Source organism: Lycorma delicatula, chromosome 6 (assembly GCF_047948215.1).
Source record: "Lycorma delicatula isolate Av1 chromosome 6, ASM4794821v1, whole genome shotgun sequence".
NCBI lineage: Eukaryota > Metazoa > Arthropoda > Insecta > Hemiptera > Fulgoridae > Lycorma > Lycorma delicatula.
This window is the reverse complement of record NC_134460.1, coordinates 115,232,027-115,304,115: the sequence shown is the minus strand read 5'-3', so window position 1 is coordinate 115,304,115 and position 72,089 is coordinate 115,232,027.

Here is a 72,089-nt window from a genome sequence, read left to right as displayed (position 1 = left end):
TTACGGATAGTAAGTGATTTATTACCACGTAACTTAAACAAGTGACACAACTCCACTCCAAGTTATATTCGTTTAATTTTAATTTTCCAAACAAGTTATTGTCCAGTTATTTTTCAAATGTTTTTTTTATTTTCGTTTCCAAATACCTTTTTCCATGGTAGTAGTCTATTCAGTTACATTTCTTATTATTTTAATTATTGCTTACAATGATCAACCATTCCCGGATTTTACAAGATTTTCAATTCATTATTGAAGTTGAAAAAAGTTTCTTCTAAAATAACGGTTAAGTAAGAATACATAATTTCATTGTTCTTATTTTTTATTTTTCGATAACATGAATAATTGTTATTAAGCGTATTTTCTATTTTTCAGTCAGAAGTTTGAACCAGTAACAAATGTTCCCTAAAGACTGCAAAAGTAACTGTTATTCCCGATGTATATTGTGGAAGTTCAGTTATATAAATCTGAATCTTAATTCATAAAGAAATGAGTGATTAGAAAAATCCTAATTTTATAAAATTCTATAAAATCCTCTACAACGATTTAAAAATATTTAATTAAATTGAATGTTGTATCTTAATCTATTAATTTTTTTGTACAAACAAGTTTCTTTTCAGAGAAATTCTTAACACCTCTTTCACAGTTAAAAAAATCTTGCAAGAAACCGATTCTCCATTTATGCATAAAGAGATCCTTTGTCTTATAATAATAAATAGAATTTAAAAAGAAACTCTTGAATATTTTCAATAAATTAGTAATGATTTTTTTAAAGCGAGCAAGATAATATTAACGTTTGTAACAGATTTCCAATTTTGTTTACGATCAGTACCTTAATTTTTCTTTGATAATTTTTAATGTTTATTTATTTGTAATATAATGTGTTCATATGGGCTTACACTGATCAATTCATATCAACTTCGTTAAAATATATATATATATATATATATATATATATATATATATATATAAATATAAATATAAAAATAAAAGTACCAGAATATTTCATATTTTTGTTATCAAGTACGCTTATATCACCTTATGATTTCGCTTTTAATCTACTCCATATCTTATAATCGTAAGAATTACTTTACGAGTACTTTTGTAATTATCTGATCACTACACTGCATGTTATTGTTATTATTTTAAAACTATTATAAAATAATAAGTTCAGCATTTCTTACCACATTGCCAGCCTCCAAGTCGAAAGTTGTCCTTTGCCGTTCTTTTGTACCTGATTATCAACAATTAGACAGCTATATGAAATTAAACCTTCGTAAAAATTGTATCTTTTATTTAATTATATATATATATATATATATATATATTGTGCACGTGCGTGCTGTGTGATATTTCCGGTGAGGAAATACATACACACTGTCCGGCGAATGGGTACTACTCATATATATATATTTTTTTTAAATTTATTCAGATTATTCCTGCCATAGGCGCAGATTATATATGAGGGTAAGTCAATTATTATCCGTAATTTAGTTATATTTTATGTTGTAATTAAGTTTATGTTGGTAATACTGTCGTGTCCCGCAGATGACATATGCGTGGTTTAATTGTTATGTCTGTGCAGGTTTGATGTTGCTAGTTACATTGTCGTGCCGTTAACCATGGCTCCTCCGCTTTCTGTTTGCACCAAAGAAGAGCAACGTTCAGCGATCCGTTTTTTGTGGTCTTTCGACCACAAAAAACGGAAGATGCATCAGGAACCGAAATTCATCGAAGACTTTCGGTACAGTGCAAGAACAGTGTGTTGCCGCAACGGAGTGTCTACGAATGGATTGAAAAATTAAAAAATGGTCGCATAAGTGTTACGCACGACTAAGGAGCCGGACGACCGTTTACCGCCACAAATGAGGCGGTCATGTTCCATTGGTCATGGAACATGACAAATGGAAACATTTGTCATGTTTCCATAAATGAGGAAAACATGACATAGTTTTCTTAGACAGACAAGTAACTATTGATGAAGTGGCACATCGTCTGCAACTTAGTCACGGTTCTGCCTACGAAATCATCCACAACAAACTTGGGTTTCATAATGTCTGTGCAAGATGGGTCCCAAAACAACTCGCACATTAACAAACGCGCTTGGACATCTGCCAAAAACATTTGGATCGCTATGGTAACGAACGGGACATCTTCTTAAACAGAATCATCACTGGTGACGAAACATGCATCCATCATTACGAGCCGGAGAGTAAACGGCAGAGTATGGAATGGAAACATCCAAATTCGCCCTGCAAAAAAAATTCAAGACCCAACAATCCGGAGGAAAACTGATGCTTACGGTTTTTTGAGACTCACAAGGCACAGTACTGGGACATTATGTGGAAAGGGGCACGACAATAAACAGTGCGCGTTACAGTGAGATGCTTACTGCCAATCTGAAGCCTGCAATTCAAAGCAAACGCCGAGGACTGCTGTCGAAAGGTGTTGTGTTGTTGCACGACAATGCCCCTCCACATACTGCTACCCACACTACTGAAACGCTCCAGAAACTCAACTTTGAAGTACTGGCTTATCCTCCGTATAGTCCTGATCTTGCCCCTTCAGACTACCACTTGTTTGGCCCACTCAAAGAGCCATTAAGGGGCAGTCGATTTGCCTCGGACGAAACAGTGAAAGAAGCAGTGCATTCAGTTCATGGCAGCAATTCATGGCTCGCAGCTCAACCGAAAACCTTTTATGAGGGCATCAGGAAGCTTGTACAAAGATGGACCAAGTGCGTTGAAATGCAAGGAGACTATGTTAAAAAAGGATGTATGTGTAAGTTTCCTATTTGTATTGCAATAAAATTTATAATTACATTGAGGACAATAATTGACTTACCCTCGTATTGTTTTTTCGTTTTTTAGCATAGATTACCAAGAAGAAAAGATATGTGCAAAAACATCTCAAAAATTAAATCATCTTTTGAAGGTAAAAGTAAAAAAAAACTAATACTTCCATGAAGGAATATTGTCTTAAAATTTTATTCAAATTTTTTCAGTTAAAAAATGTATAAAGTGTATTAAGTGTATTAAATAGTATAAAGTGGTTCAAACGGAAAGGGAAATAATTTGGTAATTGATTTTCGAGCTTGAAATAAGGAAAAAACTTCATGCATATTCCAAAAACAAATAAAAGACTTCAGCCGGATTACAGTTCCCCCGGAAAAATGAGTCGTACTGGAATTTTTAAGACTTTTATAAGGCGTAATCTTCATGGTTTCCTAAGTTTAGTGACCTAAAAAATCTAATAAAATAGGTCCCAGAACTATGTAACCCTCGTAGTTTTCCTGATATTGTAAAATAGAAAGATTTGGTGACGAAAACACGTTTTTTTAGGTTTAAATTACAACTTTGTTAAAAGACTAAAAAATCCGTAAATCTTTTTATCAATATAAAAACAAATTATTAGTATAAGATAAAAAATTGATGTGATTAATTTCGTAATTGTTTAATTATAAGCATAGAAATATTGTAAACGTAAATAAGTATAAGAAATTTTTTTTTTTTTGTCTTCAGTCATTTGACTGGTTTGATGCAGCTCTCCACGATTCCCTATCTAGTGCTAGTCGTTTCATTTCATTATACCCTCTACATCCTACATCCCTATATTCCAAACGTGGCCTGCGTACACAATTTTTTCCTTCTACCTGTCCTTCCAATATTAAAGCGACTATTCCAGGATGCCTTAGTATGTGACCTATAAGTCTGTCTCTTCTTTTAACTATATTTTTCCAAATTCTTCTTTCTTCATCTATTTGCCGCAATACCTCTTCATTTGTCACTTTATCCACCCATCTGATTTTTAACATTCTCCTATAGCACCACATTTCAAAAGCTTCTAATCTTTTCTTCTCAGATACTCCGATTGTCCAAGTTTCACTTCCATATAAAACGACACTCCAAACATACACTTTCAAAAATCTTTTCCTGACATTTAAATTAATTTTTGATGTAAACAAATTATATTTCTTACTGAAGGCTCGTTTAGCTTGTGTTATTCGGCATTTTATATCGCTCCTGCTTCGTCCATGTTTAGTAATTCTACTTCCCAAATAACAAAATTCTTCTACCTCCATAATCTTTTCTCCTCCTATTTTCACATTCAGTGGTCCATCTTTGTTATATCTACTACATTTCATTACTTTTGTTTTGTTCTTGTTTATTTTCATGCGACAGTTCTTGCGTAGGACTTCATCTATGCCTCAAGTATAAGTATATAGTACGAGTATTATAAAACAAACTTATATCTTTAAATTAATTTTGTAGAAGCAAGTGCCGATTCAAAAAGTGTCTTAAAGTATTTTGTTCATAGTATTTGGACGAAATTATTTCTTACTTTTTAGCGAATTTTGATGTTAGTTCCATTTCTTTAAAAAATAATTATTAATGCGCTAATTTTTAAAAGTATAAATTTAAAAAAGAATTTTTTTAGTGTTTTTTTGGAGAAGTTAATGAAAAAAAATATATTTATTTAGAAAAAAGAAGTACATTTTTCTCGTTGTCTCAGTAAGAATGTTAATACAATTTTTAAAAAAATGATACAATTTAAAAACATCATATGAGGGTTATTCTCTGTTACATATTTGTTAATTATAATCTTACGTACATTTCATTACTTTTGTTTTGTTCTTGTTTATTTTCATGCGGTAGTTCTTGCGCAGGACTTTATCCATGCCATTCATTGTTTCTTCTAAATCCTTTTTACTCTCGGCTAGAATTACTATATCATCAGCAAATCGTAGCATCTTTATCTTTTCAACTTGTACTGTTATTCCGAATCTAAATTGTTCTTTAACATCATTAACTGCTAGTTCTATGTAAAGATTAAAAAGTAACGGGGATAGGGAACATCCTTGTCGGACTCCCTTTCTTATTACCGCTTCTTTCTTATGTTCTTCAATTTTTACTTTTGCTGTTTGGTTCCTGTACATGTTAGCAATTGTTCTATCTCTGTATTTGAACCCTAACTTTTTTAAAATGCCGAACATTTTATTCCAGTCTACGTTATCGAATGCCTTTTCTAGGTCTATAAACGCCAAGTATGTTGGTTTGTTTTTCTTTAATCTTCCTTCTGCTATTAATCTGAGGCCTAAAATTGCTTCCCTTGTCCCTATACTTTTCCTGAAACCAAATTGATCTTCTCCTAACACTTCTTCCACTCTCCTCTCAATTCTTCTGTATAGAATTCTAGTTAAGATTTTTGATGCATGACTAGTTAAACTCCCTGCTCTCTTTGGTATCATGACTATACCACTTTTTTTGAAGTCTGATGGAAATTTCCCATTTTCATAAATATTACACACCAGTTTGTATAATCTATCAATCGCTTCCTCACCTGCACTGCGCAGTAATTCTACAGGTATTCCGTCTATTCCAGGAGCCTTTCTACCATTTAAATCTTTTAATGCTCTCTTAAATTCAGATCTCAGTATTGTTTCTCCCATTTCATCCTCCTCAACTTCCTCTTCTTCCTCTATAACACCATTTTCTAATTCATTTCCTCCGTATAACTCTTCAATATATTCCACCCATCTATCGACTTTACCTTTCGTATTATATATTGGTGTACCATCTTTGTTTAACACATTATTAGATTTTAATTTATGTACCCCAAAATTTTCCTTAACTTTCCTGTATGCTCCGTCTATTTTACCAATGTTCATTTCTCTTTCCACTTCTGAACACTTTTCTTTAATCCACTCTTCTTTCGCCAGTTTGTACTTCCTGTTTATAGAATTTCTTAATTGCCGATAGTTCCTTTTACTTTTTTCATCACTAGCATTCTTATATTTTCTACGTTCATCCATCAGCTGCAATATATCGTCTGAAACCCAAGGTTTTCTACTAGTTCTCTTTATTCCGCCTAAGTTTGCTTCTGCTGATTTAAGAATTTCCTTTTTAACATTCTCCCATTCTTCTTCTACATTTTCTACCTTATCTTTTTTACTCAGACCTCTTGCGATGTCCTCCTCAAAAATCTTCTTTACCTCCTCTTCCTCAAGCTTCTCTAAATTCCACCGATTCATCTGACACCTTTTCTTCAGGTTTTTAAACCCCAATCTACATTTCATTATCACCAAATTATGGTCGCTATCAATGTCTGCTCCAGGGTAAGTTTTGCAGTCAACGAGTTGATTTCTAAATCTCTGCTTAACCGTGATATAATCTATCTGATACCTTGCAGTATTGCCTGGCTTTTTCCAAGTATATATTCTCCTATTATGATTTTTAAATTGGGTGTTGGCAATTACTAAATTAAGCTTCGTGCAAAACTCTATAAGTCTGTCCCCTCTTTCATTCCTTTTGCCCAGCCCGTATTCACCCACTATATTTCCTTCCTTGCCTTTTCCAATGCTTGCATTCCAATCTCCAACTATTATTAAATTTTCATCTTCTTTTACGTGTTTAATTGCTTCATCAATTTCTTCGTATACACACTCTACCTCATCATCATCATGGGCGCTTGTAGGCATATAGACGTTAACAATCGTTGTCGGTTTAGGTTTTGATTTTATCCTTATTACAACGATTCTATCACATAACAAATTATAACAAAATTGGTATGGAATTGGTATGTTATCATTAATGGCAATTAAGTCAACATCATTATTCATTAAGAGAGCAATGATTGGTGACCCTCTTATTTCAAGTCCTTCGCATGCATCACAGTGATAAGAAAGGTTTGGACTAACAGTATAGTGAAAAAATTGTTTTTATATCAATAAATATTTGTGTTTTTTATTTTTAAATCATTTTATCAAAGAAAAGAGAACAAAAGTCAGATTATCATTTTTATTTGAAGATTATATTCATTTAATAAATACGTACAATATAATTTTTAAACCTACTAAAAATACTACTATAATTACAGAAATGTACTCGAACCGTATCAGAAAACTCTTCAGTCTAGTCGTATAAAAAAAAATTTAAAAAATTGTTATTGCGAGGGACGGCCATTTCCTTCCATTCTTCGAAAAAAGTATGCAAAAAATGGTAATTTTTTCCTTTATAAATATTTGATGAAGTCATTATACGTTTCAACAGAATAATTATTTTATATTTTATTACTTAACAAGAGTAAAAATATTTTCTGTAGAATGATATCTATATTAAAAAAGAGACATTTGTTCTTTATTCAAGATATTTAAAGAATTTTTTTTTTATATTTTACTTTCTTTCATAATTACTTTTATTTTAATTTAATCTTTGGTGTGATGGATTTTTTTACATTCATCTGTTAACGTTTCTGTTGTTTTTATTCGTTTATATCCCCTTAGAGTTGTTTCATTTTGTCTATATGTCTGCAAATTTTTTTGGTGTTCTTTTATAACGTTTTCTTTTACATATCTTCAGCGAAATTAAATTATTATTTAAGTTGAATTATTGTCCATATTTTTTATTTCTTATGTATACTTTATTTCACAATCGCATGGTAATAAATTGTTTTTCGCACGTAAAAAGAAAAAAATAAGTATTAGTATAATTGATCCATCATTTTCTCTTTTAAGATAATATTTACGTAAATAACTTAAAAATAATAAATTATAAATTTAATTCTTAATAAGTTATTCATATATAAACTTTATCTTGATACATTTATATTGATTAACTTAAGTAACAGACATTATAAATTATTTTTACAATTGTAATAAATGGCACGATTAAAAATAACACATTATAAAATGAAATATAACAAACCTCTTTCGTTTATAATAAAATCTATTTTTAAGTACCAATATACACATATATCAATCCTTTAAAAAATTTTAAATATTTTAAATTAAATGTATGATGTTATGTTTAAATTTATACGACAATTTTATAAGGAAACAAACCAGTTTGTTATAATTTTCATTGCATGCATATTTTATTTTATAACTGCAACGTATATAAGAAAAATAGTGAAAGGAGGCGACAAAAGGATGAAAGAAAAATTAAAAATAAAATTTAAAATCTTGGTGCGATATTTCATGTTATATTTGATGCAGTACTGGCCTCATATACAGTAAATTGTATCATTTAATAATAAATGGGTTGTATATATATATATACACGAAAGGGTGGGTTATGGGTTGAGACAGAATGAGAAAATGAAAAGGAAGATAAAAAAGGAGAGAGAATAACACTGGTGATTGTAAATAATAAGAAAACCCAGTTCCATTAGTGGTTCTTTACCTTATATAGTGGGCTGAAGGTGCAAACGTACGTAACTCATACAATGTGTTTTTGTCGTGTGCTGGAATATACTATTGGTTATTTTAGCCACTTCCCACGAACTTTCAGCCCACGTAAATTACTTTCATGTCTATTTACCATCTCTTTCTATTACTCTCTTTTTTTTTAAATGTTTTATCCTTCTCTTTTCCTACCGTCGTTCAACAATCATTTCAACTGATTGTTATTTACTACTAGTTATTTTCGTTATTGAAAGTTAAGCTACCGTCCGGTGTCTAAAAAATGTAGTTAAAACTTTTGTGTAGGTCCTACTGTAACGAGTTTATATGGCCAATCAGTTTTTTTTTTAATCCTAGTGAAACATTTCTGCTAATAAGTCTTCTTAAAAATCAAGTAGTAAACTGGATATTTTATGATTCCTTAATGAATCCTACATCCAGTATAAACCTACGTAATTTAATATTTTATAAATAAATACATACCCTTAAGTATTTTTTAAATGTTTTTATGCATACTATATATATATATATATATATATATATATATATATATATATATATATATATATATTAGATATCTGTAATTAGAATGAATGGGTTGTAATATTATTTAATAGGCTGTATTATATATTTCGTTAGGTCTATGTGTTAAATTCGTATAAAATAGTAAAATAAAATAAATTTTATTACAGATCATTAAATAAATATTGTTCAAGTTTGATCAATAAAACGATATTCAAAATAATTTTTACTTCACAAAAGAATAAAGCACGACCTACTCACCCATATTTCTTCAATACTTTTTTGTGCTTTTCTCTTTATTAATTGTGATTAACTATTTTCTTCTTCTTTTGAAGTATTATCAATTTCTAACATTTTTACCGTAAATATAGTTAGATTAAATTGTTTATTTATACTATTTGTCTTGTCTTTCAAATGCACCTACTGTAAAATGCACCTACTTTCTTTGAAAGTAATTAAGTACACACTGAATCAGTTTTTCTAGTAAAAAAACTTTTTTTTCGTACTTACGATTATGTTGCATAACAGTTAAGTATAGGGTGTAGGTGTGCGGGGGTTGAGATGTTAGCAGCTTCAAGTCCCCAGGGATGCTTTCAAATGTTAAGAGTCTCTAAAGGAATAGGAGTTTTCCCTCTCTATAAAATTTGAATGATCTTGACCAAAATGATGTAATTTAAAATGTACTAAATATTGTTACATAATTGACATACTAGGTTGTTTATACTTGTATCGCATAGTAACAAAGTATAAATATATTAATTTACATGCTTGAATATTACAACTAAACATTTTGTCAATTTAAATAAGACTAAGATTAGAATACGCTAAATTTTTACGAAATTATGCTACTCTGATTAAAACTATTCACCAAAAAATCTAAAGCCATGAAATAATTGTTATAAAAGTTCTGTTAAAATGTTTGTTTCTTGTATTTTTTTCACTGTAATTCAAGAAATCTGTATTTTACAAAAGATATGAAGATGAAGCTGTAAAAGTATTTTAAGCAAAAATCTTAAAAAATTTCTATATGCTTTCTTAACACATCATTACATACGGCCGTATATCAGTATAGCCGTAATACAGTATATAATCAGTATATTATATTAGTATAATCAGTAATACTGATTATAAATATAAATGTTTATAAATATAATCACTGTGGTTATTTATCATTTGAAATAATTATACTTTACTTTTCTAAAATCCTAAACGTAATAAATTTTACTTACTCTTTTCCTCTTTAGTAAAATCTTTAAAATCGTTTGGTAAACTTTTTTTCATAGTATTAATAAACTCTAATTCCATTACAGCAGAATGCTAAGACGCAAAGCCTAATTAATTTCTTCAAATTTTCGAGTACGTTTGTTTCTTACGAATGAATTTTTTCCACATATTCGTCGTTTTTTTTAGGCCTACCAATATCCATCCAACTATGAGGAACGAAAAGTATCAGCAATACTGAAATTATCCAGCGATTCCAGAGAAAATTTGTGAGGTGCATAAAACAGGCTCCACGGTTTGTATGGAAAAACGAGATTCATGACTAATTGGAGTTACGGTACGTTCGAGAAGAAATCCATCGATTATTATCTAAAATACATCCTAAGACTTAACAACCCACCATGTGAACATGTTAGGTGTCTAAAGCGGCTCCATGTGTTGGACCTGGGAGACTCATAGTGATCTCTTGAGGGTTGTACGTCATCTAGATTTATTCACAAGCTAATTAATTTTTCTTTCCCAGTTTCTTCATTTTATTTATTTTTATGTTTAGATTTACTATACAAGATTTTTGGATGTATCCAGTAAGGAATATGGATCAAAGCTCCTTTTCACCTGATTATTGTGATGCAGTTTAGCCATGATTTCTGAGTAAATAAAACCGATTGTAAATGTAATTTGAGACAAGAAAATGCAAATATTCTGTTTTTATTTTATAAGTTTTAATTTTTAATTGTAACTTGATGATTAAACTTCGTAATTTTATACAATTTAAATTTTTTTTTTTATGTTTTTTATCTCTTGTTTTGAATATAATATAAAAAGCTATATTATGATTATAATTTAAATGGCAACTCAGATGCGAGCTGGCACACAGTATACGGACGCACTGATGCGGTGGCATCACTACCGCCGCGCAGATGACCGCGCAGTTCTCCCACCATAGCGGCACTGCAGCCTTCATCTCCATCAGCAGGCCTGGCCGGCCCGCTGAGGGAGCCGCTGAACGCGGACGCTACCTTCCCGCTCGCCTGACTTCAATCGCCTTGGCCGCAGCAGACTCAGCTGCAGGAGCCGGCATAGCGTAGAATTGCTCGCGGAGAACCGCTTCGGCCGCGCCGGCGAAGGACGACCGACGCCGACTCGACTGTACGGGGTTCTGGGAGCCGCCACTGCCACGCTGTAGTGGGAACTCAACTGCCGCTGAGGGAAGACAATGGATGAGCCGCAACTTCCTGCCAGCTTCCGGACCCAACAGCTCTTCTCAAAGCTAATGCAAATAACGGCTCTTTTCAGGACCACCGCAAGATTATGAATTACGTGCCGTCGACAATATATGTAATATGTAGATGTCATAAGAAAGCTACCTATTGTAATGGGTAACCATGATTCGACTTCCGGAATATTTCGACATATCTTCGCGTTTCACATCCCCCAGAACCACCGCTAGATATATGATGTATATATATACACACAATTTTTTTTTGTGGACACGATAACTGCCGTAATTTTGCGCGTCACTTTCAAATTTTAACTTAAAAATAACTCGTTCCAAAATCTCGGTCGAGTTCGTTAACGACCAAAATCGGACCACAGGGGTGGAAATGGGAGGCTTTTTCGAAAAAAAAAAAAAAAATATCGCTATAACTTTTCCTAGGGGGTGGAAAAAATGGGGTTTTGAAGACAAAAAAATTCCTACCTCCTTATACGCACAGTATCGAATCGGTTTAAAGTGGTCGTTAGTTCTCTAAACATTACCTAAAACTTTTGTTTTAAACAATTTTTGGTATGACCAATCCTTACGACAAGGGATGACCAAAATGTTTCGGAATTGTAAGAAGTAGGGGTAATCGTATGCTAAACTTTTTTCACATGCATCCATTGTCGTATTGAGTAAAGTTGAAGTTTTTCTTAAGTTTAAGATGAAATCATTTTTATCCTCTACTTAGCGCCGGTGAAAACCTAGTAACGAAAAATAAAATTACGAATCAAAAATAAAAATTACGTATATTTTAAATAAATTTATATTTAATTTTAAATTTATATAAATTATTATTATTATTTGAAAAATAATATTTTAACAAAAACAGTAACAAGTTTTTATATATCCAGCTTTTTCTTTAGTTTACTTATTTCTTTTATTTTCCTTATTCCTTTATTCATTCACATTTTTCATCATTTTTCCATTACCTATATCTTATTTTTCTTCACTTTTATTAGAAATATGTTTTCAAGTAAATACGGTTTTTTTTATTCTTTACAATATTCTCAAACTTTTTAAGAACCTTCTAGTGAAAATTTCCTTTCTCCTTCATAATGGAACACTAATTTTGGTATTCATGTTTCCTTTATTCTACTTTTCATGTTGTGTTCAGCATTTGAAGTATCGCTGAATATTTTCATTCTTAAAATATAATACATTCTAGTCACCTCTTATATCTTCATTCTTTATGCAACTCCTTTTTGTGCAGCTTTTTACGCGTCTCTGAGAAGATATCTAAGACGCTTGAACAGTACCATGTACTTCCATTCCCTATATTCTGTACTAGCTTTTCTTTACACTTTTCTAACATTTCTTTAGTATAAGATAGCTTTTTGTGTCTTTAAATTGAGTTATTCAATATTTCTGTGAGTTGTGTAACATTTATTTTAAGTATATTTATTAATAAATATGAAAATTGCTCTTGCATTTTAAAATTTGTTTCTAATGTCTTATTAACACTTCATCTTTGCTTAAATTATTTTATAAAAGTGCTGATAATAAGGAAGATATTAAATTTTATTCAAGAACTGTTAGAATACTATAACGAACCTGCTTAATATTCCATTAAAATATCTATTCTATTTGAATAAAGAGAAAAAGATCGATATTATTTGTTATTCTAATATTAAGTATGATTTAAAATTTTCATCGATGCACTTACAGAAATATTCTGTAAATACAAATAAATCCTATAAAAGGCTAATTACAAAAATTTTACCCAATAATTTCATTGCTACGTAAATTACAAGAGCGCAATAGAAAAATTAGGTTTAACATCAAGAGTAGTAACTAAAATGATTTAATGTGATTGATCAGTTTGTGTGATACATTTAAAATAAATAAATTTTACATTAAAAAAAAAAATGTTTTTTGGTACTTTTAAATAATAACCTAAATTTTCTTTTATTTACACTATTTTTTATATTTACGATATACAGAATATCTGCCAAACTACTGGTTTCCTTTGTCATAAGTTGTATGGAAGTTCTACTTTTCTTTGTGTTCCTTGCAAGGTACCTTTATTAGTGATATTTCTATACCTCCGTTATAAGATTGTCTACCGGGCAGATTAATAAGGTACAGTCTGATAACGATGCGAAACTAGAAAATCAATTTAAAGTTTTAATTTTAGTGAAATTGTAATTTTAGTTTTATAAATTTTAGTTAATACTGAAATTGCAAATTACAGAAACACTGAAATTTACATAAACACATCAAATGTCTAACGATATAACATCATATGGTTATCTGCCTTGTAACAGGTCCTTGCACCTTGTACGTGTCCACGCGCCTCTATTTCTAAAGGTTTTTGATAACGCCCATTTCCTTTTAGCTCGTCTATTATCATTATTTATTCTGGTTCTTATTTTTTGCACTTTTAACTAATCATTCTAGAAATATTTTAATCAATCAATCCTTCTCTCCGTATGATATGTCCAAATCAGATCCCAAACTTCCTATATTACAGATTTCATTTATCAAACATTTCAAATACTTCCAGCCTTTATATTTTCATATTTCACGTTCCTATTGGAATACTATCCTCTACAATTAGAACTTCACAAGAGTCTTGAATTGGTTATAAAGTGGATTGTTTATAAATTTTAAAATTATATTCTAAATAGTTTAATTATATTTATTAATAATAGAAGTTTATAATACTATTTTAAATTACTATTTTTGCTACATTATCTCAGATTAAATCTAATTGGAATATAAATAAAAATACAAATATATTAGACAAACAGAGGTAGCATGATAGTAAAAATGTTCAGTACTATCTACGTATTTATAATTCCCTTTGCTTCAGCAAATTTCCTATCGAGCTATGTATGTATCATCTCATATTAATTATTTTAATAATTAAAATTATTTTCAATTCTGAATATAATAAACAAAATTTTACTTAAAAAAAAATTTATTAAGATATGCCATGAATACAATTGTTTTCATTTTTTATATACAGGGCGTTTCATAATGTTCTTCGGAGTTTCGAAAATTCATTAAAAACTATTTTATTCATAAGAATAAAACAAGTACTGTACGAAAGAGTACTTCAAATTGTTTTTTTCCACATATATTAGGCAGTTAGCAAACCATTTGCTCGCTAGGCGTCGATAGTAAAGAAAATGACTGTCACGGGAAGCGAGAAGTCGTTTTGTGTGTTAGAAATTCAGTTGTCAAAGTCAGTAATTTCTGTGCAACGTGCGTTTCGTTTGAAATTTCATAAGGAGCCACCAAGTGACAAATCAATTCGTGCATGTTATAAACAGTTCAGTGAAACCGGTTGCTTGTGCAAGCGAAATCAACTGATCATCCATCAACCTCAGAAGTCAATGTCGAACGTGTGCCTGCAAGTTTCATTCGCAGCCCGTCAAAATCGACTACGGCTGCAGGCAGAGAATTAGGAATTCCGCAAACAACAGTGTGGAGAGTTGGTAAACGTTTATTATGCAAACCGTACCATCTTCAATTAATCCAGCGTCTTCTGATGGAAATAAAACATGTAGGCTCGATTTTTGTTTACAGTTACAGGAAAATATGTTTTTAGATGAAGGTTTTCTAAAGAAGATAATTTTCAGCGATGAAGCTACTTTCCATATTAATGGCAAAGTAAACCATCATAACGTGCGAGCTTGGAGAACTGAAAACCTACAAGCTTATGTAGAACACATTCGGGATTCTTCTAAAGTAAACGTTTTTTTTGCGATCCTCGTGAGGCAGTATATGGGCCGTTCTTTTTTATGAAAACGACAGTAACCGGCATGATGTACCTGGATATGTTACAATTATGGCTTATGCCTTAGCTACTCAACGACTTCATTTTCCAGCAAGATGGTTGTCCTGCCCATTTTCATAACGAGGTTCGACAGTACCGTAACACAACATTACCTCGGCGCTGGATAGGACGTGCATATGAAGAAGACCAACACATTATGCTGTGGCCACCAAGATCGCCATACCTAGGTTTACAATACCTACGTTATGTAACTTAATGTATGTAATATTCTATGTAACTTCTTACTAAATGGAGACGAAACCTGAAATACCGATCGCGGGCATTCACTACAAGACTGAAAAGTTTACCGTGATTTCATTGTTGAATTGAAACATATGATATTGACTCTTTAGCAATAGAAATTTGCTGTGCTGATAGTTTTAAAAACTTTAAAGAATTACTAGTTCTGATTTTGAATTTTTAATGAAAATTACTGGACAGAAAATAACGAAATGAAAGTAATAAAAAACTATAAATAATTACTGATGTGGGAATTTATTTTCATATTTCTCATTTCATTAATTTCTTGTTAATTTTCATTCGTTCACACCAGTTTACGGAGAATGATATTGAATATTATTTTTATCTTTGTCTTTGGCGAATAATATCATATATTATCATCATAACATATATTAACGCATCTTTTCAATTTTAGTGTTCCCATCTCTTTACCGATTTCACTCCGTGCATTTTTCTTTTTATTCATGATTTTATATCCCGTAAATATACAGGTTTTCTCTAAACAGTTCTATTAATTTGACCACGTCATCTTTGTTTCGTTTCATAAGATGTTAAAAATACTGATTTGACATTCACAGATTTTATCACAATTTAACTAAAAAATGCATCTGTATAAAAAATACGAAGTAATATTTTTCACTAAAACGATGCCATTTAATGACAACTAGAGGATGATGAATATGTCGACCGATGATAATGTTAATAGAAATGTTTTAAGATATCCTCTATCATTGCTATTAGTAAAAGTTTGCACCATTTTGATGTATGCAGGCAACTTGTGAATAACAATATTTTTGCTGTAAACCTGACAAATATGCTAAAATTTTGTATTACATGAATTGATATTAGTTATTATAGCGTCCAGTTTTAATCGTAGCATAACACTAATATGTTACGCTACGAGGGTCGTTCTGAAGAGAAATGACATCGGGGGAAAAACTGTTGAATAGAAAAAAATTGTACCGGCTGATATTTAGACTGGAAATCCTGAATGTATTAGCTATTCGAAAACAGATTGTTAGCTAACAATTAAACAGATAATAGGATACAAGTAACAATATTGTGCCGTCACATTCACTTTGATGGCAACAATAATGCAGCAAATCTGCACTGTTAATTTCTACTATACTACAAGAATAACACAGTACTACTGAAAAATTCCATACATTATTTCTACACAAATTCAAAGAACTTATTTTCGTTTTGCTAGTACTTCCTTGTAATTGTGTACTAGCCTTGCTAGTACAAGGCTTCCGTAATTTTGGTAAAAATTAGAAATTTTTTTTTTTTGACTTTTGCTTTTTTAAATTGTTATCTTCTGTGAATACTGTGTCCAAATGATATAAATTCCCAACCTGTATCGATTATTCCCAATGATTGTTATATAATAAGCAACATTAGATAGATTGCCTGCGGTCAACAAGTGACCATAAGAATTGATCATTTTTTTTCTTTTTAGAAGTACGAAAATATCTTTTATATTTACGATGTTTAAAAGATAGTGATTGCAGACACAAATACTTAATTTATTATTAATTTTAAATCTTAGCTTAAACTATTGTAATCGATGTATACTTATCTGTTTCTCCTTTTGTATAGCTGAAATTTATGTTACTGTAAAAGAATGAAAGAATTCATGATAATTTAATAAATTAATGTAAATACATTTTAGAATTGATCATAACCGTCTTCTTCCAAATGTAATTTTTCGTGGTTTTATTAATATTTAAATTCAGTTAAATAGATTAGAAATTCTCTACTATGAATATTCTTTTATTATTATTTTTTTTGAGGCAGGGACCACCCGCCCTCCCCACCACACACAAACCCAGTCAATCGCAGGCTGAATTTTTAAACAAAATATACGTTACTAAGGTACTGCATTAACAATGTAATTATTTTGAATTATTTTTTTATTTATTTTACAACTAAATTTCACTAGGCATTATTTAACAATTAAAACAATTTGCAGTAAATTCGTACTTTAAGATATGGAGTATTTCAGAAGATATTTAATTTTAAAAATTTTAGGAACTTTATACCTCCTGATAATCCCACTATAAAAATAATTTGTCTTTTAAAAAAGGATTTTTTCAAAGGTTTACAAAATGATACAGCGTAATTTCCATCTTAAGAGAAAATTAACATTTTTAGATTTATGGGATCAGGTCATACCGAACCGAGTATAAATTTACAGTATTACAAAAACACACACAAATATATATATTTGTCAAATATGCTGTCGGATAATAAATATTTATAGTTATAACCTACCAAATACAAACATGTACATGTGTGTATTTGGTAGCTTATAACTATAAATAATTTATAGTATATATATATATATATATATATATATATATATATATACACCCAGTGAGCAACTTAAAACCGAGTACAAAAATTAATGAAAATATTTCTTATTTGTTCAGTATAACTGTTTAAGAGACAAAAATAATAACTTAAATAATAACTTTTTTTATGTAAGGTAAAGAAAAAAGCTGGCAAAGTATTGTATGATTTTCCTAGCTCCACCGGTTAAGCCTTCCAATATTTTTTTAAAAATAAAGTAGCCTTAAAATGTTATTATATGTTCTTGTACAATTTTTCTGTATTAAATAATTTTTTTAATAAGATTAATATTAACCAAAATTAGTTTTATTTACGTCGGGATTAAAAGAAATTAAAAAAACCTATTCCGATTTTTTTTTTAAATTTGTGAGCTCATGTATCAAGGGCTCTTTTATTGTTATGATTATTATCAAAATAAGACTTGAGCATCAGAAATTCCAAATTTTGAATAAAATATTTTTGATTTTAGAGGATTCTTTATTCTGTGAGGAAAATTTATGAAAAAATTACTTATGAAGTAATGATCCCTAACAAAAAGAGAAATAATTTGAAATAGAATTATTTAAAAATATTAAAATTAATTATGACATTTTTTAATGTAATGAAAAAGATTGCTTCTCATTTTGGAATATAATATAGGTACCAAAGCTACTTTAATTTTAATAGCTCTTTAAGTGATGAAAAACATAAAAAAATCTTTTTCGTAAAAATTAAAAGAATGAGAGCCAAAAATCAAACAAAATGTAATTACAAGCTAAAATAAGAAAAAGAAAATTTAAAAACACTTTGCTGCATTATAGGTTCCGGATCTATAATTTAAAGAAATTGGAGCTTTCAAAAAACATTTTAACCGAAGGGAGATATAACAAAAGCATAAAAAATATTTCATTTTCAGGAGGTGGGGATGATTTTTGAAAAACGTTTTTACATTAATAGAGAGAAGGCTAGATTAAAGAACTTGATTTTTTGATCTCGCCTACCGATTTACTAAATAGATTATCTAGTTTTTTCTTCATGATAAACAGTATATTAAAATCGTAATATTTGGCTGCATTTGTCAGGGTTTGTCGTCAATGCATTTTATTTTACAACTGTTAAAGTTTATATAAAAGCAAGTAATGTTCTTATTATATTAGATCAGTCGACTCATCTTAGATCAAGGAAATGTTTCTAATGATACAAAAAATACAAACCAAAAAAAATTGTAAATGAGATTTTAACTGGGTAGTTTGTATCTGTTTCGGTGCAGATTAATTATTTTAACTTATATTTATCTGATTTTGTTTATTTATATTTTGTTTTTGTTTTATTTTTGGACTATGACTGAACAAGATAAGCTCGGGGATACCCCCCTTCACCGGGTGAGGTTTTCACTTCGGCTGGGAGGAGGAGATCCGGTAGGTGGAGGCCCTCCCGGGTTATCGTCCGTGAGGGAGAGTCAGAGAGTTGTGAAAGTAACAGTCTTGTGGAAATTGAGGTCGAGGAGATCAGGGTGCAGAGCAGCTGCTGAGTAAACCCCAAGAATGGAAGAAGGAAAAGCATTCATCCGGCGGCAGCAGAGGGCTGCGGGTGTTCCAGTGTCTGGAAGCGATGTTGGTGCTTGAGGGGGATGTTCAGCCTCCTGCAGCGGGCTCTCTTGCTGTTGTGGGTGTTGATCGGAAATTTTTGAAGCCGACGGGTAAACGACGACTGCGGCTTTCTCCTTCGGCTACGGAGGAGAAAAAAAAATCAAAGGCGGCCGGTAAGAGTACCTTCTCCTCATGGGAGGACGCCTCAGATCTCGATCGGGAGTATGCCTCCCCGATGGAAGAGAGAGAGCTCAAGGAGGAGCGGGTGATGAGTGGTGTGACTTCTGATCCTGGCAGGCGGAGGTGATGTCTAGCTAATAATAATACTGCTATTCTTCTCCTTTATGTTAGGCAGCTTAGTTCTCTAGTTAGCCAAAAAGTAGATACGAATGCAGAGCTTAGGTAGTGTTAGTTATATCCATAACTAATGACTAATACTAATGACTGTGACTGATGGCTGATGTGACTGTTCCGAGACGTGTTGGAGGATTCATCTGAGGAGCCAAAGAGGGCACGATCGACTCAGCTGGACCTAGTATGGACCCCCCAATGAAACTACGCAAACTTATTTCATTGTTTCTGATGTGCGAAAGGCACTGGAGAGTGGAGTAGTTGACAGCGAATTGCCCCGACTGATCCTGCAGAGATGGCCCAATGAGGTATTTATATCCTCTGTGACACTTGATAATAGTAGTGGAGCTGATGACCTTGCACGGGTGGTTGACCACATGGGGAGGTCGCGGATGGGTGTACGAGGGACATATTATTGGGCCACCTCGGCGTTGTTGGAGGAGATACCCTGGGCGAGCCAGATGCTTCGATCGGGCTCACTGGAGGCTGGTCAGGTTATTGCTGGCAATACCCGTGCGATGGATATGGCCGGTGGGTCAGTGGACGTAGGGGGACTGAATTATTTGGTGTTAGTGGATTCATCGGAGGGTGAAGCTGTGGGCGAACACAGATATGTCATCACTGCGTACCACAGTGGATAGGGTCTCGGTGAAGAAACCGGCAACCACGACAGTGGTGATAAAAGTGACAGGATGCACATACGCGGATCTCTTTCGCAATGTAAAAGACTCCATGTCGCCGGGCGAAGCAGGTATACTCTCGGCGCGTCGAGGTCAAAGAGGACCTTCACATCAGAGTTACGGACACTGGTGACGCTGCTGAGCAGCTACGCTGGCAGATTTTGGATAAGGTGGAGGGCACGACAGTTACGGTCGGTAGGGGCATTCGATGTGTTCACTTGTTCATGAAGAACAAGTGACTTCCTTACCTGTGAGGTGGATATAGTGCGTGATATCCGCAAGACGGTTGGGGAGACTCAGTGACGATAGATGTCCTCTACCTGCGGACCTCATTTGGGGATACAAAAGTGGCAATGGTAGCGGTTTCTCCTCTGCTTGCGGATAAATTGCTAAAGGACAGCCGCATTCGCATTGGGTGGGTGTTTTGCCGGGTTTCAAGGAGGTCAGCTGGGGAGCGTTTCTGTAAATGTTGGGGGATTGGGCATCGGGCTGGGTCCTGCGGCGGTCCCGATAGACGAGGACATTGTTTCAACTGTGGGATTGCGGGGCATCTACGTATGGATTGCCCAACAGAGGCCAAATGTACCCTTTGCAATTCTCGGGGGCATTTCTCTCGTGGGACGCGGCTCCTAGAACAAATAATGAAGTTCTTTTCCTGTGTTTTGTAGAAGACTAGCGTTGGGAAAACCTTGTCCAAGAGGGGTTGGCCGCTTAGATTTCCCACTGCCGGTGATTGGACAGTGACTTCCTTAGTGTTCCGATCAGACTTCGATGAGGGGGGTAAAATAAGACCGTTGTCCGTTGCCGATATAGAATCCCATTGGGGTACCTCATTTGAGGCGTGGCGTCATGACCGGAGTCCCGGTGGGGGGATCTCTACGAGGTTTCCTCATGGCGCCTAATTAAAAACCGAATCCCGGCTGTCGGGGAGGAATGTCAGTTCCCGACTAGATAGTTTGAGGCGATGGCACCCCTGGAGTTGGGTTCATGCTTGGTTTCGGGTCTGGCTTCAGGGGGGGATAAAAACTGATTAATTCAACAAAAAAAAATTATATTTATCTGGGAAAAAGAAATTGAAATTCAATTTTTTCGGTCCTGTCCGTTGGATTGCTAGAAGGTATTACGTAACGCTAGCACATAATTATGTACAATGATTTTTCAGTTGTTATGGTGGAATTGATTTTAATACACTCCTTTATTTACTGTATATATTATTGCTTATGTGAGATATTTATAAAAAAATTATCATCACTAACGGCCGACGTGAAATTTTTTTGTGAAAATGTATGGTCTTATAATTCTAAATTTTTGTATTACGTACAAATACGTTCGTATCACATTAGATTTAATTAATTTTGAGTTTTTCGAACTGATCCCTCATTTATTAAATTCTATCAGTGTCTACACAAAAATAATGGCTGCGCAAAATTTTATTATAAAAATAAACATGAAAAATGAAGATATTAGGATTCAATTAGTCGAGTTTTGTTACGTTACGCGTTCAGAATCTCTTATTTACTTACTGAAAGAGTAACATAACAGGTTAAGGCTCAATCATAATCGGTATGATGACAGTGAATTTTGTTTTGCGAATAATGCCAAACCTGGTTCGTATATGGAACTTCCGGATATAAAGTAGAGATGTTACCACTCTTCCATCGATTTTATTAAATGATCAGTAATATTCATTGAAATCTGTTTTTTTTTTTTTTAATTTTATCTGCCTCCTTTATTTTCAAGCCTTTTATTACAGAGTATTACAATTTTATATGTACAATAAGGTATCCTTTTTTTATGATGGTCCATTTTATTTCTCACAAACTTTTATCTAATAAAAAATGTATAAATGTAATTCCAGAATTTACTTTCACTATCTTGATATGTGTTTAGTGGGAAGCTATTATTAAATTCCCTATCGGGAAAACGAAAGGTTTTTTTTTTGTTAGTCGAATTTTTTTATCAGTCTCCATCTAAAAGCCTTCTTCACTAAAGGTTTCGTTGGATAATGTTTAGTTTTTATAAAAAGAGGTAAAACATTACTCTTAGCCGTATATGACAACTTCATATAAAATGGTAGTAATGCTAAAACGTAAAATAATACAAAAGCACATATTTTGTTATCCATTTGTTAATAAACTAAAAAATAACAGACAGCAAGGTTATTTCTAAGATTTAAAGTAAAATATTTTAGTAAAATTAATACTTGAAATTAAATTTCAAAGAACCATTTCATCTAATTTGGTGGATGCCTATTTTTCAAATTACAGAAAAACGTTTTTCCATACTTATTTTTTTAAATTTGATTCTTTTTATGTTTTTTTTTTCAGTTCTTTAAGTGTATTTTATTCCAAAAAATAAGAAACCATATTTTTTTGAAAGATTTCGGAATAGTTGTTAAAAGTTTACAAAATTACTTTTGTTAAAAAAAAAATTTACTTAAATCTTACTGGTAAAAAAATCTTTAATTTCATTCTTTTTTTATTGATAAAATTCTCAGAAAAAAAAATTATTTACCGGAAATTGAATGGTTTTTAGTTCATTCCTTAGAGTGAATCTTTAACAATCATCTTTGAATCTTTAAAAATTATTTTTTATCATGAACGAGATACCCTAGTAAATAATTTATTACAATATAATTATGATTTCGAGTTAATATTTCAAGTTTCCGTTAAAATTGTAAAAATATCAATTTTTGGTACTCTAATAGATATGTTATATGTAGTAAAAAATATATCTTGATAAGATATATTCTTAGCAGTATACAGAAATACCTTCAATCATGTACGTGTAAAAAAATTACATTATTTCAGTAATTTCATTTTTAAAATTATTGAATAAAATATTATTTATTCTTAATGTAATAATAATTAAATTATTTTTATCGATGTGAATCGGGAAAAATAACATTTTTATTAGAAAAATATCAATTATCAAACATTTCTCAAAAAAACCTGGATTATTTATAAATATAACTTGAAACCCGATTAGATGATTATTTGAAAATAAAAAACTAACACAAAATTGGGGCCATTTTCTAAATTTTATTTGTAGGAATTGTGTTTTTATATCTTACATTGCGTAATTCATTTAGAGACTGAAGATATTAATTCATTAAAATTCATATGTAAAAATACGAAACGTACACGGGTAGTCACTAACTCGTCTTACTTAGTCATTGAATATCAAGATAAATTTAAGCCTAAATCCTTACTGAAAGTTCAAGAAATACGATTTTTTTTAAAAATCATTCAGATCGTATTCCAAGAACTCGATACATAAATATTGATATTCTGCTTTATATACACTCATTTATTTATCATTTTCTCCCGGTAGAGCAGGTCCTGTCACGGCTGCTGGTCTTCACTTTGCTTACCTCTTTGTTTCAGCTTATTTTCCTGTTCCATTATTCCATCCATCATTTGAAATCTTTTTCTTCCTCTTCCTTTCCTTGTGTCTTATCGACTAGGTACCTTCTTCTCTTAACAATGTCCTAGCCAGTTCCTTTCCCTATATTCAATCACATTTAGCATTCTTCTTCTGTTCTTGCGGATTCTCCTTAATACTTATTCATTTGTAACATGATCTTACCGTCTGATATTTATCATTCTGCACCACATACATTTATCAAAAGTCTCAATCCGTTCTCTGCCTGTCTTTGTCATCATCCATGTTTCAGCTCTACAGAGCATCACACTCCAAATAAAACATTTCATTAATCTCTTCCTTAACTCTAAGTTTAACTTTCTACAGAGTAGTTTACCCTTCTTATTATACACTACATTTAAATTGAGCGTTATTGGGGGTAATGTTAGTTGAGTCAGTAATATATACCAAGTCACAACATGGTATTACATTACGTTCGGAAAGTCGCTTTCCAGTATGCTTTAGAATTATGCCGTACATTGTGGCTGAACTGTTTCGTTTCGTTTAACGGAATTAATACTTGTAAGAAACGTTACGGTTTTTTCGGAAGAGAAACACATTTTTCTCGTTGACAGGTTTTATGAGAAGGTGACAAGTATACTAATTTAGTAAAACAAAAGTTTTCTGAAAAGTTTCTAAATACTCTGTTCTTTACTGCAATTCAGTTCGATCTCTTGTCAACAGAATCCGTTGAAGATGCTGATCGAAGTGAAAGACCACCTAAACCAAACAAACAGAAGCTGCTTTATATTTTAATACTAAGTTCATCAAAGTCGATGCGTAAGTTAGCACAGCAACAAAATATCGGACTTTTACGCACATAAAGCTATAAAAAAAGTACTGTAAGTTTTCCGCTGCAAAGTAATGTGTTTTCAAAAATGAAACCTACATATCATGCCAAAAAGCTAAATTATTGTCAGTGGTTAAACGTTTTATTAGCTAAAATTGCAAAGGTATCCTCGAGATTACGTTTTTTACAGATGAAGCGTGGTTTCATCTGTATATTCATAAAATACATAACTGTGGTTGACAACTAACTCCCATGAATGACACGAACAATCTTTATACGAAGCGAAAATTGGAATCTGCGGAATAAAAAAATAAAGTAACATTTTTGTATTAATTTGCTAAATAATTAAACGATCAATGGTACCGTAATACAGTCCTTAACCAGTTTCGTCTGCCGTTTCCATAGAACAATTTTCTGTGATAAATCAACAACCTCGATTTCTGAGCTTGACGCACTTTAACTTCCATCGGAATTAATTTCCAATTCGTCTTTACTACCTGATGTCTCATAATCGTCCATCCCTATATTTATAATTTTACTTTCAACGGCATTTTTCATTAACGTATCTGTTTTCCAGTAACCATCCATTACCTCCTGAACTTTAAACACTGATCTTTTCCAGTTTTCTACATAATTGCGTCTAATGTAATGTCTCTCAGTTCTATTAATGATGTGAAACATATTGCGGTCTCGAATTTTGTTTAATTAGATTCCGAATAAATTCATTTAGGGTAAAATCTGAGTGCTAAGATGGCAATGTAAGCAATGAATTTCCTTTGTTATTTAGTATTTCGTCTAATTATTATTATGGTTTTGTGCGGTGTAGTTTGAAATTTCTAAAAGTAATTTTTTTATTACATCTGATTCGTAGTTTATTGTTTTTCTTGGAGACATTCTTGAATATATTTCTTCAATAAATTGGATGACGGAGGTTTTTTTTTATTATGGTCAGGTGCAATATCTATGACTAAAATACAATTTGTCAGTAATCCTGGAATAACTTTCTTCTCAATATACTTCAGATTGTTTTATTGTTCATCTCTTTATGAAAATTTTCTTTTTTATTCTCGGAATCGTACATTAAAAATCTATGAATCCCATGTTTCCTCCCGCATGATCCACAATTAAACGGTCATCGGCAATACTATTAACAAAAACTTCTGATAAATTTTCACTTTTTTACCGTATAATTTATGTGCACCCAAGTTTCCTATAAGTATACGACCGGTCTGTTTTGCACAGAAGTTACATTTTTTCTCAAATACCTATGTAGAAATACACGTTTCGCCATTTCATCATCTCGTTTTGACAGCTAACCGATGATGAAATATCTTTGTCTCTTTGTCCAATCTCTTCTTATTTCCCTTCAATCTGTTTCCAAGCCAATACAGATGTGATACTATGGTTTCTTTGTTGAAACAAAATAAATATACTAGCAAATTCTTTGGAAATGAAGTTTTTTTTTCATCTTGATTGCCATCCTCAAATTCTAATTATATACGGACAGCGATCTTCCAGATCGGTGAATCCTTAAGTCTCCACCACCTGAAGATAATTTTTTAAACCTACATTGAGCAGATCGTTTCTTTACTCCATCTTTTACCAATGCCATATAAACTTTTCGACACGCTTGCTTTGAGTTTAAAACCAAGTTTGAACTTGTACAACAAACACGGACGAGTAACATAACATAGTTTTTGCTAGTCTCATTAAGAGTGTGAATAGCCAAAAATGTTAATATTTCTGGAAAACACTAACTAAAAGAAGAAACTTATAAATTGATCACGTTTTGTAATGCGATGACTGCCAAACATTATTATCGAAGGAATATGAAGGAAAGCACCATAAAGGGTAAAGCAAACCGAAAAAAAAAACAAGTTATTGATGATGTTAGTTACTATGAAGAGCTTAAAATGAAGGCACACGATAAAAGATTTAGTAGACTAGCTTCAAGCCAATCCATGTATTGATAACAGCAGGAAACTGAGGGTGTAACAAAATGCATTGCTATTTACGGCTTAAAATATGATATAGTTAATTAATTCAAAGTGATGTATCTGATATTTCGAGTTATGAATCGTATACACACACACAAATATATACGATTAGTTTTAATCAGAAAATCTAATATTATAACAAAAACAATTGACAGTTATTTCAACGACGGAAAAATATTTATTTTAGAGAACAATTCTAATTACGCTAGACTAAAATGATCAAATAAAACAGTAAAAACGTTTCTTCAAAATTTCAAATAAGCGAAATCTTTAACTTCATCATATGAAATATTAATAAAATAGATATTAATGATAAAAACAGTCAAAAAGCTGATGATAACCACAATCTGTAAAGTTCCAGCAAATAACGCCACTAATAAATTCAATAGATAGAATTTTTTTCTTCTAACGTATACGTTACAATCTATCAATCTTTATGTACAGTCATTTTATTCATAATGTTCTGGCGATAGAGCAGGTCCTGTCACAGCTGCTCTTCACTTTGTTCTATCCTTTACTTATCTCTTTGTTTCAGCTTATTTTCTTGTTCCATTATCCCATCCATCATTTGAAATCTTTTCCTTCCTCTTCCTTTTATTGTATCGCATCAACTAATAGGTAACTTCTTCTCATACAATTTCCTAGCCAGTTCCTTTCCCTATATTCAGTCACATTTAGCATTCTTCTGTTCTTTCAGATTCTCCTTAATACTTATTCATTTGTAACATGATCTTACCGTCTAATATTTATCATTCTGCACCACATCCATATATCAAAAGCCTCAATCCGTTCTCTGTCTGTCTTTGTCATCGTCCATGTTTCAGCTCTATAGAGCATCACACTCCAAATAAAACATTTCATTAATCTCTTCCTTAACTCTAACTAGTGAACAATAACCATCTGGTCTCACGGCCCAATGTGATGAGGATGATTGGTATAACATGTAAATGAGGTGTAATATTGTTAATATTGTACAGTTTTACGCCGACTCTTCCTTAGACGTGTGTTTAATTGAATCCCAACCCCCCAAAATACATCGATATCCATTATCTAGTATTGAAATCCGTATAAAATCAACAGGATTTGAACCTCAGAACGTTCGACTTCGAAAATCAGTCGATAAAAACTGATTTGCGACGATGAGTTAACCACCAGACCAGCGCGGTGAACATATACATATGACATAAATTATTTGTCTTTTAAATTGTTTTAGATATAAAATACAAACGAGTTGTAAAATTACGAAGTGATAAGTACAATGAGATTTTAATTCGAGCTTATAATTAATTTTTTCACTATTTATAGAAAATATTGAACGATTTAGGCAATGGTAATAAGATATAATCGCCTTTATATTGTCAAAAGTATTTTTATACATACAATGGACTATAAAAACTCGTTTGAACAAGCACATTTATAAAGAGGATTAACAGCTGTGAGGAAGTTTAAGCCGATGGTTTTGTTGTTATAGCGCCTTGTTAGTTTGCATAGGCGGTGTTGTATTATTTATGCTTCACGGGAAATAGTATCTATATTGTAATAAGCGCAAGAATATAGAATAATATATTCTATGTCGAAAGTATCCTATGTAAATCAAGCCTTGTCCGGTTTTAACAACACCTACTGAAATTCTGCTTGTTTTGAAATATACTCTTTTTCTTAACCGCTTCCAAAATACTCGTAGACTATATAATGCGTGGTCATTGTTTTCTATGATCGGTTTTTTAACCTACTTTTTTGTTAGAAGAAACATTTATTTATCATTGATAACTTGATCGAATTTCTTTTATACTTCTGGCGTTTTTATTTTAATATAAAAATCGTGTCTTTTGATTAGTTTTATTGATTTAATTAGCTATCCTCAGGCTACTATAATATAACCTAAAAATACGGTCGGTTGGTTTAAAAATATTGTTATTTATGTGTATAAAATATCTCAAACTCTTTGATCCTTTAAAAATATGTTTATTTATTTATATGTGCAGGATTGGTTTTTCTTTTTTCTTTTTTAAGAGAAACATCAAATAAATGTGTAATTTTAATTAACAACATACATATTAATGAATAAATTTCATCGGAAAAAATACGTTTATTTATTCATAAAAAATATTTTGAAAATTACACTTCGATTTATATGCTAATAATATTAATATGAAAATTTTGTAAGTTGTAAGCTATAGACAGACTTATGCCGTATGATTAAATAATATTTAAATTTGAGGATAAATAACTCGAAAATTGATGATCAGTTTTTCGTGAAGTGGACATTAATAATTGTTAAATATAAATTTTGTAATGACAAACCAAACCAGATTTTTTTAAAACCCCGGCCGCCGTGGCGCGAGTGGTAGCGTCTCGGCCTTTCACCCGGAGGTCCTGGGTTCGAATCTCGGTCAGGAATGGAATTTTTCACACACGCTACAAAACATTCATCTCATCCTCTGCGGAAAGAATTGCTTGACTGCGAACACACGGAGCTTAAACAAACAAAAAAAAGATTTTTTTAAAACATTTTCAGTATATTACGACAAAACATTTTCAGTAATTTTTGCATTCAGTGGCTAGTTATGCTACTCTTTCTCTGAAGTCAGCTGATTTTTTTGTTGGTTTTTTTCCTAATTATTGCGGTTTTTTCCTAATTATTCAGATAGGTATTTCCAATGTGGTCGAATAGTTATGATGGATTTGAATTATACTGACACTCGCTAATTAAGCGTTTCCGAACCGATATTTATATGAAATCTGTTCATTATTTCCACCTGTAGAACATATCCTGAGATGTTTTTACAGTCTTCGTGAATCACTCTATATATTTCGTAAAACTCGGGTGAAATATGTGGTTAGCCCACCGGGTTGGTTTAGTGGGTAACTCGTCGTCGCAAATCATTTTTTTAACAGTTGATTTTCGAAGTCGAAAGTTCTGAGGTTCAAATCCAAGTAAATTTTAGCTGTTTTTATGCAGATTTGAATATTAGACAGTACATATCAGTATACTTTGGTGGTTTTTGTTTTAAACCCTGCCTCCAAGAACCAGACCCCCAATTAAGCATGAACACGGTTCCGGGAGGTGCCTTCGCCTCTAGCCGCCTGATGAGCGAAACCCCAGGCCCGGCTGTACCGTTCCCGGCCTCCATCACCAAGCAACCGGGACTCGGGCCTTTGTATTTCGCCTCTACCGGAGACACCTTGAAAGGACGTCCCCACCGGGATTCAGTCTTTAAGCTCAGGGGCTCGAGAGTTCCCACACTTCATCACCACCGCCCACCTGTCCAAGCACGGGCGAAAGACAGCTCCGAACACAGTTGTCCCTCTCCCTCGCTTCCCGATATTTCATTTGCAGTATTCCCGACACAAAACCCGTCACAGTGACGAAGTACACCGAACTGCGTAATATAGTTCCAACGATGGTCTCCACCTCGAGATGCCCAGTTACGGCAGCACAGTCGTGGCGTTCCTCGTCCCACCACGGCCTCTGGAATACCTCATGTTCTGGCGTGTCTAACTCCCGACAGTAGGGGCAGAAGGGGGTCTTCAGCTCTTCTTCTTCCACACAGGTATGAACGAAAGACCCCCATGGCCGGTCAGGAGTTATGTCAACGAGAATCCTAGTTTGCCAAACTTCCTCCAGGCCGACAGGTCAATGTGCGTGATCAAACGATACGTCCACCTCCCTTTTGTGGACGATCCCACCTGGCTTGCCAATCCCTGTAGACAGTTGCGTTGCTATCGCCCTTAGACACACCCTGATAAACTGCGCACGAGCTGCCACCAGCTGTTGAAATGGCGGCATCCCAGTCACTACCAGCACCGTCTCAGCCGAGACCTAGGAATATGTCGCGGCACTGTACTCTCTCCAACAATCTTCTGTTACATCCTACCACCATGGGTCTCTTCCGCACTGGGACGCTATAGATGAGGATCTAGGTCTTCATATGCGAATACAGACTTCTCTTCAACGTACGGGGCCGTCCAACGTTCGATAGTAACTTAACCAAGTTCTTGACAGTCTGCCCAGCTTTGTCACTCACCGCATGGTCAAGACGAGTGAATGACCGCCTATGGTCTAATCACACCCCAAGATACTTTGGTGATTTGGGTTCAACGAATCACAAGTTTCAGGAATGGTCGGTCTGAGTCTATGCAAGACTTCACCTCATTTACATGTCATACATACATCATCTCATTGAGTCGGAGAGGAGGTTGTATATTGCTAACTAGTCGAACAAATTTTAACATAAACATTAGGGAATAAAGAGAATATATATGTTTTTTTATTTGTGTAGCGTATCAAGTTTGCTGTCAATGAAGATTTGTGTCTAAAAGATGGTTAAGAGATTTTGATTTCATATTCTAGTGGAAAGCTTATAAACGTGTTCCATTTGACCACTAGAAAATTGTACAGTGACAATTCAGCCGAATGGAAAATAAACAAATTAGTTTTTTTGCCATAAAAAAAAGCAAATTCAGAAACTTAAAAATATACACAATACACAGAAAACACAAGAAACATTATAAAAGGTTTTGAAGAAAATTTTTAATATTGTTAAAAAGATAAGTCATAAGTTTACCTTTCCAAACCAATTTAATTTTTAAATATTAATGCTCCACAGTAAACTTATATTTTGTGAAAAATTCTTTAAAAAAATATTTTATTAGATAAAAAGTAACTAAACTTTAATAAATTATGACACAATAAATATAATAAATTAAAAAAATATAAAAATTGTATTAAATAAAATTAATTTGTAATTGAATTTATTATCGTAAACCTTTTGATGTTTTATATAAATGAAGATAAAAGAGTAATTATTTAAGCTTTATTTAGTGTAATTATTTTTTTTCGCAGTTATTAAATCTACGCGCTGGATTAAAAATCTTATCTCTTCAGCTTTAATAAAATTTCTAAGTTAATTATTTTAATTAAAACCGTAGTAAAATTTAACATTGAATTTTCACTGTATTTGTTGTCTGTCTATATTGATTTAGATATTACTGTACTAGCTGTTACTTGATAAAAAGAAATTAACCCTATCTGGAAAATTTTGCAAAATATAATAGTGGCCAGTTAACGTTTTCTGTAGAATAATAATATATATGATTTACTTTTATTAACTTTATATTTCAGAACTCAAATATTTTACTCGTATACGTTTTATAAAGTTCAAAAATGGATTTTATTGTTAAATTTAATAAACTTTCCATTGTCTGATCCACGAATTTTAAAACATTTATTATCAGTTTTTACTTTCCCGGGGAACATAGATACGAAAGGGAAAATATAGTAATCGATTTTAACAAATAACTTTTTTTTTGTAATTGTTCATCAAGGGGTGATTTTATTAAAAATATATAACGTTATTCCTAAATCCAAAATAATCGTTTTTATAAGTAAATTTTTATTTATGTATGTATGTACGTTTGAAGCTTAATAAATACGGATGCCTTTCTCAGGGGGAATTATAGTAAAGTTTTCTAAAAATTGAGAAAGGGATTGGGATGTTTTAGTCAAAATAAAATTTAAAAATTTTATTGAAGCATTTAATTAAAAAATTATGTCTTAAAAAATTTGAAGACCTTTTTATCAAGATAACAAATTACCCAATCTTTTTTTAATATTCTCTCCTACCCCCAATTTAATGACTTGAATTTTTTTATTTTAATATTTGCGTAAGAAAAGAAGTTAATGAGCGATTTTTACAGTTATATTTTCTAAATTAATAGGCTTCTTAATTATTATAAAATTTTTATCCAATTCCATTCAAATAGTCCATAGCAAAGATAAAACCTGTTTTTGGATTGTTTAAAACTTTCAAAGTTTAATGTAATACCCATTATATTTAAAATCTAAAGATTTTGATATTTCATTATCTCCAAATGTGTAGTATTTAAAAAAAAAATTGACAAACAATTTTCATCCCCTTCCTAAAAATATATTTTAATTTATTTAAAATAATGACTATCTTATTCAATATTTTTGATTAATTTTTTTTTTTTTTTGCCAATTGAAGCTACTGTACTATTTTTTTTAACATTAATTTTACTCAACCACTCCCCTTGCACTAAAGGAGCCCACAAAATCAATTTTTTTTGCAATTCCAAATCATCAATCCACTTTATGCTTAAAAAATGCTTTATGCTTAAAAAACTTTTTTTTAAGCATAAAGTGACGAAAAATTACCCTTTAATGCGGTCCTTGAATTTAAAAAAAAATCAAAAAAACAATTAATTTGGGATTTCGATTTTAATTTATTTAATACTAATTTCAAAACATATTAGTATAATTAGAATAGTCCCTTGATTTAGGGACCCCTAATATTTTAAATACATTTTTCATGACTTGTTTTACATACTTTTCAATCAATATTAGTTGGAAAATAATTAAGTTCTTCAAATTTCCGTTCAATATTTATTTTTATGGCATGAATCCTTTTTCAGTAGTAAATAATGAAATTTAAATTTTTAGTATACGATTTATAATTCAGAAAAAAAATTATTTATTTTATAATATTGCTAATAATTTGAAAATTAGGAATACAGGTTATACTGTTTTAATGTAATGTCATAGACCGGCAACTTTGTGTATATCGTCGGTTAAATGGAAATGAAGCCATGCTATGACCCTTCGTCTAGACAGTGCATATAGCAAACATCAATCAATTTCAATAAACATCTGTTTCAACAAATCAGCTGTATCAACTGATGCCATATATACCATTACATATCTGTTTTTGGGTGCGTGCTTGTGTTTGTGTATGTTTGTATGTGTTGGATATTTGTAGCTCTATATATATATATATATGTATAAAATGTAAACTACATTGCGTGTTATGTCTTGTTATTGTTAGGGTTAAATTCTTTTCACCCTACACTCTTTAATATAAACATATCTAAGTTCATCCCTAGAAAAAAAACAACCCCTTCTGTTTCCTTTTCTGGTTTCTTTCAAATTCAGAAAATCTTTTTTTCGTAAATGTTTTACTAGAATGTTGTGACGAAACAAAACGGGAATTAAGTTTATAAGTATTCGTTATTTATTTAATGTTTATCAAACATTTTTGGCAATGTTTTTTCATATGAAGTAAATTAATTGTTTTTGTTACAAACCTTTAATCAGTTTGTTACAAATCTTAACACTCTTCGAAGTGCTTATATTATAAAAAAAAAAACTATAATGTAACGCTTTGAAACTTTGGAAGAAATATATCCAATTATTGAAAAAAAAGTTTCCATGACTTTCTCGGCTATTAATAATAAAAATTTAAAAGAGTTAGTGTCAAAAACAAAATATGTATTTTTTAATGGTGGAAAATAAATTTTAAGAAGAATTTTTTAAAAATATTTCTTATTTTAATTCTAGATTTGCAAGTAAAGCTTTCTCTAAATCAAACACTCCCTTGTTTCTAAAATAAGAAAGAGAAAACTTTCAAAAAACTTTTCTGCATTTTAAGTCCGGGGTAAAAAAAAGATATTTTTTAAAGTATAAACTTTGAAGAATTTTTTGAAAAATATTTTAACGGACGGGAGATAGATCTAAAGAACCAAAAAATTATATTTTTAAGAGGTGAAGGGATTGATTTATAAAAAATGTTTTTGTAATTATTTATATATGCATTTTATGTAGAAATCTTTTTTAATAAAGTTTTCTCTGAAAAAAAAATCGAAATTTTTGTTTTTGTAATGTTCCCTACCGGCATAAAAATTAAAAAAAAATAATAATTTGATCAATGCCCCATCTATAATAGAAATGTTTGAGCCAAACTTGAAGAAAATTTGTTCGATCAACCCTGAGATATAGGTCCAAAGCAATGCGGTACACATAAGTACATAATTACATATGTTTTTTTTTTTTTATCTAAATTAATGGTTGGACCCTAAAACGTAAAAATTTGGAAAAAACCCGATTCCCCATTTTCTACATAATCATCATACCCCTTCAGAGTGGTCCAAAAATATGTACTCGCTATTTGTAATTAAATAATATCTAAACAAAGACTTACACTCACTAATCTAATGTGTAGTGTAGTGTAAGGTATTAAATTTGTCGTGGTAGGCGGAGCTGGCTATTTATGCCGCACATGCGCAAGCGGTTGGTGATAGCACGAGCCAGTTATATTAGCCAGTGCAGCAGAAGACAGTCGAATAGCAACAATGGCTGACGTTCGCTTATCTTTTGTTGAACGCAAGGCTGTACTGAAGTGTTACTGGAAGTACGAGAACATTCAAGAGGTTCAACGGCAATGGCAGAGAGAGTTTAAAGATGTGCACAAGAAAAGATCCGGCCAACCACGAACAGCTACAAGTCCGGCGTCCAGTGCTGGGGTATTGCAACATTTCACCCGATCACCGTAAAAATCAGTGAACCAGGGAGCGCGCGAAAGTCGAGTATGCCGGTCAACTGTAAGACGCATTCTGAAGAGTGTAAAGTGGAAAGTTTACATTCCAAGATTGCTACACGCGATGAATGAGGACGACCCAGGTAGAAGGATGGAGTGATGTGATTGCTTTCAGCACATAGTTGGCGAAGATGAGGAATTTGCAGGGAAGTTTCTGTGGACTGACAAGGTGCAATTTAAACTTAATAGTACTGTGGAATCACCACAACTGTGTGTACTAGGCTCCTGAAACTTTTCATGCTCATGCGGTCGGGACAGTGAATCTGAAGGGGATTGCTGTGTGGTATGGTCTATCAGTGCGTAGTTTGATTGGTCCCTTCTTCGAGGGAATTGTAACTTGTGAGGCCTCGATATGTTCAGACAAGGTTTTTACCTTCCATCCAAAACCTGTATGGTGATGAACTTTTTCACGTGCAACAAGACGGAGCACCACCTCACTACCATCGAGATGTCAGATTGTACCTCGATAAAACTCTACCCGGAAGGTGGGTGGGTCGAAGAGTTAACTGTTGAGTACTCATCTCGGTCTGCTGATTTGATATCTCTGGCTTTCTACCTGTGGGGGACCGTCAAGAATGACGTGTATCGACAAAAACCAGCAACAATCGACGAGCTACGTGAAAAAACCTAGTCATGTGCTATCAGATATACTAACAGCCGTAGTTCGGTGTGCAGTTCGGCACCATGGGGGATGAATAGAAACTATTGGTGTTTATTTCGAACACATACCATAACCCTCTCTCGGTGCCAAAAATTGTCAAGTCAAGTCATATTTGTCAAGAGCTATGAACTAGCAAACAGTGAGTAGTTTTTTTGGACTCTTGTTATTTATTTTAGCTATATTCGCTGGAAAATTAATTAAACTCCTTGAAGAAATTTTTTTTCAACAAATTAGGCTTCCAAATCAGCAAATTATTACAAAATTTCAATATAAATTTTGGTTTCATCTAATATCTATTTTTTTCCCGATATGATTCATTTTAATGAAATAAGCCATGTATTTATTTTTGTTTTTACTATTTGAAAAAATTATATAATTTTATCATGTAATTTTTCAAAGTATTTTAAAATAACTCATTAAATTTAATACGGTAATACTTTTGTTTTATGTTCCTTGTATTCACACGACACGAACTACTTGTACCCTTCGATACGACACTGTATATTCACTAAAGCGTATTTAGCTGTTGTCTACCTTCATTTTTCCTATCGATTGAAGTGTTTCACTTATTTCTATCATATCTCTCTTTCAATTCCAAATTGATGACGTTAAAATTAAGTCGATTTTTTTAAAATTATTTTTTTTAAATATTAATTTTAAATAAAGTAATCTGTAAGAATTGTATTCTAAGTGTTCTGACTATTATTCTAAAAAAAATATTTGTACGGTTGTTTATTATTTATATAAATTTTATTTGAATCTTGTTTTGTTACACGTAGTTGTTAGTACTGTCGAATATGTAATTTTTATAGTTAGTATAGGCAATGTTTTCTATAAATGAGAGTCCCTGAGGTAGTGTCTACATCCTTTCTCGTTTGTTTTCCACTGCTCTCTTCAAATATTTCGTCATCAAACAGTCTCTTCTGAACCAATATCCGATCCAATTTTTTAATCTATCCCTTTATTGCTTTTAATATAATTTTTTCCTTGTGTACGTTCTCTAGTATTTCATAATTTCATATTTGTCTTACTTTTGCAAACTTTTTTCCAGATCCGTATCTCAGATAATTCCAGTCTTTTTACATTTTCCTTTCTTTACTTTATATAATACCAAATTCAGTAAAATGCCATACTTTATTTTTTCTTTACTGGCTTATAGCGCACTTTTTTCATTGGAAATCTTTATCATTTGAAAAATGTAGTAACTCTCAAATCATGTTTTTTAAAAATAAGTCAGCTTCTGACATACTTAAATATATCATATTTTGCTCTTTATAATTATGATTAAATATTGATGATAAAATTTTAGATGTAATTAGAGTAGCATAAAAATATATTTATATAATATTCAAAATATTTTACGTATCATATAATCACCAATCTTATACTTTAAGATTTTATTTGAAAATAAATTTTTGCGTCTTCTCTTTTCCTCGTTTTTACTATTTTCACGCGTTACCTTTACATTTGTATTTCACGTGTGGCGCTAACTTTATTTTACGCTTGTGTGAATATCCGATACAAAAAGTTAATTTGTTATTTTGCTAAAAAAAAAGTAAATTCGATGAAAAACAAACAGTAAAACAGAGATATCTGGGTGGTTTTAAACATAAACAAAACAGAAGAAAACGTTTAGTTTATGATTCGAACATTTAGAGATGCTCATGCATTTTACAACACTATTAAAAATTTATGCGTACTGATGGTTGCTGTAGAAAACGATGAGAGGGGGGCGATGAGCAGACGACTGTTTTTCCACAGAAACGCACACAAACACACACACACAAATCAGCCGTGAGGGAAAAGTTTCGTTTTGTACCGAGGTAAAATAAAACAAATATCCATTTTATGCAAAGAGAAGTAACTTCTGTTTACCGTGATATGTTACACCGGCCGACCACAACCAGACCTCTGATACTATCTCTGATCTAATCTAAGTCTGTTTTCCTTTACTTTGCTGGGTTTCTTGCTTGCTTGAAATCAATTTACATTTTCAACAGCTTACAACGTACACGGGTACCTAGACAAACACATTTGACGATCGTACATTGGTAGTAAGATTCGACAAGATTACTCTTTTATAAGAGAGTTTTATTTATTCCAGACACATTTACTTCGGTATGTTCATTAACTTATATCGATTTATAACGCATGTAGAAAAAATACATGTTTTATCATATACATAAATTATTTAACTATTTTTTTTTTCTTTTAGGATTATATTACACTGATGTATAATCTTTAACTCTAATAGATTTTAATTAACTGTTGTTTTTTTCCATTGAATACAGTTATTTAGGAATTTCTTATAATAAAAATACAAAGAAAAATTTAAAAAAAAAGAAAATTTCAAGAGTTTACTTTTCAGTTTTATAAAATTGACCAAATTTGGTTGGTTAAATCATATTATACTTTATTTTTTTATAAAACCTTTAAATAATAAATTCCATTAAAAATAAAATATTTTTAAGGAAATGAATTAAGGCAAGTAACCCAAAAAGAAAATAATAGCAATAATCTATGAAAGTCATACTTCTACGATACGTCTCGTACGTAAGATTATAATTAACAAATATGTAACAGAGAATAACCCTCATATGATGTTTTTAAATTGTATCATTTTTTTTTAAATTGTATTAACATTCTTACTGAGACAACGAGAAAAATGTACTTCTTTTTTCTAAATAAATATATTTTTTTTCATTAACTTCTCCAAAAAACACTAAAAAAATTCTTTTTTAAATTTATACTTTTAAAAATTAGCGCATTAATAATTATTTTTTTAAGAAATGGAACTAACATCAAAATTCGCTAAAAAGTAAGAAATAATTTCGTCTAAATACTATGAACAAAATACTTTAAGACACTTTTTGAATCGGCGCTTGCTTCTACAAAATTAATTTACAGATATAAGTTTGTTTTATAATACTCGTACTATATACTTATACTTGATGCATAGATGAAGTCCTACGCAAGAACTATCGCATGAAAATAAACAAGAACAAAACAAAAGTAATGAAATGTAGTAGATATAACAAAGATGGACCACTGAATGTGAAAATAGGAGGAGAAAAGATTACGGAGGTAGAAGAATTTTGTTATTTGGGAAGTAGAATTACTAAACATGGACGAAGCAGGAGCGATATAAAATGCCGAATAGCACAAGGTAAACGAGCCTTCAGTAAGAAATATAATTTGTTTACATCAAAAATTAATTTAAATGTCAGGAAAAGATTTTTGAAAGTGTATGTTTGGAGTGTCGCTTTATATGGAAGTGAAACTTGGACAATCGTAGTATCTGAGAAGAAAAGATTAGAAGCTTTTGAAATGTGGTGCTATAGGAGAATGTTAAAAATCAGATGGGTGGATAAAGTGACAAATGAAGAGGTATTGCGGCAAATAGATGAAGAAAGAAGCATTTGGAAAAATATAGTTAAAAGAAGAGACAGACTTATAGGCCACATACTAAGGCATTCCGGAATAGTCGCTTTAATATTGAAGGACAGGTAGAAGGGAAAAATTGTGTAGGCGGCCACGTTTGGAATATGTAAAACAAATTGTTAGGGATGTAGGATGTAGAGGGTATACTGAAATGAAACGACTAGCACTAGATAGGGTATCTTGGAGAGCTGCATCAAACCAGTCAAATGACTGAAGACAAAAAAAAAAAAAAAAAAAAAAAATACTTCATAAAAACCAATACCGATATTACAACAGTGGAATACATATTTAGGCTTTTGTGTTTGCGATTACTATAGTACCTTATAAGTATGATCATATATTCTGACGCCAATTGAAAAAAGTGTTTAAGAAATTAAGTATTTGGACGAAATTATTTCTTACTTTTTAGCGCATTTTGTTGTTGGTACATTTTATTTTTTTAAATAATTATTTAATAATTTTTTGTTTGATTAATAAACCATAAGTTATCGGCAGAATTAATGTGCTCCTTTTTGGTGATATAATGCAGCTGCCTCCAGTCAAAGGCCATTGGTGTTTTCTTCAACCTCCTTGGTGTGAAGCAGAAATAAATTTGTGGCATCAGTTTTCATTTTGTAAGCTAACAATAGACATGAGACAAAGAAATGACATGGGGTTCATGATTAAATAACCTGCATTTTGGCGAAGTAACAGCTGGCCAATTGAAAATGCTTTGCGAAAGAAGGAGAGTACCTTTAACAACGAATTTGCAGATGGAAATGCTGTAAGAATATTCCTAACTATTAAATTAGTTGATAAATAAAATCATAGAATCACTAATATGATATCAGAAACAAATAAATTTATATTATTAACACCATTGATGAAGCAGCAACGGGAAGCAGCAACATTCGGGAAAACTCCGTCCGGTTATGTTATTCCGGTAGGCGTCAATAAATGTGGTAGCCTGTTGCATAATGTACAATTTGGCAGAGGGTTCAAGAGTTATGTTAAGGCGTAATAAATCGATTTCTGATTGTAAGGCGTAAAAACCGGAGTCCCGGTAGGGGGACCCCTTTGGGGAGTCCCCTCATTAGAGGAATGCCATATCACCAAAAGACGGAGTCCCGGCTGCCTGGAGGGAATATTAGTTCTCGACGAGGCAGTTTGAGGCGAAGGCACTCCCTGGAGCTGTGTTAAGGCTTAATCTTGTGTCCAGCTCCGGGGGGGGGGGATAAGAAATGATGCACTCAAAAAAATAAATAAATAGATTTCAGTTATATGCTAATTTTCTAAGCGACTTTTTGTGTCTAAAAAGTTTTTTCAGTATTATGGTACCACCGTGAAAGGCAGCTGCGTCGATTGCAACAAAATTTATTTCAATCAATTAATAGGAAAAATGTTATGCGCGAAAAAAACATAAAAAAATTTATACGGGTCGAATACACAGCCTCCTTTTTTGATTGTCAACAATTTTCTAAGATCAATTTGGCACCGTTTTCAAGAAACCGAAATTGAAATATAATGTAATATAATTATAATTATTCTTATTTTATTTTTTAAATATAAATTATAAATTGTGATAATATAATTTATAAATTTACTTTAAACTTTACTTTGATATTGGTGAGTAATATAGTACTTTATAAAGTGATAAACTATTGAAAAAACAAGAAAAAAATAGAGATTTTTGACATGTGGTGTTACACTAAGATGTTAAAAATTTTCCGAGTTGATAAAATTTCTAATGAGGAAGTCTTAGAATGAGTAGAATATGACAGAGATTTGTAGTAGACAATTGTAAAAACATGAATTATATACATGACCATTTATTATAATAAATAATAATAATAATTTAGTTAACAAACAACAAAAACAACAATAATAATAATTTGGTTAACTAATCATATCAATCAGCTGATTGATCATTCCAAAAAAAAAAAATTATATCTTTTAATTGATTTTTTGTTAAAATCTGATAAACTTACAAAAGAATGCTGCTGCCTGTGTAAAAAAAAGCCGCCCGCAACAAACTCCAAGATAAGAAACCGTTGTCCTGATGCTAAAAAGAAAAATGAACAAAAGCAATATGAATTTGTTGCTACCGGCTTGAACTAATGTTCTGTTATGTGCCGGGTGAATTATTATTTTTTTACTCTCAGTTTTTGCAATTTATTTTCTTGATTGTTTACGGGAAAATACTTTAATTTTTTAAAAAGGCTGTATTGCTGTGCTAAAATAAATAAGAAATAATGACCAAAAAAAAAAAAAAAACAGAAAAATATATTTAAATATTTCAAGTAGACAATTTGTCTTTAAATAATTTTTTTCACGAATAACAATGAGAAAAAGGTACGAGACTTCCAGAAGCTTTCTCTACAAAATAAAACAAAAAAGCAATCGTCAAAATTTTGTATAATTTTATTAGTAGAATAATGTTTTTCAAATATTTAAAAGTTAATACAAAAAATTAAGTTATACCTATTAAAATTAAAATAATTTAATAACATCTAATTATCCTGGATTAAATTATTAAGTTAATAAAATTTCGTACTATTATTTTACAACATTTGTTTAGTATATAACATCATAAACTTTATGTTCTAAGGTACGCATCAATTTGTGGGTTTAACTCTTGTACTGTATAATCTGAAATTGGTTTCCTGTGGTTTTCCTATTACACAAAGCAAAGGCTGAAACAGATAGGTAACAGCGAGTTAACCACTTATTAAGATATAACACTCTATGCTTCTCTAACCAAATACAAATTAATTTAATTAATGTTATAAGAAATCGAGTAAGTTTCCATTACAAAAGATAAAAAATAAAACATTTAAAATCACTTTTCACTATGGTTATTATAAAAATGTGTTATTTCGTAATTGTTTTTTATATACACTGATTTTTGTTGAAATATTTGGTATAAAACTTAGTAATTAAGTTAGATTAAAAACTGATCACTTGATCAAATTTTTATACACAATTTAAAAAAAAAAATTAAATGGGTGTATTAAAGCGGCAAGTAGTCAATTTAAGTTAGTTGTTTGAGAATAAGGCGGGTATAATATATTGAATAAATCTAAATTTAAATTATAAAGTGTAAATTTGTTTCACAGTTTAATGCTTTAATTAAGTTATAAATCAATGATAATGGGGCAGATAAAACTCGTTTTCTTAAGAGAGGGGATTTGTAACATGGAACACCAAACCAACTCTCTACGGTCGGTTTAGTGACTTGCTCACTTGCTGACTGTTTTACTCGTTTAAGTAATTTCTGTTTCTGTATTTCTATTTAGCAAAATAATAATACAAAAAACAAGTCATTTTAATTACTTCCATATTTTTGTATAGACTTATTATATTAATTTCCTACTGTAAACAAAATGTATTACAATTTATACGAGTAAAATATAATTGTATATTAAAATCAAAAAATAATTAATATGAGGTGCTTATAGGTAACAAATTTGCCATTTTTGAAATATAAGTATTTATTTTTTTAAAAAAACAGTATTTTTCTAGGTTTTTAATTTATTATTTACTGAAAATTTTACAAGAAATAGTTAAAATCAGCAGTCATTTGAGGGCAATTAAAAAATCATAAGTTATTAAACAGTATAATCGTATTTATTTATTTACCGTATGGCACCAATACACAACACCATTTACAGTCAAAAATTACAAATAAATTAATATAAGCTATTGATTCTGGAGTCGCCATCAGGAAATCTTCAGGTCCCTTCATAAGCTGTCCTAGGGCAAACTTCTGTAATATGTTTAACAGTTTGTTTGAGTGGTGATTTTCACCACACTCTTAAAGGGGTATCCGTGTTTTACCCCATTTATACAAGAAATAGGCGCACCTACCATGCTGAGTTCGTATTCTGAGTATAATCATCAATTATTCCAACAAATTGGAAAATACACAACATAATCAATTATGAAAGTTCCAATAATCCCAATATAAGTAAACTCATCTTCTCACTCTTACTTCACTCTTACTTACTTCTCACTCTTACTTCTACGATTAAACTTATCACACATTTCCAAAACGTTGTTACCTCTGTCATTTACTATTATGTCTCTAAACACTTAATCTTATTTAAATCCAAATCATTCATCAGGCTTTTGATTATCCGGTATTCTACCATTTAAGTACCATATTAAAAAAAAATTCCCTTTGACCACTTAATTCATTAAAATTCCAGAGCTTTAAAATATTTTCTTCCCACATCTAGCTATTTCTGAAGTAGATAACCACCAGATAAATTGTTTTATCGTTCCTGTATTTTATCGACAGGATATCCTTCCTCCCAACTAGTAAAAAATCGCAGTGTAAAAAATCGCAAATTTATTCCCCATTGGAATAAATTTGATAACTTGTCATAAGCACAGATTTTATTCTTCAAAATCCTGAACCAGAACTAGTTGCTACCAGAACTAATTGAACTAGTTGCGGGTTTAGAAAAAAATAATTATATTCACGGAAATACCTTTCACATATTTCATAATCCATTCTCTCAACAAACGTCTAATTGTTTTACAAAAAATAAAAAAATTAGAAAATAATAACTTATCACTGAGGAGATCTGTACTTTATATGCTAAAACATTACTAGATCTTTCTCTCCTTACACTTGGCATGCAACCTCACACTATCTGACACTTTTTCCCCTTAATTTTTCTGAAAAATTTCTCAAAAATCATAATTAAACATATTCTTTAATTTAATAACTCCGTGTTCGAAGCTGCATCTAAGCTTCATATCTGAAGAGCATCAAGACCTCTATCCTTTAACTAGAAGCTGATCTAGAATTAGTTTCATCCCTTTAATTAATTTTATTTGTATTTTTAATGCGAGCAACATTCCCCTCTTTATTCTGTTTTCATCACGAAAATCTTTATGAATAGTAAATCCCTTTCAACCAAAGTATATTTTTTATTATGGCTGTGTACACGAAAATGTACAATAATTATCTAATTTCCCTTTTTTACTTAGATGTGCTCGGCTTGCATACAGAAGTACACCAAAACAGAAATTTTTAATTACTTATCTACTGTCACTGACACGTACGCTGAAAAATTGGTAAGAAATATTTTTTTTAAATATTGTTGTTTCACATGGACATAAATATCACTAAATTATGATAAAAATCAGCTGAAAAAGAGTTCTTTTCTGTAATTTTTTTTCAGTTTTTTAAGACATATTTCAGTAATGAAATTGAGATTGGAAAAGTTATCAAAAATGTAATTACAAAATAAAAATTGCGCCACTGTCTTTCAAATTATTAAAAAATTCAAACTCATCGACAAAAATACATTTTAACGATGAAATTATTTAAATTTCTTTGTTAATTGATTTGTATTAGATGGCTTGGTTATTATTTTATTTTATTTTTATATAATTAGGTTACCTGATTTTCTAAATTTATTACATTCACTGAATTTTTAGCCCATTTTTTCTCTCTTTTAAGTAGTACACTATTGAAAAAATGTATTAACTATCGGATCAAAATTATAGTTAATATTAATTATTCTATTTATGGTATTTAATTAAATATATTTAATATATCAATATTTAATTAACGGGTAGATATTACCGTGAATTTCGTATGATGGTCAAGGGATATAGAATCCTTCTCCCTAGGAGTTTTATGGAGATGTTTCACCTGCCAAGGAAGAAAGGTGGTAGAGAATTTATGAGCATTTCTATTCTCCACCAAAAGCAAGTCACCACTGAATTAATATTTCCTAAAACGATCCGAAACCAGCCCTCTGCAGACCGACATTAGTAATACAGACAACAACACTCCAGTGAACCGGGGAAGGAAAGAGTTTGATCCGATCAAAATGAATGACGATGAAAACGATAAAGACTACCGTGGAAAACATTTGACCTATCTTAAACGTGGAGAGTACTGAATTTGACGCCTTGTGTAAGTAGTTGTAATTAGGAAAATATTCGCTAAAGGAGAGAAATTCATGATACCTATTCAAGATCAGGTGGGAGCGACGAAGAATATTCTCAAAGACTCGGATATGAACATAAAGCTATGCAAACTATGCAATGGAAGCCAAGAAAACATTGAGCACATCATCAGCGGGTGCTTCAATGTTAGCCCCTGTCGAGTAACTCCAACGAGACGTCAATGTTGCCAAGGTTATCCATCAGTGAATATGCAAACCAAATGGTGTAATTAAAAAACACTTAACTGTAATATAAGTATAAACACGACAATGAACAATGGAAGGTTTACTGGAATTGGAAACTGAGAACTTACCACACAACCAATCAAAATCAACCCCAAATTGTTCTGACAGACAAAGCAGCAAAGTTCACCTACCTAATTGACATCGCATTGCAGGTACCTTTAATAATCACCAAACAAAAATTAACATGTACCTGCCTCAGTTCAAAGAGAACAAAGACCTCTGGCATCAGGAGGAACTATCGTGCCTGTAGTAATCGGTGCACTGGGAACAATACTTCAACAGCGACATCGTGCCGTATACCAACTAGGAGTGAGTAAGAACATCATCAATATTCAATTATAGAAAATTGTTATTTTAGAAACATATAGAATGAGAAAAGTTGTTGACAGCGAAGGCAGTCCTGTTATAGACCGGACATAGACTTGGGATCTCCCCCGCCTATGGTCGATAAAAGCTACGCTCAGCCGGAGAAAGGCTATAATACTAATATAAATAAATTGCTTTTGTAGATTAGCAAGTTATGTATTCAAACAGAAATCAAGTTATGTTGAAAAAAAAAGTCACGTGCTATTCAGTAATTTATTATTAGAATGTATGGTATAAATGTAGAATTCAGTTGTTGAACAATTTTTTTTCCAATTATTGAATGTTTGGTAGTTATATTATTATTTATTAAAGTATTTGTATGCCGACCTCCGTGGGTGAGTGGTAACGTCTCGGCATTTTTTTTTTAACCTCCGGAACCACCGTTAGATATTGCTTCATAGGAATTATTTGTAGCGTGTAAAAATGCCATGCCTGACTGGGGGATTCGAACCCGGGACCTCCGAATGAAAGGCCGAGACGTTACCTCTTGCGCCATGGAGGCCGGCTAATTTGTATATTAACTATACAAATTTTCAACTAATTGTGTGTTATTTGATTCAGTTTTTTTAACTGTGTAAAGTGTACATTTCAATTATTTAGATTGCCTATTGGCACATCACACAATCAGACTGTGTGCCGCAGTACTATTAGACTAAAAGAGGTAAATTTATTTATTATTAATCAGAGTTTATTAATTTAATTTTTATCTTTTTTATTTATAATCTGTTACTATCATACTTAATTATTTTTTATTCTAATGGGATGAAATATTCTTCCTTTTTTTCGGATGACATGCATTGACGTAAAAATAATTTTATGGACTGGAGTACGCGCGTGCCTATTTGAATACCATTTACATACAAAATATCCAATAAATTACAAAGTGTAGTGTATTACAAAATTTTCATTACTAAATTATAGGATATTTTTAAATTCGATTTAGCAGTGTATTAATTTCTACGTTATATAACAGATCACTGTAAAAAAAAATACGATAGCAAATAAATACGCAGATAAAAATGTTAAAATGCGAACATAAAAATACCCAAAATTACTCACTTCCATAGAAAATATGTAGTAAGAAATAAAATCGCACCCATGTCACTTTGGAACTCGGAGTTTTCCCAGCAATATTTCATTAATATAATACTGTACACCTTAGCCTAACGCATTTTTATGTTTATTTCTCGCGAACGCGTGCGTGCGTGTGTGACTGATAATAATATTTTTGTTAATTAATAACTGTTGGTTTAAATTCAAGCTAATCACAATTTTTAATAACGTGTATTTAGGATTGTAAATGTCTCTCCTACAATTACATGGAAATTTTTTCTCTAGAGAACCCATCGAAAATGACACAGTTCCTTTTTCAGTGGAATAAATAAAAACATTTTTATTCATGGCTCCGTCTAAAAAAGCATTAGAAAAACCTATTTCGTTTATAGTTTTAAAATATATTCGAACAGTGTTTTATTTATTCGTTTAATTTTTTGTTTTTATCAGATTAAATATGTTTGTAAATTTTACATTATTTTTTTCTTGATCTGTACATGCTATATGTAATCTTATTCTGTTCTCTGTAGTGCTTATAAATGGTGATGAATTTACGTCAGTCTATTCGATTTATTCGTAAAACCACCTTAAGCAGGAATTACTGTAATTAGAACTTCGAATGGTCTCAGGAAGAAGAATTTTTGTCTTTCTGAAAGAGAGTCATTTATAATGTTAGTAATCATTTTAGTGTTAACACGTGTGTTAATATACTAAGTAAAGTAATTATTTATAATTAGTCAGTCATGGCTCGCTTCGCTCGCCCTTCTTATCTAGTCAGGAGGCGGAGCTCCCGGACCCCCGCTGTGCTCGTTTCTTTCCCTTGTTCTTTACATAGAAAATTTGATACTTTCCTGCTTTAGGCGACGCTACAGCTCGAGTCTGGAAGTAGCACTGTTGCTCAGCAGCTAACCGAGAATCGACTGTTTCATAGCACCGATTTACCCACATTCTTTAAATAATAAGTAAAATTGAAGGAACATTTTCTTAACTTTTACAATCCAATATCGATAACCAAAATAAATAATCATATCCAGTAAAATGTGCTAATTTAAGCTAATAATAATAATAATAATAATAATAAACTAATAAAATATTTTAAATATTAAATATTTTATATATTAGGTTAGATGATTAGTTATAGATCTGAACTGAATTTTTTTTTCAATTACCATAGTAACAGAAATATAATGAAGTAAAAGGATTATTTATTATTTTAATGCATATCTTTAATACCTTAATCCCCATTAGGAATATCTTAATAATTCTAATTGGAGATAGTGACCAAACCTTCTCTAAGGTATAAATTTGCAAAATTTTATCATAGTCCCTTCCGTAGTTTTGCGTAATGCGCGTACAGGTACGACCCTATTTATCATTTATTATATTTGTACATTATGAGTAAAAATAAGAATCTGATGTGGACACCGCATGACTTCCTTGTACGCCTATTAAATTACATACCCACATTCTTTTAAATTGAAAAGTACATAAAATTTTATTTCACTAATAACTTCTGATTTATATATATATTTTTTTTAAATTATTATTTTATTATTATTTACTGCAAAAATTTTCTTAATAAATCTTTAATTTGTTATTAATAAATCAATATATTTAAATTAAGAAAAAAGTTAGAAAAAAAGGAAATGAAGTCCGATTCGAACCGATTGCCTTCCCCTTGTAATGTCCAAATATTTCATTAGTTAACATTTTATTTGGCTATACCTCTGGAAGCAATGAAAATAAGTACCACTTATGATATATCGTTGAAAATCTCTCAATGAGGGCTTATTACTGCAGTTAAGAAAAATTCTAAAATCCAAATATATGGATTTTGGGATTTTTCGACACTTTTGGTCCAGTCGATTGAAATCAAAATGGGAGGTGCATAACTAGATGTTCCAACAGTCCTAAATCCAAAATCTCAACACCTACGTCTATCATTTTAAATTTATGCAAAATACGTACATACGTGCAGACGTCGCGCCGAAACTAATAAAAATGGATTCAGGGATTGTCACAATGGATATTTCCGTTAAATCACAATACTTCTTTTACTTCATATAATGAAGTAAAATACAACAAAGAACATGTAAAATACTTGTTAGTAAAAGCGATTTAATAACTTAAGAACATATTAGCTTATTCTAAAATGTTTTCTATTTTTTAATCATTTGTTTAATGTAATCTAAAAATTAAGTATTATTTTTAAAACAAGTCTGAAAAAATAAGTTTAAAAAATAAAATAAAGTTTAAGATAGAAAAATATAGTTCAAATATTGTTATCTTATACGTAACTTTGCACTAAGCAGTTGTGATGCGTACACATTACAGTTTTACAGATTTCCTTAAACTATATTCAAGTTTATTTTCCAGAAGTTAATTATTGGCCGGAGTATTTAGAAAAAAAAAAATTATTGAGTAAGAGCTCATTATATTTTTCTATTCACAAATATATAAATATATATATATATACATGCATACATACATACAAACACACACACGCGCGCGCGCGCACACACTCAAACACATACACATACACCTTTTTATCTTCTGAATATTACTTGATTATCCCAGGATATATACTGTTGAGAATTTTTTACATCACACTAATGTTATAAATTTACTGATAAATAGCCAGATCTTTTTGCTAGACTTAAGAGTCCCCTGTATCAAATAAAAATAAAATCTTAGTTAAAAAATGATTTATGTGTGCTTTTGTGCCAGTTGACATCTATTTAAAATTATAAACTTAAATATTTAAAAATCAAGAACGCAAATGTATTTAAATACGTTGTACATGTTATGTTAACGTAAGGTTTATTATTTGAATATTTAATTGATGATAATGGTGACAGTTATTAAATGCACCATAGTCCATTATAATGTGTGCTTTTAAACGAGCCCGGCTGTTGACCAACATTTGTTACTTGCATCAATGGTAACCATCAGTTTAAAGACGCTAACACTGATAAGATTATTCTGATTAAGATGCTAATTAATTTTATCACTAGCTGTAGAGTAACTTATGATAATGCCAGTGATAAAAAAAATAGAATTAATGTTAATTAATCAGTAACTGGTGTTTGTACTTAACAATTACGGGTAAATTTTCATTTTATAAGTAAACTTTAAAATTAATAAAATATAACTTCTCGTTTGAGAAGTTGCGGAAACATCTATTTGAAAATATTAATATATATATTTATTATTTTTTTTTTTTGTCTTCAGTCATTTGACTGGTTTGATGCAGCTCTCCAAGATTCCCTATCTAGTGCTAGTCGTTTCATTTCAGTATACTCTCTACATCCTACATCACCAACAATTTGTTTTACATACTCCAAACGTGGCCTGCCTACACAATTTTTCCCTTCTACCTGTCCTTCCAATATTAAAGCGACTATTCCAGGATGCCTTAGTATGTGGCCTATAAGTCTGTCTCTTCTTTTAACTATATTTTTCCAAATGCTTCTTTCTTCATCTATTTGCCGCAATACCTCTTCATTTGTCACTTTATCCACCCATCTGATTTTTAACATTCTCCTATAGCACCACATTTCAAAAGCTTCTAATCTTTTCTTCTCAGATACTCCGATTGTCCAAGCTTCACTTCCATATAAAGCGACACTCCAAACATACACTTTCAAAAATCTTTTCCTGACATTTAAATTAATTTTCGATGTAAACAAATTATATTTCTTACTGAAGGCTTGTTTAGCTTGTGCTATTCGGCATTTTATATCGCTCCTGCTTCGTCCATCTTTAGTAATTCTACTTCCCAAGTAACAAAATTCTTATACCTCCATAATCTTTTCTCCTCCTACTTTCACATTCAGCGGTCCATCTTTGTTATTTCTACTACATTTCATTACTTTTGTTTTGTTCTTGTTTATTTTCATGCGATAGTTCTTGCGTAGGACTTCATCTATGCCGTTCATTGTTTCTTCTAAATCCTTTTTACTCTCGGCTAGAATTACTATATCATCAGCAAATTTTAGCATCTTTATCTTTTTACCTTGTACTGTTACTCCGAATCTAAATTGTTCTTTAACATCATTAACTGCTAGTTCCATGTAAAGATTAAAAAGTAACGGAGATAGGGAACATCCTTGTCGGACTCCCTTTCTTATTAGGGCTTCTTTCTTATGTTCTTCAATTGTTATTGTTGCTGTTTGGTTCCTGTACATGTTAGCAATTGTTCTTCTATCTCTGTATTTGAACCCTAATTTTTTTAAAATGCTGAACATTTTATTCCAGTCTACGTTATCGAAAGCCTTTTCTAGGTCTATAAATGCCAAGTATGTTGGTTTGTTTTTCTTTAATCTTCCTTCTACTATTAATCTGAGGCCTAAAATTGCTTCCCTTGTCCCTATACTTTTCCTGAAACCAAATTGGTCTTCTCCTAACACTTCTTCCACTCTCCTCTCAATTCTTCTGTATAAAATTCTAGTTAAGATTTTTGATGCATGACTACTTAAACTAATTGTTCTGTATTCTTCACATTTATCTGCCCCTGCTTTCTTTGGTATCATAACTATAACACTTTTTTTGAAGTCTGATGGAAATTTCCCATTTTCATAAATATTATACCCCAGTTTGTATAATCTATCAATCGCTTCCTCACCTGCACTGCGCAGTAATTCTACAGGTATTCCGTCTATTCCAGGAGCCTTTCTGCCATTTAAATCTTTTAATGCTCTCTTAAATTCAGATCTCAGTATTGTTTCTCCCATTTCATCCTCCTCAACTTCCTCTTCTTCCTCTATAACACCATTTTCTAATTCATTTCCTCCGTATAACTCTTCAATATATTCCACCCATCTATCGACTTTACCTTTCGTATTATATATTGGTGTACCATCTTTGTTTAACACATTATTAGATTTTAATTTATGTACCCCAAAATTTTCCTTAACTTTCCTGTATGCTCCGTCTATTTTACCAATGTTCATTTCTCTTTCCACTTCTGAACACTTTTCTTTAATCCACTCTTCTTTCACCAATTTGCACTTCCTGTTTATAGCATTTCTTAATTTCCGATAGTTCCTTTTACTTTCTTCATCACTAGCATTCTTATATTTTCTACGTTCATCCATCAGCTGCAATATATCGTCTGAAACCCAAGGTTTTCTACCGGTTCTCTTTATTCCGCCTAAGTTTGCTTCTGCTGATTTAAGAATTTCCTTTTTAACATTCTCCCATTCTTCTTCTACATTTTCTACCTTATCTTTTTTACTCAGACCTCTTGCGATGTCCTCTTCGAAAATCTTCTTTACCTCCTCTTCCTCAAGCTTCTCTATATTCCACCGATTCATCTGACACCTTTTCTTCAGGTTTTTAAACCCCAATCTACAATTCATTATCACCAAATTATGGTCGCTATCAATGTCTGCTCCAGGGTAAGTTTTGCAGTTAACGAGTTGATTTCTAAATCTTTGCTTAACCATGATATAATCTATCTGATACCTTCCAGTATCGCCTGGCTTTGTCCAAGTGTATATTCTTCTATTATGATTTTTAAATTGGGTGTTGGCAATTACTAAATTATACTTCGTGCAAAATTCTATAAGTCGGTCCCCTCTTTCATTCCTTTTGCCCAGCCCGTATTCACCCACTATATTTCCTTCCTTGCCTTTTCCAATGCTTGCATTCCAATCTCCAACTATTATTAAATTTTCATCTCCTTTTACGTGTTTAATTGCTTCATCAATCTCTTCGTATACTCACTCTACCTCATCATCATCATGGGCGCTTGTAGGCATATAGACGTTAACAATCGTTGTCGGTTTAGGTTTTGATTTTATCCTTATTACAATGATTCTATCGCTATGCGTTTTGAAATACTCCACTCTCCTCCCTATCTTCTTGTTCATCACGAAACTTACTCCTGCCTGCCCATTATTTGACGCTGAGTTAATTACTCTAAAATTACCTGACCAAAAGTCGCCTTCCTCTTCCCACCAAACCTCACTAATTCCTACTATATCCACATTTGTCCTACCCATTTCCCTTTTTAAATTTTCTAGCCTACCAACCTTTTTCAAGCTTCTAACATTCCACGCTCCGACTCGTAGAATGTTATTTTTTAATTTTCTGGTGACCCCTTCCTTAGTAGTCCCCACCCGGAGATCCGAACGGGGGACTATTTTACCTCCGGAATATTTTACCAAGGAAGGCGCCTCCATTATTGCTATGTGAAAATGCAGAGAGCCACATTTTCTTGGAAAAAAAGCAGCTGTAGTTTTCCATTGCTTTCAGCTGCGCAGTACTCAGAGGACTGAGTGATGTTGATACGGCCGTTTAAGTCGTCCTGACTCACGCCCCTAACAACTACTGAAAGAGCTGCTGCCCTCTTTCAGGAATCATTCCTTAGTCTGGCTCTCAAACAGATACCTCTCCGATATGGTTGCACCTTCGTTCCAGCTACTCTGTATCCCTGAGCACTCAAGCCCCCTCACCAACGGCAAGGTCTCATGATTCATAGAGGAGTATATTATATATATATATATATATATAGTATATCTAAAATGGTGGTCTGGCTATACTTTTTCGGATTATACTTGTAAAACTAAACAAAAAATATTCTTTGGAAAAATGACAATTATTCCTTCGTTCTCACCCTGTCCACCATTTTATTATGTGTCTGTTTTCTTGTCCTCCACTTTACGTTCAATTCGATGACATAATAATTGTTTTTGTTTATTGTTAATTCTAGTATTGTAAATTAGTATCAAACTAAGTAATAATTTTCTCGCAATAATAGACCTAATATCGTAATTATGACACAAAATTACAACATCAATTTTCTCCCATAACTCAACTATTTGTTAACCGATTTAAAAAAATAAAATGTCATTTTGTTAAAAGAAAAAGGCTTAATATTTTAGAAACATAAATTTTGATAAAACTAATATTTATGGAGATATAACAGATTGAAAAATAAACATGACAGCCATTTTGTAATTTGCGAAGGTATGTAAGTCCTGATTTTTTTTTAATAATTTTAGAACTTTATTACCAAGACGCTTACCAAATATTAATGTGATTCGTTTATCCGAACTTAAGATATAAATTTTTATATAAAAATAACACAATGGCCGTCAGGGGGAGAACGATGCTTGTTTAAAATCCATTATAATAATTAATATCTGCTGAAAGTTTTTGTCTGTTCTTATTTACTATTCTTCAAAACAATTATCTCCCGTTTTAAAGAGATTTATTAAATAATAATAATTGTTTGTTTTATGTGGTTTTAATTTCAGTTTAAATAAGGTAGTCCCCAGACAAACACATTTTTTCTACTAAATATTATTTTAATGCGGATTAAATTTTAGTATTTATTTATGCTGCTTTTTTTTATTTATTACATAAATATATTTTAGAGCAGTGTATGACCGGGTTGAGATAAATAAACATTTTACAGTTTTCTTCGCTTACTTTACTAGTATAACAGGATCATTACTGATGAAATGTAGGAGCACCGTATTCAGTTATTTGGCTGTTATTTTCCACACCTACTATATTTTACATTCCTCTACTACTAACTCCCTCTTCCTATCTCATTCTTTATATGTATTATACTGAATAGACTATATATATTCAATATAAGAGACTACCAGTCTGAATGGTTCAATGAATCATAGGCAGGGACAGGACTCATGCATAATTTACTATTGAGATTAGGAAGCAGTCAGAACCCTATTTGGCCACCGCTAACCGGACTTCTATCGTTTGTCTCCGCCTAGTTTCTTCTTTATCTTTCTTACATCTTCTTATTTATTTTTGTGCATGTTCTTCTTTTTATTATTTTTATACCTTTCCTTCTTTTATATTTATTTTCTCGTTTACTTTACAACCTTTTTTTAATAGTTTAAACTCATCGTTGTCCATTTATTCTTCATTAATTGCTGTTTTTCGATGTATATAAATTACAAGAGCTTCCATGTTTTTTTATTATTATTATTATCCTTGAGACATTGAATAGAGTTAAGATGTCACTTGATACAATATTTCAATGGCGCTTGCCATGCTAACATGCAAGAGTATTTTTGACTCAATGATGATTGCAACGGGAGACCACTTCTTTCCTCACTCTCGTTAGTTAGCCACGGAATGTTAATTATTTTCTAGAATGGGGATACCGTTTATTGCAGTAAATTTTTCTTGTGTCATGTCATCATGATATTGATTATGTTGTGGCGTAGATACAATAACATAGATAATGTAAAACCATAATAAAGGTTATGGAAACTAATATACTTAACTATTTCTCTATTAATTTTATATCCTTTGAAAACGTTTACGATTGTTTTTTTTTTCATTTGATTTTCTGAATTTCATTGATACTGAAAAATTAACTTCAGGTCAGATATTTATTTATTTTTATTACGGGCATCAACTATTTTGGTCATTAGCCTTTATTTATTTATGTTATTTATTTAGATGTACTTATTTTCCCAGCCAGATAAAAGTTTGTTACTGTATCCTAATACTAATTAATAATTTTAATCAAACTGATGTTAATTTTGTCTTTAAAATATTTTTTTTTTCCTACTAATAGCGCATTAAAATAATTGTCACCGTTTAGTTTTGATTGTAAATGCTTCTTTATACTTCTACTTCAAAGGTAGATAGTAACACAGATAATCTGACCTGTTTCACCTATAATGTACAACCTGTAAATTTTATAATAAAAAGGAGACTATAGGATTAATTCACCCTAATCCACAGGATTGTGATAAATATTAAAAACTATTTCATTCTTAATAATGCCCCATTCAAAGACTAAGTATAATGAAAATTCTGAATGTGAACCTTCAGAAGGTAAAAAAATTTACATTACTTCAACTTTCGTTTGTTGGGTTTCTTAAACTATTCTACCGATTTTGACCAAAATGGTCAGATTAATTTTATATATGGGGCATTGATGCCATTAAATGTTCACCTTAAAAGGTCAAGGGGGTGAGGTTGTAGATCAAGGTCACCCTCGGTATCTCGAGATTTCGCCTAATTAAATTCTTATTTTTCTTAGGCACATTTGTTAACAATTAAAAAATAATATTTCCAAAAAAAATTTTTTGCAAAATTACACCCCTACCCCAAAAAATGCTCTAAATAAATTAGTGGCTAAGTTGATATACTGCGTCAATAGTACCTCCTCCCGCCACAAGGAGCTCTAGTGTAGTACTAATGTACAGCTATTGTAGTTGCCTGCTGTGGTGTGACGTCATAATTGAGCGGTAGAATTAAATAAATGAATATTTAAGGTGTAAAAAGTATTTAAAGTGGGCGCTAGTACCGCCGCAGACGCGCGATTGTAAAAGGTATTCGCGCGCGCTTTACTTAGAATCATCGACTTAGATAAACAAAACATATTATATTTAAATAAAATTATAACTATTTTAAATTAAGTTGTGTGTGTGTGTGTGTGTGTGTGTATAAGCCGTGCCTCAGAAAAAACCGCGTGACGGGAAAGTCTTACAACTCTGAAGTCAGCTTTTTACTTAAAAACTGGTTAATTTATTTGATTTCAATTGTAATTATAATTTATAAACATTCCCAAGTAAATTTTTCAGTGTTCTTCGAGTGATTATTTAATACATTCTAATAATTTTGTCGATATTTAAAATTGTTTAAAGGAACCAATTCTTCGAATAGAAGAACTATTTTTATAGGTACTCCTATGAACAGAGATTGATCCAAAATAGATTATAAATAAAAACCTTTTAGCGGTTTTAGAATCAAGGTGGTTAAAACATCGATAAATTAAAATATTTGTGAAGGAAACCCTCTGGTTGAAATAATTGCCCTTTGTTACACAATTTATTAGCTCAAACAAAAAAATAAAATAAGAAGTTTAATTGGAAGTTGGCTAATGACCATAGTAGTTGATGCCCCTAAAATCTCAAAAAAAGGAAAAAAGTTTAAATATACTTAGACTTGTTTTCAAACTTTTATTAAAATTTGTCATGAAAAAAACCAATATACAAATATGCTCACACAAAGTGATTCACAAAGAATCTTGTAACAAACTTTCTGAACATATTTTACTGGTAAAAATAAATAAGAAATTTCATATAAATGTAGGTTTGCAAACGCTTCGCTAGCGAGTGTCTTCTGGAGAAAGATTTTGCTTGTTCGGTAAAATTCTTGAAATCGGAACTGTCATTCTTGTAACCCAACTTAAGGGATAAATTTAATGATTTTATATGAAATCTAACCTGAAAAAAGGAAGTCCCAGAACTGTACTTTTAGTGGTGTTTGAGATATGTTATGTGGTGTTAAAGACATATAGAGATCGAAATATATTAAGCGGCCTCCGTTGCGCGAGTGGCAGCGTCCCGGCCTTTCATCCGAAGGTCTCAGGTTCGAATCCCGGTCAGGCATGGTATTTTCACACACGCTACAAAATCATTCATCACTTCCTCTGAAGCAATATCTAACGGTAGTCCCGGAGGTTAAACAAAAAAAAAGGATCGAAATATATACTATTCTATGTTTAGAGAAAAACGATTTTCTAAATGAGAGTGTTAATAAACACATAGGTTTTAAACAAAACTTGTAGATAATTTTATTTTGAGTAAAATGTTATATATGTATTTTTATAAGTAAAATATTCTTAGAAATAGTATATATTTTAAGTACTTTAATCAAATCATCCCATAATTAGTCATTATATGAAATATATAATAATAATACTATAATATTTCATGCATAAAAAAGAGGAATTATACCGGTATTTTACTAGAAATATCATAGGGAACTATCAAAACATTTAAAACAGAGCTGCAAAACGAACTAAAAAAGAATAAATAAAAAAGTGAAATGAGTTCTTATTAATAAGAACTATAATTCTCCTTAATAAGAATTTTTTCAGCAATTGCAAATACTGTATTTGCAAATACACAACAGTAATCGTTTATACCCCATTGGACGAAGTAAAGGAAGTATTGTGATCGCGAAAAATTTCGGGTTTCAGATTTCAACGGAAATATACATTTTCACCATCCCTAAATCCATTTTGACTAGTTTCGGCGTGACGTCTGTTCGTAAGTATGTATCTAGCATAACTTAAAAAGGATTAGCCGTAGAATGTTGAAACTTTGGATTTAGGACTGTTATAACATCTAGTTATACACCTCCCCTTTTCACTGCAATCAACTGTATCCAAAAAAATCCCAAAATCCAAAAAGTCTGGATTTTGACTTTTTCTTAACTGCAGTAATAAGCCCTCATTGAGAGATTTTCAATGATATATCATCATAAGTGGTAATTATATTCATTGGATCCAGAGTTATAGCCAAATAAAATTTTAATTATTTAAATATTTGGATCCTACAAGGGAATGGCGCATCGGTTCGAATCCGACTTCATCTCCTTTTCCTTAATCTTTTTTTTTTAATTTAAATACTAAATTTTATTTAATATTTTTGTTTATTAATCCGTGATTGTAAAAGAATGTTTACATTAAATAATTCAATAAAACCAACAAAAAAAAAATTAGTAATTAATTAAATTAAATAAGAATAAAAAAAATAAAAATATCAGAAGTTATTAGTGAAATAAAATTTTATGTATTTTTAAAAATTTTTTTATGTAATTTAACAGGCATTATTACATATGTGTATGTGAAATAGATTTGGTGAAACATCTGATTATTTAATATTAATTGAAAATTATAATTTAGAATTGTGCTGTTTTTGGATTTTCTAGTTTAATTTCTGTTTAATTTTATTTACATTGAAGTTAATTACGGAGTGAAAAGATAACAATTTTTTTCAGTTTATTAAACGCAAAAAATTGTTATCTTTTACTTTATTACTCTTCTGATACTGTCGGACAATATTACTCTTAAGTCGGAGTTGATCATCAATTCGTTTGTTTTGTGTTGCCAATCATTTAATCACTGTTTGGTTTGATATAAGTTTTTTGATCTTAATTTATTTGCACGTCTTCTAGTTTCAGCAAATTTTCCACTTTATTAAGGAATTGAAAGATTGTATCCTCCACACGCTTCCAACACTTTCAAATAAAATAAGTTTAAATGAAAGTGCAGAAAAAAATGTGAATATGTAATTTAATAGGCGTACAAGGAAGTCCACATCAGATTTTTCGAATTAGAAGTGATACAAATCCAATCAATACTTACTGCCGCTTTAATCGCCGAACGAGCTCGCTATTATCCAGGAGATTAACTATGAGCCAGCTCACATGACTGTTGTCACATTTTGTATTTGGTATTAAATCGTTGTATCTCCTGCCGATTACTCGGTACTCCCAGATTAGTATGTACCGGAGTGTATCTTGTAAACCATGGCAACTCTGTTACAATTCTTAATAACTTAGTTTGCAATCTCTTAACGATGTCAGTAATGGTACTTTCATTTATAGTACCCCATGGCTGGATTCCGTAGGTCCAAATAGGTTTCAGGATTATTGTATATAACAGCTGTTTCCTTCAATATGAAAATTGTGACTCCCTGCCTAGCGATCCGTTCATCTCCCTGAACTTAACATTAACCTATTTCTGATTCTCCCTGACGTGAGTCCTCCACGTTACGCGGCGATCCAGGTGCAGACCCAGCTACCGCACGCTTTTAGAGGGCGGGATGAAAATACCATTCATTTGAACTTGAGGGCAGTCCCCACCCTCACTGCAAAAGTAACTTGTGTAGACTTTGCCGGATTTACTTCATTCTCCATTTAGAATGCCATTCACTAATTAGAGCCAATACAGTCTGCTGCTTTTTAGAAACTGGACTTATGTTAGCATCCACAGCCAGGAATGCCTTCTCGTCTGCAAACGATGCAGTCCTCAGATGTCGGAAAGTCCTCTGTGAAGATCGAAAATTAAAAAACAGGTCCAAAAATAAACCCTTGAGGTAAACCCGATTCGGTATCAAAGAATACTGCCAGGTCCTAATTGTATCTCACTTGATAGAAATGTCCTTCCAGATAGATCTGCATGATCAAATGATACGACTGAGGAAGATTTCTCTGCAGTATTATTGAAATTTAATTATTTATTTTTATTTCTTTCGATTTTTACACTCTAATATTTCTTCTTTTGGTTCGTTTTTCGGGATTATTTGTGCAACTGTGAGATTTACTTCTTGATATTTCCTTTTTATGTTATGGACTTGATCAGTATTCTTTAGACTCATCAGTGTATTTAATTATTTATCTTTATTATATACTTAGGTGTTCTGTGTAAGATATGTACATATATGCATAACAAAAAGGAATTTTACCGGTATTTTACTAGAAATATCATAGGGAACTATGAAAAATTTTCAAACAGAGCTGCAAAACGAACTAAAAAAAAAAAAAATAAAAAAGTGAAATCAGTTCTTATTAGTAAGAAGTATAATTGTCATTAATAAAAATTTTTTCACCCATTGCAAATACTGTATCTGCGAATTTGGATTTGCAAATGCACAACAGTAATCGCTTATACTTCATTGGACGAATTAAAGAAAGTATTGTGATCGCGAAAGATTTCGGTTTTCAGATTTCAACGGAAATATCCATTTTCACCATCCCTGAATCCATTTTGACATTCATAGATGCATTTATATTTCTTAGAGGTTTCAAGACTTTGAAGTTTATATTAACTTGTATTTGCATGTCATTTGTTTACTGTAATCAAATAACTTATGGTTTTGATTGATTGGGACTGATTGTAAATAAAAATAACTCCACTCCAAAAAAGTGGTACAGAAATGAGAAAATTAAAAATAAATATAATTTAAGTCACATTGAACCAATTCCTTTTTTCTTGAAAAGCGAAGTTGGTTCAGTGTGATTTTCAAATTTTAATCAATTCTGTTTTTAATTGATTCTGTTTTTAATTTTTATTTTTCAACCAGGAAATCTTTTAACTTAATTTTAATTTAACTAATTTATTAAAAATGATAAAGAGAAGCAAAATAAGGTGTTTTCTTTGAAAAATTATTTTTATGGATTTTGATATTTTCCCTGTAGAATGATATTTATGAAGGTTGTAAATTAAAAAATAATAATTACTCTTTAAATGATATTCAATGGTTTCGTTTTTCTTTTGTATTTACTAAAAATTAAAGTAAGCGAAAATTGAAAAGTTCAATCTTTATAAAGCATTAAACCTATCTCATTAAATATTTTACTTAGAAAAGTGCTATTAAACAAGTAAAATTAAAAAAAAACTCGTTACCATAGCAGTGACATTTAGAAATTTTTCATTTATAGATATTTTAATCGCTTTCATCCTTTCTTTTGTACGAATGATGCTATTCAGTTACTCATCATTTATTCACCTTTATATTCTACACTGAGTTCCTTTGAAAAATAGGCAACTATTTAATGAAAGCTGGGTTTAACTAAAGAGTAAAACTCGCTAAATAAATGAACTCCCTTCATATTGAAATATTTCCAGTCTGGTGACAGATTAAATAATACAGAGGATTTAATTAATTCAGTGTTGAACACTTCCTTCCTTCCTTCCTTCCTTCCTGCCTAACTGATTATTGGTCCTATCAATGAAAGCTAATTTATTCTATTTGTTCATTTAATTTAAAATTAAAACAAAAAAAAAATATTGTTAAATTTTTTTTATCTTCTCTGAATTACAGGTGGTTCCACTTTTAAACAATTTTAAAAAATGGAGAAATTTTTAAATTCTCTTGGATCATTTTTTAAAAGAATTTATGTTAAAAATTCAAGGAATTAATTGTGAAATTTAATATGAAAAATAATTATTACTTCTCCGTTCTATATATCAATAGCCATTAACCCTGTGGTAGTATTCGCCGGTTTTACATATATTTTTTTTGTATCATCACCACCAAGAGGTTTTTTCCTCTTTCTTTCTGATAAAAGGTTTTTTCTTTACATGGTTAACTCTATATATATATATATATATATATATATATATATATATATATATATATATGAATGAATATATATATTCATTCATATAAAACTGATTTTATAAATAGAATAATATAGGTTTGAATACTTCAACATTTTGAAATCAACACCAAATTGTGATTTAGTAATTTGGTTTTGAATTGTACTTGAATTTGTACTTGAATTGATGGACGCTAATGAAATTTGACTTTATAGGTTTGTACAAACCTATAAAATCAGGTTTAAGAGTAATAAGAAGTGGATATGTGTCTTACAGCAATATATACACAATAAATAAGAGGTCCACATGATATGATTGAATTTAGCACTCAACCGTAGTGGGACAACTCAAAATACCGCAAAATTAAGTTACGTCGTCAGAGTAACACATTTTTAATGTTGTACGACGCTGCAGTATTGATACAAAGTTAATTGCACAGGAATCCGGCAGTTAGAACTAGTATTTTTATGGCAGAAGAATGAATCTTTGCTATGTGAAGCATCAAAAGTGACCCATCATTAAGTCATACGCCTTTGTTATAAAAATATAATATTAAATATAATAGTGGCGTATTTCAAGTTATACCAGCCTTAGAATTTAGTTAAAAAAGTGAAATATCAGTTACAGTGGTGGCTTATTTAGAGTTGTGCCAGTATTACTCTTGCAATAGAGGCTGAGTTATTTATAGTTGTGTATCTTTTGTTTTTTTTTATTTTAATACTTTAATGAAAATGAAAAACCCGATCAAAATGTATGAAATGAAATTTCTACTACTAATTCTGAATCAAGGCGTATTGAAGTCAAATTCCGAAACGACATCATCATCATCGTCATTTTCATCAGAGCTTGTTGACTACACTGATACTAATTCAGATTTCATTAATGATTTTAATATTTTGTTATGTAGCTTTTCAGAGTTAATTTCACGTAATATACTGAAGAAGATAGAGAAAAAAACAGAAAAAGATAGTAGACAAACCTTCCATTTCACTAAACATTGATGTTAACTGATGAAAGTTAAACCAAGAAATCGGTCGGGAAAGGAATAAAGCCAAATTCTTAAGAAACTTAGGAAAAGGTTAAAAACAATAAAAAAAGGAAAGATAATATCAGAACGACAAATGAATCCACCGTATCGTGTAAATTGTAGGTTGAAATGTAAAAGTTTAATGAAGATGGGAGATGTTTACTTTGTCTAGGAGATGTTAACAAACAAAAAAATTATATCTTACAATTCAAATTTCTCAATGACTCCTAAATATAAATACCCCCTCACAAATAATGAACGAAATCCGTATCGTGACAATGCTTTTTATTTATCAATTAATAATATTAAGATACATGTGTATAAATCTATTTTTATATTTACTCCATATTCTTTTTATATTATAAACAGGTCATACCAGAAACGAAAGATGGATTCTTAGAAGATGACTGTCATGGTAAACATGTAAAACGCGCAGTTTCAGAGGAAATCAAGGATGTCATTGAGCTCATATTTCTAAAATTCCTCTGTAGAAAGCCACAACTTGCGGGGACAAAGTCGAAAAAAGGATGCTGATGGGGGTAGCAAAGCCATTGGTGGTTTGCATAGGGACTAGATGGAAAATTGTGAAAAATAAGGTAATCCTTATAGCGGTTTAACCATTTTTACCAGGATGTTCAAAAATGATTTCAACTTATCGTTTTTCTCTCCGAAGAATGATCAGTGTGATAAGTGTGCTTTTTTACCTCAATGCTAATGAAGAAGAAAAATTTGTTAGTATTGCAGCAAGGATATGATGGTCATCAGAAAGAAAAGACAATTACGCTGAAAAGAAAAGTCGACAGGAAAAGCATTAGCAGTTCATTTAAAGTGACTCGTTTTAATTTACAATAAGTTATGCCTGTTCTAAAAGGCGAAGTTTTAACATTTTATTAGAAATCAAAATGATAAACTTACCTTAAACGATGAGCTTAACAATAGCCAAACTAGAAAAGCTAAAAATTCACAAAAACAAAGATAAAGTGTTTGTGATGTTTATGACTATTTGTGAAATGAGGATCAGTCGAGTTAGGGTCGTGTTTGCTTCATTCTTTAAGAGATCGAGCAGAAAATCTAAATCATATAATTTAGAAATAGTATTTTATTCAGATATCTGTGGTAGTCAGCAGAAAAACAGATTATTTTGGTTTGATTTCTTCTTATCTGTATGTACTAGCAAATTTTAACATAAATTACGTAACTCATAAATTTCTAATTGTTGGCCATACACAGAGTGCATGTGATTCACTGCATTTCACGGGTGAAAAACAGAATAAACTGTCCTTAAAATTTGGATCGATCTACGTACCTGGTCATTAGCATATTGACCAGGTACGTATCGTACGTATACGTATTGCGTATCACACTCGCGGAGTGTGAACATACAATACGAAAAAGTGTAGCTCCGTTAGAGTTAACAGAAATAGCTTACACGATTTTTATGTCAAAATTTTTAACTGATTCTTTTTCATTTTAGATAAATATATATATATCATATTACTCTATATTTATATATACATTTATCATTCTATATATATATATAGATTGAATCAGGAGGAAAGGGACACAATTTGATAACTTACTCTACAACTAACTACATAATCTGAAGTAAAGCTATTTCCGTAGCAAATTAAAATTTTCATTGTTATAAAAAATCATTAAATATCGGTACAAAATACCATAATTTAAGAGAATATAAGGAGAATAACGTAGATTATTTTATTTTGTTCAAATCAGATAACAGTTAGTTAACTATTGTACATAATTTTTAAATTAATTCGGATTAGTGAATCCAAATAGACTGGTAAATTTACATTACTGTGGCTTATTTATAGCGCATATTTTATTACAGAGATGGGTCCTGACTGGATGGTTACATTGGAATAGAACATTGGAAAGGAGAGTGGATGTATAAAGCAAAGGGAGTTAGTAGATGACCTCTGATGCCTGTCAGGAAGGGAGGTTTTCAGGGAACAGGAAGTGTCCCAAGGGATGAAGGGATGCAAATGAGGGTACAATGGCCTTCTCCTGTTCTCCTGCTTACTGAGGGATGAACGGACGTACTGAACGAGTCATAGACATTACTAGAGAGCCTTCCTCTGGTGTTGTCGTCCAAATTGAACTACCCTTTGCCTAAACTAAATTCAATGACCCTTCTTCCTGCACATTCTTACCTGTTCAGTTTGAATTCGTCAGTACTGTATGTCATTTTTTTATTGTTCGGGTTAGTTCAAACAAATAAATTTGTTGAACAAATTTTTTAAAAAGCAATATGTTCCCTAATCAAAATTGGGGAGGAAGTTGTCCTTATAGTCTTATATAAACAATTATTTTTGATTTTGTTAAATTTTTAGGTTTGTGAATACCATATTTTGTTTCATAAAATATTTCCACACATTCCATTTGTTAAAAAATATTGTGAATATATAAATATATATATATGGAGAATTTCAAATCATAAAACAAAATTAACTCTTATGTTTTGTGAAATGAAGATAAATTTGTTGTCATTCATAATTCTACAATAAAATTTAATTTATTTCTTAATACGTTAAGTCACGTTTTACATTAAATATAAGTTTGACATTTAAGTAAGGGAGTTATCGTTCCTTTTTTTTACTTTAATCAAACCACAGGTTAAAAAAAATTAATAATTGACACTTTGACAATTCGTTTTAAATTTCAGTTACTATTTATTGAAATTTAACAATATTAAATCTGATTTATTATTTTATAGAAATACATATTTATTATTTATTATGTTTAATCTTTGCAGAAGGATTAATCACCTAATAAAACTCAATTTTATTGAATAATAATTTTTATTAACTTTTTAGGTCTAAGTAAAAAGTAAAGTTAGCTACTACACTATACATTATTAAAACTATTAATTATTTAATTAAAACATTTATTATTTAATATAACAATATATAAACTAAAGATGAAACATATGGTATTACGAACTTGATGTAATACGTAGTATAATAATTTCTTTAACTTTTATCCGCAGTTATTGACAGAAATATTTTTTTTACAGAAGAAACTTCTGTTAATCTCTCCTATTTCATTCCATAACATACACGTGTTTAGAAAAAAAGAAAAGAGTTTTTCAACAAAGTTGAACAAAACATTTTGTTCAAACTTTTGCTATCTTGTTTATTTATTTTTCTTTATTTAGTTATTTAATCTAGGCATTTTTTTAAGTGAATTTATTTTGTGTCAAGTTGTCTACGTTTGTGGGACATAACGTTCATACAAGAATAAGATTCTCCCTTTTCTGATTTAAGTATTTTATACTTTTAATTATTATGATTAAAAAGCAATAATTCTTCCTACTGTAATTTTCATTAAACAACAAAAAGAATAGCAGCCCTTAAAAGATTATTTAAAAATACGTTTATGTTTTAAATAGCAAGCATTAAAAAAACGATTTTTTAAAAAATTATATTTATTAACACATTCATTGTAGCGTTCATTCCTTGTTTGGCTTATTTTTTATTTATTTTTAACTAACATATGTATACTATTATAACATACTAGCGTACTAATAATATACTAGTATATTAGTATACTCGCTTAAGTATCAATATTTTTATACGTCTTGGAATAAAAAAACGTTTGAAAACCCGAAAAATATGACCACGCGCTAGTACGTGGTGCGCATGGGAGAAGAAAAATCACTGGATTTATACCGTTCGTGCTGAATACTTACTCGCGCGTTACTTGTTCATGCTGGCAATTTATTTTAACTAATTTTCTAGTCATTAGAAAAAAATAATTTATTTCTTTTATGAAAAAAAGAAAGACTCTATGTTTGTGACTTTTACTTAATATAAATGCCTATGTTAAATTTTCCTGCAATAGATCCTCAGTTTATTCCGTAAATCAATAATTGATTTAGAATTAATTTATAGTTTATTTTAATCTGAGTTTATCTATTATTTGACTTGTTTACGACCTCAAAATTAGTTTTCTCGTTAACTCCTCTAAACGTTTTAGAATAGATCTGATGTATAAGTAAAATAATTATACTCTTTAAGTTTTAAATATATAATGAAATATTACATTGTATATTTTAACTTTTCTATTTAAAAGAATAATATCAAAATTAAAATTATTTTTATAACGTAAATTTGTATTATAAAGAATCGCCATAAAGTATAAATTTAAAATGAAAATAATAGTATCAATATATAATACTATAAAATAAAATAAAAGCAATTGTATAATTAATACTAATTAACTTATAAATAATTTATAAAATAAATCTATCTTCTTTGAAAAGTGATTAAGTTTCATGCAAATTTAAAATTCCACTAAAAAATGCCGGTTCAGTGTAACTACGAACGAATTGTACAATTACAAAATATAAACGTTTCTGATCCGCTAACATACTATATCAAGTCACTAACATACTGATCCTCACCGCTTTTTTTTCCTGTTTAACCTCCGGGAATCGCCGTCAGGTATTACATCAGAGGATGAATGAGAATGATATGTATGAGTGTAAGGAAAGTGTTGTCTTTTACAGTCTCAGTTCGACCATTTCTGAGATTTGTAGTTAATTGAAACCCAACCACCAAAGAACAATGGTATCCACGATCTAGTATTCAAATCCATATTAAAGTAAGTACCTTTACTAGGATTTGAACGTTGGAACTCTCGACTTCTAAATCAGCTGATTTGCAACGACGCGTTCACCACTAGACCCAACACGGTGCGTTGATCCTCACCGCTAGAGGTAGAAAACCCGCTGTATTACCACGCGTATGCGCGTGGCCAGCAAATAGTGTATTTTCATAGACCACATCCCTTCAAGTGCTCAGCGTAGAATGTGTTAATGATTTTTTTAACAATTTCATTTTAGTTTATTTTAATTCTAAACTATAAATATACATGAAGGAATGAATTGTCCTGATGATAGTATAACATCAAAATATTATATTCTACAAAAAAAAAAAAAAAAAAAAAAAAAAAAAACATTAAGAGAAATGATACAAATAAACAATCATTTACTTATGGATAAATTTATACTTGCAGTAAAACGAATTAATGCACTTACTACCGGACCCTGGTAATATAGTTCATAACAAATAAGACATTATAAAAAAAAAATTAATAAATTCTAATTTTATTTTTAAAAAATACACATTTGAAACTTTAAAACTTTTTTTCAAAAAACCTTTTTTTTGCATAAGTTAAATGTTTATATGCAATATTTACAATATTATTGTTAAACACAAATATCTCTTTTGTTTAAAATGAAATAGTTTTCAATATCTATATGAAAATAATCTTCAGTAGCTAAAAATATTTAAAAAAATTTAATCTCCACAAACAGTAATAATTTTTAGTTTTAATAATAATATATCGTTAACCAATTTAATGAATTAAATTTTGAAAATAAGTTTTTTTAAGAAATTAAAGTTTTAACTACTTTTTTGCATATTAAAATTGCTAGAGCAATGATTTTTAAAAACCATTATTGCAAACAGAAAACCCTTATTAAAATTGATAAACATTAAACAAAACTCATTTTAGAAAAATTAGCTTTGAAAATTAGTAAAATAGGCGTCGTATTTATCAAACAGAACTAATAGCTTTTTTATTCAGCACAAGTACTGTCGCAGAAAAAATTATTTCAGACTAAAAAATAGAGGTGTGGTAGATTTAAAGAAATTTTCTTATGACTGCTGCAAGAAAATTCATACACGTTTAAATCAGATGTTAAATTCCGAATTCTTCCATGTTTAATACTGTAAAAAATATTTAAAAATTAATCACAGTATCAATAATTTAATCAAAACATTTCTTCCTCAAAACTACAAAAGGTTGTATTTTAAGAGTATAAAAGGCGGAACAGTAATAATAATTATAATTTTTTATTTTTTTATTTTAATAAACACCGCAGAACAGTTTATATAAACCTTTGTGTTATGTGCGGAACATATAATACAGAGTATCCCACGAAGAAACGGAGTAACTTTGTGGAATGTTCTACTGGTGAAAATAATCAAAAAATGCATTAAACATTGGTTCAGAAACCCTTTGTTTTCGAGTAACAGAGAGCGAAAGATTTCGCCCGGATTTCACCTCTTCTAAAAAAGAAGTCCTACTGTAATTTTTGGGACTCAAATTAAGAAGTAATGTTGGTGGTTTCTTATGTAATTTGAGCTGGGAAATAGGGTAAAAGAGGTCCCAGAAATGTAACTCAATAGTTTTTAAAATATCTTATGTAAAACACAAAATTCTGTGTCGAAAAATAAGTTTTTTTTAGGTTTGTAGTACAATAGTTTTTTTCTTAAATGAGAAATAAATCCGGAAGATTTAATAAGAAAATTAAAGTAAATGCCAATGCCAATAAAAAGTAAATAAAAAATCAGTTTTTTATTGAAGCAAAACAGACGAAAAATAGACAGAAAATCGTTTTATTATTTCTGTACTAATAAATATTCTTTTTAAAAACAAACACGCTAACAACTGAAAATAATTTTTAAAAAATACAAAGTTTTTAAAGCAATATTTTAGCGGTGTATATTCAATAATTCACACAGGTAAAACTAAATTGAAATTGTGTATTACTTTAAAAATATTTTAAATAATTTTATTTTATAGGTTGGCAATACTAACAGCTAGTCAACAATGAAAATTATCTAGTTCGTTTAAATCTATTGTCATAAATTATAATATACGTAATGGAAGGGTAATCATATTGTAGTATAAAAATGCCGTTTCAGTTTTCTAATGATGAATATGCCGGTATGATTTTTTTTATGGATTTTGTAACGGATATTCTGAATCTGCTTGACCTGAATACCAGAAGAGATTTCCCGGATGACGGTTTCCAAATACGAAAATCTTTTCTTCAGCGCATTACCAATTACTAACGAAGAGTCATTTCCAACGTGTTTTCATTTGAACGCCAAGTAAATCATCTTTTTAATGATGACCATCGTGTGATTCATCGTAGCCCAGGTACCAATATAAGGCGAATTTCATGTCTCTCTGGTTTATCTAAAAACAAAGTGTGGTACATCCTACGGAAAGAAAATCTTTATCCTTTCCGCCTGCAGAAGGTTTAATATTTGCACGGCCAACAGATTACCCGAAGCGGCTAAACTTCTATCATTAGCTTCTAGACAACGCTGATAAGTTAATTCAATTTTATTTACTGATGAAGCCAATTTTATGAGAAACGGGGTCTTCAATTCTAAAAATAGTCATTTATGGAGGGATGACAATCGACATGTTATTGTGGAAACTAGTTTTTAACATAAATTTTAGATTAATGTTTGGTGTAGCGTTATTTATAACAAAATTCTGGCACCGTTTGTTTTCAATAAAAATCTTACTACAGATGCATTTCATTTCATTTTTTGAAAAATAATTTGCCGGCTCTTTTAGAAGATGTACCTTTACAAACTAGATTGCAAATGATTTTCCAGAACGATGGTGCAACGCCACATTTTTATTTAGCAGCTAGAAATTACTTGAATGCTATTTCTTAAAATGAATTGACTGGTCCACCAAGTCAATTAGTCACCACGATTAACGCCATCAGATTACTTCATTTGGGGCCATATGAAAACGATAGTGTATCAACAAAAGTTAATTCTAACGAAGAGTTACTCATTAAAATACGAATTGCTATTGAATACGTACGAAATGATCCTGAGATGATACGGAAATCCACCGGAAATATTTTACGTTGGGCAGAGCGCTGTGTATATTAAGAAGGAGGAAATTTCGAACAATTAATTTAGTTCCTCTTATATATTTATTTGTTTGTTATTTTCAAATGACAAAACATTTTTAAATTAAAAAATATTTTGTATTAAGTTATTTTTAATATTTTTACTTTAAAATTAAACGAAGTGTTAAATAAATAATGTTTCTCAGAAAGAGAGAGTATCCTCTTTAAACTCAAGTTAAATCTCTAGGAACCATTTTTCAAATAGTCTTCTTATTTTAAACATTACGTGGAAAAATAAATTTTAAATAATTTTATTACAGATTTTAAATGCAATGAAAGGTAATGTCACATATTTAGAAAATCATTGCAATATTTTTAAATGAAAATAAAATAAATCATAAAATCTTATTTAATAAAAGATTATACTGCGATTACTAAACCTTTAACCTTCAAATTTGTGACAACAAATTTTTCAAAAATATCCGACAGTTTTTTCACGAAATTTTCATGAAAATTTCACTTGCCAATTAGCACATTTTTTAAAAAAATTAATCGTGGACTCTACCTCCTTAAGTAGAATTAGCTTTTCCTTAAGCTAATTTTACTTAAGGAAAAGCTAAGGAAAAGCCTTAGCTTTTAGAGGGAAAAGTGATCAAATTATTAATAAATAATGGTTTTATTCTATAATACGCAAAATTGTATTGATAGATTTTTTCGAAATGTTTTTTCCTTTTTTCAGTAGCTGCTTCACGTATACCTGATTACCTGTATTGCTGAAAGAAGTATGTGGTTGAATACCAACAATATGTAATAAAAACAGTTTACAATTCGGAATAATTTAATTTTTTATTTTATAAAATATTATAAATAAAAGTTTAGAGTTTATAATGTTACAAAATCTGTACTACTTTACTTTAAGGGTTATAAAATATTTAGATTCAGATAAAACTTAAACGTTATGCTATAGTTCGAAATAAAAAATTTTATAATGCACCGGAATGCAGTTAACGGGTGCTATTTATAACAAAAGGACTGAATTTTATTGCGACTTTTTATTAGTAAATGTATTAGAAGTTAACGTTATTTCAAGTTACGTTTTATCACATGACTGTAATTATTAATTTTAATACACTTTTTAGAGTATAAAAAGAGTTAGTCTGCTTGTTTTCATGCTGGCGGTTTTCTGTATACTTTAATCCAACATTCATTGCGATAAACTCTATCTTACAGGGCTCTATTTCACATAGTAACCTTGTTCAAGTATAAATACAACACATTTACATAAACTGTATATTTAAAAAAACTCTTAACATAAAGTCTACCGTTCATATGAACATTTAAAAAAATATATATATGAAGTTATATTTACTTAACATTTTTTTCCCTATTATATATTATTCCGAATCTCTACATAGCGCTAAAGAAATTGTAGATGAACAATTTAATCTGTCCCGTCTCAGATCGAGAACGTTAAAATTACCTTTCATGAAATCTTGAGCCCAATTTTTACCAATAAAATTTTATATTCCGCACTTGAAATTAAATTTAATTATGTCATTTCTAGTTATTTTTTATCAAATAAGCAACTTCAATAAATGTCACATCACAGTTTTTTTTTGTTTTTTTTTACCGCACTGTTTAATTTACAATCGATACCAATTTACCGAAACCAATCGATACCAATTTATCGAAACCAAAGTAAATTTCAATACAAGAAAAAACCCTTTTGACACGTCGGAAGGCCGAGATAGATTTCACCGGTGCTAAGTAGGGTATAAAAACAAACGATTTCCACCTTAAAGAAAAACTTCAAATTTACTCAATACGACAATGATTGCATGTTTAGCATGCGATGAGCCCTATATTCTTACAATTCCAGCAACATTTTGGTCATCCGTTGCCGTATGGGTAAATTATATTAAAAATTGTTTCAGACAAACGTTTTAGAAAATGTTTAGAGGACTAACGACCATATTAAATCGATTCGATACCGTGCCTATTAAGGAAGGTATGATATT